This window comes from Lepidochelys olivacea (genome assembly GCF_965140295.1).
Source record: "Lepidochelys olivacea isolate rLepOli2 genome assembly, chromosome: 24".
NCBI classification, from domain to species: Eukaryota; Metazoa; Chordata; order Testudines; family Cheloniidae; genus Lepidochelys; species Lepidochelys olivacea.
The window spans coordinates 18,279,130-18,348,311 of NC_140434.1; the positions used below are offsets into that span (position 1 = coordinate 18,279,130).

At 50.7% G+C, this 69,182-nt stretch overlaps 2 protein-coding genes across 2 annotated transcripts; both read right to left on the reverse strand.

Annotated features, from left to right (window-relative positions):
* Nucleotides 1-4,726: 4,726 nt before the first annotated feature.
* On the reverse strand, nucleotides 4,727-40,215 carry LOC311512492 (phospholipase A2 inhibitor and Ly6/PLAUR domain-containing protein-like; the record flags this gene model as incomplete). The annotated part of the gene is made up of 6 exons (XM_084613701.1): nucleotides 4,727-4,887; nucleotides 7,009-7,152; nucleotides 7,418-7,567; nucleotides 7,923-8,039; nucleotides 37,666-37,763; nucleotides 40,136-40,215. 6 exons carry the CDS (start codon nucleotides 40,213-40,215, stop codon nucleotides 4,727-4,729), a joined length of 750 nt encoding a protein of 249 aa, XP_084469827.1.
* Nucleotides 40,216-41,459: 1,244 nt separating this feature from the next.
* LOC311512494 (phospholipase A2 inhibitor and Ly6/PLAUR domain-containing protein-like) lies at nucleotides 41,460-55,770 on the reverse strand (the record flags this gene model as incomplete). Its single annotated transcript, XM_084613703.1, has 5 exons — nucleotides 55,457-55,770; nucleotides 44,590-44,706; nucleotides 44,077-44,229; nucleotides 43,741-43,884; nucleotides 41,460-41,620 (listed from the first exon to the last, which is right to left on the reverse strand). Exons 1-5 carry the CDS (start codon nucleotides 55,548-55,550, stop codon nucleotides 41,460-41,462), a joined length of 669 nt encoding a protein of 222 aa, XP_084469829.1. The 5' UTR covers nucleotides 55,551-55,770.
* Nucleotides 55,771-69,182: the final 13,412 nt, after the last annotated feature.

Consider the following 69,182-nt stretch of genomic DNA (forward strand, 5'->3'; position numbering starts at 1 on the left):
ATCCAATGCCACGCACACGTGAACTATTAGAGAAACTGGGGCGGGCCCAGTTCATCTTTACCTTGGACTTCACCAAGGGGTACTGGCAGGTACCACTATGAATCCGCCAAGGAAAGGTCAGCCTTCATCACACGTCTCGGGCTGTATGAATTTAATGTCCTCCCTTTCGGGCTGCGGAATGCACCCGCCACCTTCCAAAGACTTGTAGATGGTCTCCTAGCGGGATTAGGAGAATATGCAGTCGCCTACCTTGACGATGTGGCCATATTTTCGGATTCCTGGGCAGAACTCCTGGAACATCTACAAAAAGTCCTTGAGCGCATAAGGGAGGCAGGACTAACTGTTAAGGCTAAGAAGTGTCAAATAGGCCTAAACAGTGTGACTTACCTTGGACACCAGGTGGGTCAAGGAACTATCTGCCCCCTACAAGCCAAAGTGGATGCGATCCAAAAATGGCCTGTCCCAAAGTCAAAGAAACAGGTTCAATCCTGCTTAGGCTTGGCTGGTTATTACAGACAATTTGTACTGCACTACAGCCAAATCGCCACCCCGCTGACAGACCTAACCAAAAAGAAACAGCCAAATGCTGTTCAGTGGACCAAAAAGTGTCAGGAGGCCTTTAACCAGCTTAAAGCGACACTCATGTCTGACCCTGTACTAAGGGCCCCAGACTTTGACAAACCGTTCCTAGTAACCACAGATGCGTCTGAGCGTGGTGTGGGAGCAGTTTTAATGCAGAAAGGACCTGATCAAGAATTCCACCCTGTAGTGTTTCTCACCAAAAAGCTGTCTGAGAGGGAAAGCAACTGGTCAGTCAGTGAAAAAGAATGTTATGCCATTGTCTAAGGTAGAACAGTGTGTTTGGTGTTTCGATTTCATTAAAACCAATGGGCCGTTGTACGGTTTTCCCTTCCCCGTCTGCTGTTTTAACGGAGGAACAAACATTCACCCTGAGCACAGTGCTGGGACTCACTGACCCAGCAAAGACACCCGGCGATGCTAACGAAGAACTTTAGCACCAGAAAAGTGTCGACTCCAAAGCCGGGGACCATCCTGTCCTGTCAACTCTCTTCTTCCGAATTTGATTGGTGATCGTTCACCCTTGCCACTGATGGCTTCACACCTCCATCGTGCATGCAAAAACTCTGGGCTGGCTGAAGAGATCCCATGATCCTTAACTCTTTCCTGTCCAGAGCTTGGAAAAGTTTCAATTCAGTCACTGAACATAAGTTTTTAATTGAAGGACGACAGAGAGAAAACCAATTGGTCCACTTTGGTATTTTCCAGAGCTTTCCTCTGGAAACATCACTTCAACCTCCAAAAGCCTTCTCCTCCCTTTGCCAGGGTCCCAGGTGGGAGGAAGGGAACATTATCCCCATCTTATAAACAGGGAAACTGAGGCAGAAAGAGGCAGTGTCAGACTCAGAGCCACGAATACAGCCAAGGAGTCAGATTTCAGAGTAGCAGCCGTGTTAGTCTGTATCGCCAGAAAGGACGGGAGTACTTGTGGCATATGAATTTGTTAGTCTCTAAGGTGCCACAAGTACTCCTGTTCTTTTAACCAAGGAGTCCTAATTGCTGCTGGCTTCCAGCCTATTCTAGACCCACCCCCTCCCTGACCTGGGGATAGAACCCAGGAGTCCTGGCTCCCAGAACTCAGACCATGTGAGTCAGTGCGATGGTGCAACAGTGTCCCCTCCTGGCCAAGCAGGGCACGGTCCCGGCTCACCCAGCTCAGCGCGGCCCTCACGATAGTCCCTGTGTCCAGGAATCTGCAAAACCCCTCCCGCTGCTCAGCCCTTTTCTCCCTGCACTCGCTGGGCCAGCGTGTGGTACATACACCCCAGAAGAGACCCCCACTCCCTGCAGACAGCAGTCAGAGGGGCTGGGGCACCCACATGGTGGCCGGGCATTTTCTGCAGTGACCAGAGCAGCGATGAAGCAGCTGGCTGTGGGTATGGCAGGCAGGTTCAGAGAATCAGAGAACCATAGAAGATCAGGGTTGGAAGAGAGCTCAGGAGGTCATCTAGTCCAACCCCTGCTCAAAGCAGGACCAACCCCAAGTAATTCATCCCAGACAGGGCTGTGGCAAGCTGGGCCTTAAACACCTCTAAGGATGGAGATTCCACCCCCTCCCTAGGAAACCCAATGCAGCGCTTCACCACCCTCCTATTGAAATAGTGTTTCCTGATCTCCAGCCTAGACCTCCCCCACAGCAACTGCAGACCATTTCTCCTTGTTCTGTTGTCTGCCACCACTGAGAACAACTGAGCTCCATCCTCTTTGGAAACCCCCTCAGGTAGTTGAAGGCTGCTATAAAATCACCCCTCACTCTTCTCTTCTGCAGACGAGAGAAGCCCAGTTCCCTCAGCCTCCCCTCCTAAGTCACGTGCCCCAGCCCCCTAATCATTTTCCTTGCCCTCCGCTGGACTCTCTCCAATTTGTCCACATCCCTTCTGTAGTGGGGGGCCCAAAACTGGACCCAGTACTCCAGATGTGGCCTCACCAGTGCCGAATAGTTGGGAAGAATCACTTCCCTCCATCCGCTGGCAACGCTCCTACTGATGCAGCTCAAACTGCCGTTGGCCTTTTTGGCAACAAGGCCACCCTGCTGACTCATAGCCAGCTTCTCAACCACCCATCCATTCTCATCTCATCCCAGGTCCTTCTCTGCAGAAAGGTTGCCAAATACCTGCCCCCTGCGGGATCGGCTGGGGCTGCCCCATGACATCCTGGTGGGCCCGGAGATGGGAGATTTCACAACCCTGCATGGGACACTGGCTGATCAGATGATACCAATGTGTCTTGAGGCCAATTCCCTTGTGCATTAGTGCAGATCAGTGGTTCTCAGCCAGGGGTCCAGGTACACCAGGGGTACACACAGGTCTTCCGGGGGGAACATCAGCTCATCTTGATGCTTGCCTCATTTTACAACCGGCCGCATTAAGGCACGAGTGAAGTCAGTACGAGCTAAACTGTCGACCCCTTGTTCATATTGCTCTATATACTCTACACTGAAATGCCAGTGCAGGATTTGTCCTGTGTTCCCACCGAGTTATTTTATAATGGCGGAAATGAGAAAGGAAGCAGCTTGTCAGCAGCAGCATGGCCATGACATTTTGCATTTTTATGGCTGGTTTTGTGAGCAAGTCGTTTTTAAGTGAGGGGAAACTTGGGGTACCCAAGACACATCAGACTCCCGCAAGGGGTACAGCTGTCTGGAAAGGTCGAGAGCCCCTGGCCTAGATCAAAGGCATGGCGAAGGTAGAACAGTGTGTTTGGAGTTTCAATTTCATGAAAACCAATGGGCCGTGGTATGGTTTTCTCTTCCCCATCTGCTGTTTTCGCGGAGTAACAACCATTCACCCTGAGCACAGCCCTGGGACTCACTGACCCAGCAGAGACGCCGGAGGGATGCTAAGGAGGAACTTTAGCACCAGAAAAGTGCTGACCCCAAAGGCAGGGGCCATCGTGTGTGCTGACCGCCGCGTTCCTCCCTCCCCCCATCGAAGGCAAAGCCCAAGTGGGTGGGGGCCCTGCCAGCTTGTTCTCTGGGAGAAGAAGCTGTAAGGATGGATTCAGGGAAGGATCCTGCCTCGCTGGGCTGGCTGGACTCTTACAGGGACCAGAACGGGATGCAAAGCGGGGATCCCCGGAGACCGTCTGGGGGCACCTGAAAAGACTTGGGAGAATGGCAGTTTCTCCCATCACCGCCACCGTTTGGAATTACAGACTACAACTCACCTGGGTATGAATTTTACCGGCTTTAACCCCTCGTGACCCTCATTCCCTTTCCTTAGCTCACAAACCTTTAGCGAGTATCCTACAGACCTGGCTGCCAGCGTTGCCTTTGGTGGAGGATCTGGGGTCCCGGGGCTCTGGGGTAAGTGACCGGTCTCCTGGGGCTGGGAACAACCTGGGTGGGCTGGTTTGGGGTGTACGTGACCTTTCCTCACAAAGTCCGGCTTGTCTGAGAGTATCTGAGGGGACTGGCTGTGACTCCGGGGTCAGACGGGGGCAGCGATCCAGGAGTTCACGCTGGGTGAAATCTGCTCACAGAGCACCACCGGTTGGGGGGATCTGCCCTGTTTCCTGACACCTTCCCTGAGCCCGGCACTCCCAGTGGAGCCGCTCCAGAGAGCGGGACGAACTGAGCCCTGCAAAATCAACCTAGAAGGACATTTCTCCCCTCCAGGGCGTTCCCGCCTGCCTGGACAGCTGGGTGAGCCACAGCCTCTCCTTCCCACAGCCCTCCTTCCCCAGCGGAGCTCAGCCAGCCGGTGCCTTTCCCCCAGCCATGGGCCTTGCCTTCCGGGAGGGGGTCCAGGCAGGACTCCTGGGTTCCATTCCCTGGCCCTGCAAGGGGAGAGGGGTCCAGTGGTTAGAGCAGGGGGCTTGGGAGCCAGGACTCCTGGGCTCTATCCCTGCCTTTCAGAAGGGAGTGGGGTCTGGTGGGTTACAGGGTGGGGTACTGGGAGTCAGGACTCCCGGGTTCTCTTCCTGCCAGCATCACTTGTGCACAGATAGGGGCGGGGGGGGGGGCCTGGTACGGGACGGTCAGGGGACAAGGAGTGAGGGGGCTGCTTTCCCCACAGCTTGCTTTATTCAGCCAATGCACAAAAGGAACCCGCAATCCCCCCCAAAGAGAAGCAGCAGCCGGAGGCTGCTGAAGGGAGGTTCACTGCAGCCCAGCACGCAGCAGAAGGGGAGGACGCCAGGGCAGGGCTCAGGGCTTCCCGATGCCTCCCCCGGCCCTGGGAGCTGGGTAGCACTTGGCCTGGAAGAGCCACTCCAGCGCGCCCCGGGCGTATTTCTTCTCTCCCGCTCTCTTCACACAGGCGCCAGGGGAGGCACATCCAACCGCAGCCCTCCTCAGGGTGATGCCAGCTGGACGGGGGGAGACAGACGTGATCGGGGGCTCCCACATTCCCCCCCCCCGACCCCGAAGAGATCTCTCACACACTCCCCTCCCAGCAGGACTGCACCAGGCTCTGCAGGCATAGGAGTCTAGTGCTCTGAGCAGGGGGCTTTAACTACGTGAGAACATAACAGAGGAACGGCCCCCCTGGGTCACACCAAAGGTCCATCTAGCCCAGTATCCTCTGGCCAATGCCAGGTGCCCCAGAGGGAAGGAACAGAACAGGGAATCATCCAGTGATCCATACCCTGTCGCCCATTCCCAGCTCCTGGCAAACAGAGGCTAGGGCCACCATCCCTGCCCATCCTGGCTGTAGCCACAGATGGACCTGTCCTCCAGGAACTTCTCTAGTTCCTGTTTGAACCCTGTTATAGTCTGCACCTTCACAACTTCCCCCAGCAATGAGTTCCACAGGTTGACTGTGTGTTGTGTGAAGCAGTACTTCCTTTTATTTGTTTTAAATCTGCTGCCTCTGGTGACCCCTCGTTCTTATGTTAGGAGGAGTAAATAACACTTCCTTATATACTTCCTCCACACCCTTCAACCTTCTCTAGACCTCAATCATATCCCCCCTTAGCCGTCTCTTTTCCAGGTTGAAAAGTCCCACTCTTATTAATCTCTCCTCATGTGGCAGCCGTTCCATCCCCCACATCATTTTGGTTGGGCTTTTCTGAAGCTTTTCCAATTCCAATATCTCTTTTTTGAGATGGGGCGACCACATCCGCACGCAGTGTTCAAGCTGTGGGCGTCCCATGGATTTATACAGAGGCAACATGCTATTGTCTGTCTTTCTTTTACTTAATGACTCCCAGCATTCTGCTCGCTTTCTTCACCGCAGCTGCACATGGGGTGGATGATTTCAGAGAACTCTCCGCAATGACTCCAAGATCTTTCTTGAGTGGTAAATTCGACCCATCATTGTGTATGTCTACTTGGGATTACGTTTGCCCATGTGCATTACTTTGCATTTATCAACCTTGAATTTCATCTCCCGTATTGTTGCCCAGTCTCCCAGTTCTGAGCGATCCTTTAGTACCACTTCGCTGTCTGCTTTGGACTTAACTATCTTGAGTAGGTTTGTATCTTCTGCAAATTTTGCCACCTCACTATTTACCCCTTTTTCCAGAACATTTTGGAATATGGTGAATAGCACTGGGCCAAGTGCAGATCCCTGGGGGACTCCCACTATTTACGTCTCTCTGTTCTGAAAACTGACCATTTCTTCCTAACCTTTTTTCCCTATCTTTTAACCAGTTACTGAGCCATGAGAGGATTTTATCGCATGACAGCTCACTTTGCTTAAGAGCCTTTGGTGAGGGAGCTTTTCAAAGGCTTTCTGAAAATCTAAGTACACTATATCCACGGGATCCCCCTTGCCACAGGCTTGTTGAACCTTTCAGAGAATTCTAGTAGATTGGTGAGGCATGATTTCCCTTTACGGAAACCATATTGACCCTTCCCCAACAAATTATGTTCATCTGTGTGGCTGACAGTTCTCTTCTTTCCTATAGTTTCAATGAGTTTGCCCTGTACTGAAGTCAGACTTATTGGCCTGTAGTTGCTGGGATCATCTCTGGAGCCCTTTTTAGAAAATTGGTGTGTCATTAGCCATCCTCCAGCCATTTGGGACAGAAGCTGATTTAAATGGTAGGTTACAAACCACAGTTAGTAGTTCTGTAATTTGACATTTCAGTTCTTTCCGAACACCTGGGCGAATCCCATCTGATCCTGGTGACTTATTACTGTTTAATGTATCAATTTGTTGCAAAACCTCCTGTAATGTCTCCTCAATCTGGGACAGTTCCTCAGATTTGTCACCACAAAAGAATGGCTCAGGTTTGGGAATCTCCCTCCCATCCTCAGCTGTGAAGACCGATGCACAGAATTCATTTAGTTTCTCCGCAGTGGCCTTATCCTCCTTGGGTGCTCCTTTGGCATCTCGGCAAGAAGGAATCCAGAGTTCTCTCTGCAACTCTGCCAGGGGAGTGGAGTCTAGTGGGTCAGAGCAAGGGGCCCTGGGACTGAGCCAGGACACCTGGGCTGCACCTCGTGCTCTGTGTTCAGATCCCTCCCGCATCTGGAGGACTTACCCAGTTGAAATATCCCAGATTCCTCAACACAATGGTCCTCGGCACCAGTGCAAGCCAAGGGCTCGTTGTCCTTACAGCTTCCTGTCCACAGTGTGAAGCACGATGGGCACTGCCGGCCGTTCGGGATGGAGCTCACAGTTGGCACTGAGAACAGTCAGACACACACAGTCAGCCAGGGGTGGGGAGTCACCACACGCTGGGCTCGATCCCAGCTCGGGGAAGGGAGTGGGGTCTAGTGGTTAAAGCAGGGGGGCTGGGAGCCAGGACTCCTGGGTTCTGTCCCCAGTTGTAGGAGGGGAGTGGGGTCCAGCGGTTAGAGGTGGGGGGTGGGGTTGGGAGCCAGGACTCCTGGGTTCTCTCCAGGCAGGTGTGGCTGGAGCAGGGCTCTAGGTTTGCAGCCGACACACACCTGGGATGGCCCCGGCATTGCAGCCGTCGGTGTCACAGCAGGCGATGTTCGCCCGCACAGTGACATTGTGCGCGTAGGTGACCGAGAAGGGACCAGGCTCACAGTTCTTGGGCTCTAGGCACGATTTAGCCGTGTAGGACAAGGATCCCTCTGTGGAAGAGAAACAGAGCATCACCTCTGAGCTCCCCAATGGACCCCCAGCTGCTCCATCCTCCCCTTTTGTTCCATCCACCCCACCCCCAACTAATCTCATCTCCCCACCCCTGATAAAATCCTCTCTTCTGTCTGATCCAGGCCCCACAGCCGCCCACTGCAATTCCCCATCTCATCCCATCCCACGTCTATGATATTATCTTTCCAGACTGAGCAGTCCCTGCTCCTGGAAAGGAGCGGAGTCTATTGGTTAGAGTAGGGGGAGGGGCTGGGAGCCAGGACTCCTGGGTTCGACCCCTGGCTTCAGGAGGACAATGGTGTCTATACTTAATAGGAATCTTCTTTCACTCACCCGGCCTGAACCTTGCCACGACAGTGACGCAGGTCCCTTCCGAGGGGGCGCAGGGCTGCAGGGGGCCGGAGCACGATTGCTCTTCGGACACACACACCTCGCATTGCAGAGCGCTCCCTGGAGGTTGGAAAAATCCCTTCTCAGTACAAACCCCGGCTCCCCACCCCACCCAGGCAGTGCCCGTGGGTGAAATACCACCAGGAACCAAGAGGTGGCGCTGTGGGAGTTGTTACCACCAATGCCTCCTCACTGAACGTGTGGGCAGGCAGATCTTGGAGAAATGCCACCTGCTTTTGCAGCAGTTCTGCCCAGTTCCATTTAACTCTCCGGATGGGGAAAGGCATCTTGCTAGCTGGTCATTTGTATCTTACTCAAAACCACAGACAAGTCTGTTTGCTGCCTGAGTGTCTGTGGCTAGAATACATTTTCACCTGCTGACGTGGCTATCTGGGGTGCAGCTTGTGCCTGCGAACAAACCCCACACGTCTGTGTAGACAGAAAACAAGAATTCGGCTGCTCTGAAGAGGGGTTTCTGCCTGGCTTTGCGGTCAACCTTTCTCACACACGCACACACCCCGCCGTCACTCTCTGCTCCAGGCCTCTGCCTCTCAGAGTTACGTCAGCTCAGCCACACTTGACTTCAGCCCACTTTTCATCGCTGATCCTGCCAATTCTCTTCTTCAGAATACAATTGACGCTTGTTAAGCCTTTGGATTGATGGCTGTTCGTCTCCAGCCAGCGATCCCAAGAGCATAAACTCTTTCCTCTCCAGAGCGTGGGGGCCTTTAAATTCATTACGTGAGCATAAGGTAGTTTTAAGAAAGAAAGAAAGAAAGAAACATTGATTTTCCCACTTTGGTTTTTTTAGAGCTTTCATGTGGAAACATCAATTAAACCTCAGAACACCTTCCCCTGCCCTTTTATGTCCCTAGATGGTTGCAAAGTTATATTATCCCTATCAAAGAAATATGGAAACTGAGGTAGAAAAAAGATGTGTTCAATTCAGGGTTAGAACCAAGAAGACAGCTGAGAAGTCCTCACTCCTGACTCCCAGCCCGCTCAAACCCACGAGATCCCACACCTCTTTCAGAGCCACGGACAGAACCCGGGAGTCCTGATTTGCAGCCATCTCTGCTCAAACTCACTACACCCCAGCCCGCTTCTACAGCTGGGGAATGAGCCCACAAGTCCTGGCTCCCAGCCCCCCCCCTTTGCACCCCCATTCCCCTTTCAAACCCGGGGAATGAAGCCAGGAGTCCTGGCAGGAATCTCAGCGCTGACAGGCAGGGGAACATTTCTAGGCAGGACGACATGTGGACGGGGGTGCTGCTCCTCATCGGGATGACCCCAAGCTCGGGCGAGAGCTGGAGGAGGAATGAGAAGAAGGAAGCACAGACGGACTCAGACCCGCTGGCCAGGCCCCTAGTGTGGGCTGTGGGAGTCCCAGACTCCAATCCCTGCTCTCCCCGAGTCAGCCGGGGGACGTGGCTCCGGGTTTTCCTCTTGCTGGTTTTACCCACAAATTCCATCCTGACCCTAGAATCCACCATCGACAGCAGCACTTTCCCCAAGTGAATTCCCGACCCCACCACCCGGCTCCCTGTGCCCGGGGACGGACGGGACTCACCTGTGGCCAGGAGAGCGGACAGCAGGCAGAGGGGCAGAGCAACCCACATGGTGCCTGGATGTTAGCTGCAGTGACAGAACAGTGAGGAAGCATCTGGCTGTGGTTTTATCCGGCAGGATGGCAAATACCTGCCCCCTGGGCGATCGGCTGGGGCTGCCCCATGACATCCTGGTGGACCCGGAGATGGGAGATTTCACAACCCTGCATGTGACTTTGGCTGATCAGGTGATGCCAATGTGTCTTGAGGCCAATTCCCTTGTGCGTTAGTGGAGATCTGTGGTTCTCAGCCAGGGGTCCTTGTACTCCAGGGGTACACACAGGTCTTCCAGGGGGTACATCAGCTTATCTTGATGTTTGCCTCATTTTACAACAGGCCAGATATAAAGCACTAGCGAAGTCAGTACGAGCTAAAATTTCCTGACACAATGACTTGTTTGTGCAGCTCTATGTACTATCCACTGAACTGTAAGAGCAATATTTATATCCCAGTGGAGTTATTTTATAATTACATGGTGGAACTGAGAAAGGAAGCTATTTGTCAGTCACAATGTGGCCGTAACACTTATGTATTTTTAGAATAACATAAGAAAGGACCTGTCATAAATATAAAGAGAAGGGGAACCACCTTTCTGTCCCCGGTGCTATAAAATCCCCCATGGCCAGTGGAAAAAACACTTTCACCTGTTGTCATAAATAGAAAGGGAAGGGTAAACTCCTTTATAATCCCTCCTGTCCAGAGGAAAAAATCCTCTCACCTGTAAAGGGTTAAGAAGCTAAAGGTAACCTCGCTGGCACCTGACCAAAATGACCAATGAGGAGATAAGATGCTTTCAAAAGCTGGGAGGAAAGAGAAAAAACAAAGGGTCTGTGTCTGTCTGTGTGATGCTTTTGCTGGGGACAGAACAGGAATGGACTCTTAGAACTTAGTAAGTAATCTAGCTAGGTATGTGTTAGATTATGATTTCTTTAAATGGCTGAGAAAATAGCTGTGCTGAATAGAATGGATATTCCTGTCTGTGTGTCTTTTTGTAACTTAAGGTTTTGCCTGGAGGGATTCTCTCTGTTTTGAATCTAATTCCCCTGTAAAGTATTTGCCATCCTAATTTTACAGAGGTGATTCTTTTCTACTTCTATTAAAAGTCTTCTTGTAAGGAAACTCAATGCTTTTTCATTGTTCTAAGATCCCAGGGTTTGGGTCTGTGGTCACCTATGCAAATTGGTGAGGATTTTTACCAAACCTTCCCCAGGAAGTGGGGGGCAAGGATTGGGAGGATTTGGGGGGAAAGACGTGTCCAAACTATGTTTCCCAGTAAACCCAGCTAAAGTTTGGTGGTGGCAGTAGAAATCTAGGGGCAAAGGACAAAATTAATTTGTACCTTGGGGAAAGTAAGCTTAGGAGATTTTCATGCAGGTCCCCACATCTGTACCCTAGAGTTCAGAGTGGGGAAGCAACCTTGACATGGTGGCAGAGTGGTGGGATTAACCTGAAATCATTTTGAGATCAATTTGAGATTTTTTTGAACCAGCAAAACGGATTTTAAAAAGGAATTTTTTTTTCCTTTGGGGCTGCTGGAAAGGAGGTCCAACTGAAAGCAACTAGAAAAGGAGGACTTGTGGCACCTTAGAGACTAACCAATTTATTAGAGCACACAAGTCCTCCTTTTCTTTTTGCGAATACAGACTAACACGGCTGTTACTCTGAAACCTGAAAGCAACTAGTTTTTTCTCCGCTTTGGGGCCAGAGCAGAGACAAAAGGGGATTATCTTTGTGAATAGGGGTTTTTTTTTTAGGATTTTGATTTTTTTTTCGAAGGAGCACAGATTTGAACACATTTTTTTTTCCTTTGGGGCTGCTGATAAGCAGGTTTCCAAGTAGTTGGAGGTTTTTTGCTTTGATTTGGGGCCAGAGCAGAGACAAAGGGAATTGTCTTTTTCTGTAGGCTGACAATCACTATCAGAGAATAGGTATCCTATTCCAGCACAGCAAAATTTTACAGCCAAGTTTTGTTTGTTTGTTTATTTCCAAACCTCGGCTGTAAAGTTAGTTAAAAACAGAGAGGTTCGGATGACAGAATCCACGGCTCAAGAAACGCTGGAATTAGCCAGATTTCAGGCTGAGGAAAAACAAAAGGAACATGAAAGACAGATAGAACTCATGCGGCTGGAGAAGGAGGTACAGGAGGTTGCCCACAGGAGGGAAATGGAGGCAAGGAAGCATGTGGAGGAGGAGAAGGAAAAAGAGAGGAAGCATGAACTGGAGATGGAGAAGGTAAAGACTCAGCAGAATATACCAACAAACCCTAGCAATCCTTCTCCAGGTAGCACTTCCCATCCCAGAAAGTTCCCCACCTACAAGGCAGGCGATGATACCGAGGCCTTCTTAGAAAACTTCAAAAGGGCCTGCCTTGGGTACAGCATCCCTACAGACCAATACATGGTAGAGCTGAGGCCGCAGCTCAGTGGACAATTAGCTGAGGTGGCGGCTGAAATGCCTAAAGAACACATGAACGAGTATGAACTGTTTAAATCCAAGGCGATAGTCAGAATGGGGATAACACCCAAGCATTCTCGTCGGAGGTTCAGAGCCCTAAGGTGATAACCAGACGTGTCATTTACCCGACATGCCTACCACATTGTGAAACACTGGGATGCCTGGATATCAGGAGCAAGTGTTGAATCTCCAGTAAATTTGCCCTTCCTAATGCAAATGGAACAATTCTTAGAGGGTGTTCCTGAGGAAGTAGAAAGATACATCCTAGATGGGAAGCCCAAAACTGTAATCGAGGCAGGAGAGATTAGAAACAGATGGGTAGAGGTGGCAGAGAAGAAGAAAACTGGTCGCAGTTGGAGCGGAGACCAGAAGGGACAACCCCAGACCACACCCTATTGCCAGGGGCCGCCCAAGGCCCCAACTGCCTCCCAAAGAACCCTCCAGACACCTTATCGTCCCACCACCCCGTTCTCCCGCAACCCACCTCACCCCAGTGACCCGTCAGCTGGACGATGTTTTAAATGTAACGAGCTGGGGCATGTAAAGGCCAACTGCCCCAAGAACCCCAACAGATTACAGTTCATTGCACCGGAATCAAACCAAAGATCCACAGGCCCAGATACCCTTGGAGTGGAGGAAAACTGTGAATGTGGGCGGAAAGAAGGTCGCCGAGTGGAGGGACACCAGAGCACAAGTGTCAGCTATCCATGCTTAATTGGTGGACCCCAATTTAATCAACCCAGAGATCCAAGTGACAATTCAACCTTTCAAGTCCCACTCTTTCAATTTGCCTACAGCCAAATTGCCTGTCTAGTACCAGGGCTGGTCAGGAATGTGGACATTTGCAGTCTATGATGAATATCCCATCCCCATGCTGTTGGGGGAAGACTTGGCCAATCATCTGAAGTGGGCCAAGAGGGTGGGAATGGTCACCCGCAGCCAGGCTAAACGAGCCGTGAGGCATAGCTCTGTTCAGGAAACTTCTATCAGGAGCCGGTCAGAGGTGATGGACCTGGACCCCAGGCCAATGTCTGCAACAGCACTAGTGGATCCAGTCCCAGAGACCCAGACGGAACCAGTCCCAGAACCAGAACCAGAGGAACAACCAGCACCAGACCCATTGCCAGCACTGAATCCAGTACTTGCAACCTCAACACCAGAGGGCCCCACCGAACCTGAACCAGCAGCAGCCCATAACGCTACACAAGAGGCTCAGCCAGAGCCTGAACCCCAACATAGTGTCCCAGCGGAGAGCGGTTCACAGTCAACGGAAACAGCCCCATCCCCTACATTGCTTCCAGAGGGACCAAGCATAGGTCCACAATCCAATGAGGAACTGATGTCTCCAGCATCAAGGGAACAGGTCAAGACCGAACAGGAAGCGGATGAAAGCCTCCAGAGAGCTTGGACAGTGGCACGGAGCAACGCATCGCCTCTCAGCTCTTCTAATCGATCCAGGTTTGTTGTAGAAAGAGGACTTTTATACAAAGAAACTCTTCTGGTGGACACCAGGAAGACTGGCATCCTCAGAGACAGTTGGTAGTTCCAACTAAATACCGGGCCAAGCTCTTGAGCTTAGCCCACGATCACCCTAGTGGCCATGCTGGGCTGAACAGGACCAAAGACCGTTTTTGGGGGGCCATTCCACTGGGAGGGAATGGGCAAGGATGTTTCTACCTATGTCCGGTCTTGTGAAGGATGCCAAAGAGTGGGAAAACCCCAAGACCAGGTCAAAGCCCCTCTCCAACCACTCCCCATCATTGAAGTTCCATTTCAGTGAGTAGCTGTGGATATTCTGGGTCCTTTTCTGAGATCCAGAGGGAAGCAGTACTGACTGACTTTCATGGATTTTGCCACCCGATGGCCGGAAGCAGGAGCTCTAAGCAACCCCAGGGCTAAAAGTGTGTGCCAGGCACTAGCAGACATTTTTGCCAGGGTAGGTTGGCCCTCCGACATCCTCACAGGTGCAGGGACTAATTTCCTGGCAGGAACTATGGAAAACCTCTTGGAAGCTCATGGGGTAAATCATTTGGTTGCCACTCCTTACCACCATCAAACAAACGGCATGGTGGAGAAGTTTAATGGGTCTTTGGGGGCCATGATACGTAAATTCGTAAATGAGCACTCCAACGATCGGGACCTAGTGTTGCAGCAGTTGCTGTTTGCCTACAGAGCTGTACCACATCCCAGTTTAGGGTTTTCCCCATTTGAACTTGTATATGGCTGTGAGGTTAAGGGGCCATTACAGTCGGTGAAGCAGCAATGGGAGGGATTTACACCTTCTGCAGGAACTAACATTCTGGACTTTGTAACCAACCTACAAAACACCCTCCGAACCTCTTTAGCCCTTGCTTAAGAAAACTTACAGGATGCTCAAAAAGAGCAAAAAGCCTGGTATGATAAACATGCCAGAGAGCGTTCCTTCAAAGTAGGGGACCAGCTCATGGTCTTAAAGGCGCTCCAGGCCCATAAAATGGAAGCATCGTGGGAAGGGCCATTCATGGTCCAGGAGCTCCTGGGAGCTGTTAATTACCTCATAGCATTCCCCACCTCCAACCAAAAGCCTAAGGTGTACCATATTAATTCTTTAAAGCCCTTTTTTCCAGAGAATTAAAGGTTTGTCAGTTTCCAGCCCAGGGAGGAGACGACGCTGAGTGGCCTGAAGGTGTCTATTACAAAGGGAAAACTGTTGGTGGTGTGGAAGAGGTGAACCTCTCCATGACCCTTGGGCGTATGCAGTGACAGCAGACCAAGGAGCTGTGCACAAGCTATGCGCCGACGATCTCATCCACCCCAGGACTGACTGAACGGGCATACCACTCCATTGACACAGGTAATGCTCACCAAATTAAAGTCCAACCTTACCGGGTGTCTCCTCAAGCTAAAACTGCTAAAGACCGGGAGATCCAGGATATGTTACAGAGTGCATGGGCATCTCCAGTGGTTCTAGTTCCCAAACCAGATGGGAAGATACGTTTTTGTGTGGACTACCATAAACTGAATGCTGTAACTCACCCAGAAAACTATCCAATGCCACGCACAGATGAACTGGGGCGGGCCCAATTCATCTCTACCTTGGACTTAACCAAGGGGTACTGGCAGGTACCGCTAGATGAATCCACCAAGGAAAGGTCAGCCTTCATCGCACATCTCGGGCTGTATGAATTTAATGTCCTCCCTTTCGGGCTGCGGAATGCACCCGCCACCTTCCAAAGACTTGTAGATGGTCTCCTTGCGGGATTAGGAGAATATGCAGTCGCCTACCTTGACGATGTGGCCACATTTTCAGATTCCTGGGCAGAACACCTGGAACATCTACAAAAAGTCCTTGAGCGCATAAGGGAGGCAGGACTAACTGTTAAGGTCAAGAAGTGTCAAATAGGCCTAAACAGAGTGACTTACCTTGGACACCAGGTGGGTCAAGGAACTGTCAGCGCCCTACAAGCCAAAGTGGATGCGATCCAAAAGTGGCCTGTCCCAAAGTCAAAGAAACAGGTTCAATCCTTCTTAGGCTTGGCTGGTTATTACAGACGATTTGTACCAAATCGCCGCCCCACTGAGAGACCTAACCAAAAAGAAACCGCCAAATGCTGTTCAGTGGACCAAAAAGTGTCAGGAGACCTTTCACCAGCTTAAAGCGACACTCATGTCTGACCCTGTACTAAGGGCCCCAGACTTTGACAAACCATTCCTAGTAACCACAGATGCGTCCGAGCGTGGTGTGGGAGCAGTTTTAATACAGAAAGGACCTGATCAAGAATTCCACCCTGTAGTGTTTCTCAGCAAAAAACTGTCTGAGAGGGAAAACAACTGGTCAGTCAGTGAAAAAGAATGTTTCGCCATTGTCTACGTCCTGGAAAAGCTACGCCCATACGTTTGGGGACGGCGTTTCCACCTGCAAACCGACCATGCTGCACTACAGTGGCTTCATACTGCTACGGGAAATAACAAAACACTTCTTCGGTGGAGTTTAGCTCTCCAAGATTTTGATTTCGACATCCAACACATCTCAGGAGCTTCTCACAAAGTGGCTGATGCACTCTCCCGTGAAAGTTTCCCACAATCAACTGGTTAAAACCGTCCTTGAGATGTGGAAAAGATTGTTAGTCTTTATGTACTTGGTAGTATATTTAGAGGTGCATGTGTCTTATTAACTCTGTTTTTCCTAGAGCTCCAGGAAGAAATCCTAGCCACCATTTCACCCTAGCTGAGATTTGGGGGACGTGTCATAAATATAAAGGGAAGGGTAAACCCCTTTAAAATCCCTCCTGGCCAGAGGAAAAATCCTCTCACCTGTAAAGGGTTAAGAAGCTAACGGTAACCTCGCTGGCATCTGACCAAAACGACCAATGAGGAGACAAGATACTTTCAAAAGCTAGGAGGAGGGAGAAAAACAAAGGGTCTGGCTCTGTCTGTATGCTGCTTTTGCCGGGGATAGAAAAGGAATGGAGTCTTCGTACTTTTAGTAAGTAATCTAGCTAGGTATATGTTAGATTATGATTTCTTTAATTGGCTGACAAAAGAACTGTGATGAATAGAATGACTATTCCCGTCTGTGTGTCTTTTTTGTAACTTAAGGTTTTGCCTAGAGGGAATCTCTATGTTTTGAATGTAATTACTCTGTAAGGTATCTACCATCCTGATTTTACAGAGGTGATTCCTTTACTTCTATTAAAAGTCTTCTTGTAAGAAAACTTAATGCTTTTTCATCTTTCTAAGATCCAAGGGTTTGGGTCTGTGGTCACCTATGCAAACTGGTGAGGATTTTTACCAAACCTTCCCCAGGAAGTGGGGTGCAAGGGTTGGGAGGTTTTTGGGGAAAGACGTGTCCAAACTACGTTTCCCAGTAAACACAGATAAAGTTTGGTGGTGGCAGTAGAAATCCAAGGGAAAGGGTAAAATTAATTTGTACCTTGGGGAAGTTTTAACCTAAGCTGGTGAAGGTAAGCTTAGGAGGTTTTCATGCAGGTCCCCACATCTGTACCCTAGAGTTCAGAGTGGAGAAGGAACCTTGAGAATGGCGTAGGGATGCTAACGAAGAACTTTAGCACCAGAAAAGTGCTGACCCCAAAGGCAGGGGCCATCGCGTGTGCTGACCGCCGCGTTCCTCCCTCCCCCAATCGAAGGCACAGCCCACGTGGGTGGGGGCCCTGCCACCTTGTTCTCTGGGAGAAGAAGCTGTATGGATGGATTGAGGAAACCCTGCCTCTCTGGGCTGGCTAGACCGTTACACGGACCGGAACCGAATGCAAAGCTGGGATCCCTGGGGACCGTCTGGGGACACCTGAAAAGACGGGGGCAGCGATCCAGGAGTTCACAGAGGTTTAGATTGGATATTAGGAAAAACTTTTTCACTAAGAGGGTGGTGAAACACTGGAATGCGTTACCTAGGGAGGTGGTAGAATCTCCTTCCTTAGAGGTTTTTAAGGTCAGGCTTGACAAAGCCCTGGCTGGGATGATTTAACTGGGAATTGGTCCTGCTTTGAGCAGGGGGTTGGACTAGATGACCTTCTGGGGTCCCTTCCAACCCTGATATTCTATGATTCTATGATTCTATGAGAGCACCACCGGTTGGGGGGATCTGCCCTGTTTCCTGACACCTTCCCTGAGCCCGGCACACCCAGTGGAGCCGCTCCAGAGAGAGCGGGACGAACTGAGCCCTGCAAAATCAACCTAGAAGGACATTTCTCCCCTCCAGGGCGTTCCCACCCGCCTGGACAGCTGGGTGAGCCACGGCCTCTCCTTCCCACAGCCCTCCTTCCCCAGGGGAGCTCAGCCAGCCGGTGCCTTTCCACAGGCCACGGGCCTTGCCTTTGGGGAGGGGGTCTAGGTAGGACTCCTGGGTTCCATTCCCTGGCCCTGCAAGGGGAGAGGGGTCCAGTGGTTAGAGCAGGGGGCTTGGGAGCCAGGACTCCTGGGCTCTATCCCTGGCTTTCAGAAGGGAGTGGGGTCTGGTGGGTTACAGGGAGGGGTACTGGGAGTCAGGACTCCCGGGTTCTCTTCCTGCCAGCATCACTTGTGCACAGATAGGGGTGGGGGGGTGGTACAGGACGGTCAGGGGATAAGGAGCTAGGGGGGTACTTTCCCCACAACTCGCTTTATTCAGCCAATGCACAAAAGGAATCCGCAATCTCCCCCAAAGAGAAGCAGCAGCCCGTGGCTGCTGAAGGGAGGTGCACTGCAGCCCGGCACGGAGCAGAAGGGGAGGATGCCAGGCCGGGGCTCAGGGCTCCCCGATGCCTCCACCGGCCCTGGGAACTGGGTAGCACTTGGCCTGGCTCAGGATCTCCGGCACGCCCTGGGCGTATTTCTTCACCAACGCCCTCTTCACGCAGGCGCCAGGGGAGCCACATCCAGCCGCAGTCATCCTCAGTTTGATGTCACCTGGACAGGGGAGAGACGTGATCGGGGGCTCCCAATTCTCCCCCCCGACCCTCATGAGGTCTCTCACACACTCCCCTCCCAGCAGGACTGCACCCGGCTCTGCAGGCAGACTGGGGTCTAGTGCTCAGAGCAGGGAGCCTGGAACAACGTGAGAACATAACAGAGGAACGGCCCTCCTGGGCCACCCCAAAGATCCATCTAGCCCAGTATCCTCTGGCCAATGCCAGGTGCCCCAGAGGGAATGAACAGAGCAGGGAATCATCCACTGATCCATCCCCTGTCGCCCATTCCCAGCTCCTGGCAAACAGAGGCTAGGGCCACCTTCCCTGCCCATCCTGGCTAATAGCCACAGATGGACCTGTCCTCCAGGAACTTCTCTAGTTCCTGTTTGAACCCTGTTATAGTCTGCACCTTCACAACTTCCCCCGGCAATGAGTTCCACAGGTTTCTTGTGCGTTGTGTGAAGCAGTACTTCCTTTGGTTTGTTTTATACCTGCTGCCTGTGGTGACCCCTCGTTCTTATGTTAGGAGGAGTAAATAACACTCCTTCTCTACTTCCTCCACACGCTTCAACCTCGATCGTATGCCCCCTTAGCCGTTTCATTTCAAGGTGAAGTTACTGAGACATGAGAGGATTTTATCGCATGACAGCTCACTTTGTTTAAGAGCCTTTGGTGAGGCATGCTTTCTGAAAATCTAAGTACACTATATCCACGGGATGCCCCTTGTCCACACGCTTGTTGACCCCTCAGAGAATTCTTGTACATTGGTGAAGCGTGATTTCCCTTTACCAAAACCATGTTGACCCTTCCCCAACAAATTATGTTCATCTATGTGGCTGACGGTTCTCTTTTTTCCTAGAGTTTCAATGAGTTTGCCCAGTACCGAAGTCAGACTTATTGGCCTGAAGTTGCCGGGATCACCTCTGGAGCCCTTTTTAGAAAATTGGAGTGTCATTAGCCGTCCTCCAGCCAGTTGAGACAGAAGCTGATTTAAATGGTAGGTTACAAACCACAGTTCGTTGTTCTGTAATTTGACGTTTGAGTTCCTTCCGAACTCTTGGGCGAATCCCATCTGGTCCTGGTGACTTATTACTGTTTAATTTATCAATTTGTTGCAAAAACTCCTGTAATGACTCCTCAATCTGGGACAGTTCCTCAGATTTGTCACCAAAACGGAATGGCTCAGGTATGGGAATCTCCCTCCCAGCCTCAGCCGTGAAGACCGATGCACAGAATACATTTACTTTCTCTGCAGTGGCCTTATCCTCCTTGGGTGCTCCTTTGGCATCTCAGCAAGTAGGACTCCAGGGTTCTCTCTGCAACTCTGCCAGGGGAGTGGAGTCTAGTGGGTCAGAGCAAGGGGGGCTGGGACTGAGCCAGGACACCTGGGCTCCACCTTGTACTCTGTGTTCAGACCCCGCCCCCATCTGGAGGACTTACCCAGTGTTAATATCCCAGATTCCTCAACATAATGGTCCTCGGCGCCGGTGCAGACCAAGAGCTCCTTCTCCTTCTCCTGCCAGCCATCTGCCCCCATTTTGAAGAATGACGGGCACTGCCGGCCGTTGGGGACAGAGCTCACACTTGGCACTGACAACAGTCAGACACACACAGTCAGCCAGGGGTGGGGATTCACCACACGCTGGGCTCGATCCCAGCTACGGGAAGGGAGTGGGGTCTAGTAGTTAGAGCAGGGGGGCTGGGAGCCAGGACTCCTGGGTACTCTCCAGGCAGGTATGGCCAGAGCACGGCTCTAGGTTTGCAGCAGACACACACCTGGGATGGCCCCGGCGTTGCAGCCGTCGGTGTCACAGCAGGCGATGTTCACCCGCACGGTGACATTGTGTGCGTAGGTCAGCGAGAAGGGGCCGGGCTCACAGTTCTTGGGCTCCAGGCACGATTTACCCATGTAGGAGAAGGAGTTTCTCTCTGTGGAAGGGAAACAGAGCATCACCTCTGAGCTCCCCAATGGACCCCCAGCTGCTCCATCCTCCCCTTTTGTTCCATCCACCCCACCCCCAACTAATCTCATCTTCCCCCCCCATCCCCGATAAAATCCTCTCTTCTGTCTGATCCTGGGCCCACAGTCACCCACTGCAATTCCCTTCTCATCCCATCCCCTGTCTATGACATTACCTTTCCAGACGGAGCAGTCCCTGCTCCTGGAGAGGAGCACAGTCTATTGTTTAGAGTAGGGGGAGGGGCTGGGAGCCAGGACTCCTGGGTTCGACTCCTGGCTTCAGGAGGACAATGGTGTCTACACTTAGTAGGAATCTTCTTTCACTCACCCAGCCTGAACTCAGCCACGACAGTGACGCAGGTCCCTTCCCAGGGGGCGCAGAGCTGCAGGGGGCCGGCGCATGATTGCTCTTCGGACGCACACACCTCGCATTGCAGGGTGCTCCCTGGAGGTTGGAAAAATCCCTTCTCAGTACAAACCATGGCTCCCCACCCCTCCCCAGGCAGTGCCCGTGGGCGAAATACCACCACCAACCAACTGTGGAAGTTGTTACCATCAATGCCTCCTCACTGAACGTGTGGGCAGGCAGATCTTGGAGAAATGCCACCTGCTTTTGCAGTAGTTCTGCCCAGTTCCATTTAACTCTCCGGATGGGGAAAGGCATCTTGCTAGCTGGTCATTTGTATCTTACTCAAAACCACAGACAAGTCTGTTTCCTGCCTGAGTGTCTGTGGCTAGAATACATTTTCAGCTGCTGACGTGGCTATCTGGGGTGCAGGTTATGCCTGCGAACAAACCCCACACGTCTGTGCAAACAGAAAAAAAAGAATTTGGCTGCTCTGAAGAGGTTTCTGCCTGTGAACCTTTGCGGTGAACCTTTCACACACACACACATTCACACACACACACCCCGCTGTCACTCTCTGCTCCAGGCCTCTGCCTGGGATTCTTTAGTCTGCAGAAGAGAAGAATTAAGGGGGATTTGATAGCTGCTTTCAACTTCCTGAGAGGTGGTTCCAGAGTGGATGGTTCTAGACTATTCTCAGTGGTGGAAGAGGACAGGACAAGGAGTAATGGTCTCAAGTTGCAGTGGGGGAGGTTTAGGTTGGATATTAGGAAAAACTTTTTCACTAGGAGGGTGGTGAAACACTGGAATGTGTTATCTAGGGAGGTGGTAGAATCTCCTTCCTCAGAAGTTTTTAAGGTCGGGCTTGAGAAAGCCCTGGCTGGGATGATTTAATTGGGGATTGGTCCTGCTTTGAGCAGGGGGTTGGACTAGATGACCTCCTGAGGTCCCTTCCAACCCTGATATTCTATGATTCTATTATTCTAATTACCCTGTAAAGTATCTACCATCCTGATTTTCCAGAGGTGATTCCTTTACTTCTATTAAAGGTCTTCTTGTAAGGAAACTGAATGCTTTTTCATCGTTCTAAGATCCAAGGGTGTGGGTCTGTGGTCACCTATGCAATTGGTGAGGATTTTTACCAAACCTTCCCCAGGAAGTGGGGTGCAAAGGTTGGGAGGATTTTGGGGGGAAAGACATGTCCAAACTACGTTTCCCAGTAAACCCAGTTAAAGTTTGGTGGTGGCAGTGGAAATCCAGGGGCAAAGGATAAAATTAATTTGTACCTTGGGGAAGTTTTAACCTAAGCTGGTGAAAGTAAGCTTAGGAGGTTTTCATGCATGTCCCCACATCTGTACCCTAGAGTTCAGAGTGGGGAAGGAAACTTGACATACTGCATTCCAGCCGAGTTATTTTGTAATGGTGGAAATGAGAAAGGAAGCAATTTGTCAGCAGCAGTGTGGCCGTGACATTGTCCATTTTTATGGATGGTTTTGTGAGCAAGTCGTTTTTAGGTGAGGGGAAACTTGGGGTACCCAAGACACATCAGACTGCTGCAAGGGGTACAGCTGTCTGGAAAGGTCGAGTGTCACTGGCCTAGATCAAAGGCATGGCAAAGGTAGAACACTGTGTTTGGAGTTTCGATTTCATGAAAACCAATGGACCATCGTATGGATTTCCTTTCCCTGTCTCCTGTTTAATGGAATAACAACCATTCACCCTGAGCACAGCCCTGGGACTCACTGACCCAGCAAAGACGCCCGGCGATGCTAATGAAGAACTTTAGCACCAGAAAAGTGTCCACTCCAAAGCCGGGGACCATCCTGTCCTGTCAACTCTCTTCTTCCGAATTTGATTGGCCAAGTTCACCCTTGCCACTGATGCCTTCACACCTCCATCATGCATGCAAAAACTCTGGACTGGCTGAAGAGATCCCATGATCGTTAACTCTTTCCTGTCTAGAGCTTGGGAGAGTTACAGTTCAGTCAGTGAACATAAGTTTTTAATTGAAGGAGGAGAGAAAGAAAACCAATTCATGCACTTTGGTTTTTTCCAGAGCTTTCCTCTGGAAACATCACTTCAACCTCCAAATGCCTTCCCCCGCTTTTGCCAGGGTCCCAGGTGGGAGGAAGGGAACATTATCCCCAATCTTATAAACAGGGAAACTGAGGCAGAAAGAGGCGGTGTCAGACTCAGAGCCACGAATACAGCCAAGGAGTCAGATTTCAGAGTAGCAGCCGTGTTAGTCTGTATCCCCAGAAAGGACGGGAGTACTTGTGGCACCTTAGAGACGAACCAATTTATATGACTTTGTTAGTCTCTAAGTTGCCACAAGTACTCCTGTTCTTTTAAGCAAGGAGTCCTAATTGCTGCTGGCTTCCAGCCTATTCTAGACCCACCCCCTCCCTGACCTGGGGATAGAACCCAGGAGTCCTGGCTCCCAGAAATCAGACCATGTGAGTCAGTGCGATGGTGCAACAGTGTCCCCTCCTGGCCAAGCAGGGCGCGGTCCCGGCTCACCCAGCTCAGCGCGGCCCTCACGCTAGTCCCTGTGCCCAGGAATCTGCAAAACCCTCTCTGCTGCTCAGCCCTTTTCTCCCTGCACTCCTTGGGCCAGCGTGGGGTACATACACCCCAGAAGAGACCCCCCCACTCCCTCCCAGAGCCTGGGAATGATCCCAGGAGTCCTGGCAGGAATCTCAGTGCAGGGGGCAGGGGAACATTTCCAAGCAGGATGACAAGGGTGGGGGACGGTTTTCCTGGCTCCTGAGAATTGTCTGTGATTTCCAAACGTTTCCTGCTCCTCATCGGTGCCCGGCTCCATGTGCCTAGGGGCGGATGGGACTCCCCTGTGACCAGCTGAGCAGACAGCAGGCAGAGGGGTTGGGGCGCCCACATGGTGGCCGGGCATTTTCTGCAGTGACCAGAGCAGGCAGGCAGGTTCAGAGAATCAGAGAACCATAGAAGATCAGGGTTGGAAGAGAGCTCAGGAGGTCATCTAGTCCAAACCCTGCTCAAAGCAGGACCAACCCCAACTAATTCATCCCAGCCAGAGCTGTGTCAAGCTGGGCCTTAAACACTTCAAAGGATGGAGATTCCACCCCCTCAGAAACGACTCAGAAGAACGCAGACCGCAACAAACATCGATATGATGCTAGAGTGCGTTCCCAGGAACTCCAGCCGGGGGACAGAGTCCTGCTGCGAAATTTGGGTATTGCCGGCAAACACAAGATAGCTGACGGATGAAAGGCAATACCTTACCTGGTGATGGAAAAGCTGGGAGATCTGCCAGTCTACAAGATCAAACCTGAAGACGGTCCAGGGCAAATAAAGACAGTGCATAGAAACCTTTTGCTCCCTGTGGGGGAATTGGTAAGCACCCCTTATGAGATGGGCCATGACAGGGCAGTCGGCCAGAACAGAAGAGCTAGACCAAAGCTGCCATCCAACACAGACAGCGGGACCCGGGCAGCTAACTTACCCCTATTCTGCACATCTGAGAGTGAGTCTGAGGAGGAAGACACAACCCTGGTGTATCCTGGGATGGAGACAAGATTTCAGTCTCGATCAGCTGAACGAAATGAAAGTTCTCCCTCTTCCGCCCTAAACCCCATAGCGGAATTATTTAGGCCCATTTCCGACACCCCTGTGCTGCTGATGACACACACAGGTTATTGGACAGTGGACACACAGGTAGAGGATGTCCTGGGCACCTTGGACCCTCCAGCGTTAGAACTAGGAGTGCAGGGGCCTATGCCAGTAGCCAAGGGACCCTCAAAGGAAGCCTCTCCATCCATCACTCAAGAGGATGTTCCCCCTACCTCGGCAACAGAGATTCTCAATAGACGAGACAAGGTGATAAGACCAGTAAAATGGTTAACTTATGATGCACCTGGGGTGACTAGTGAGGAGCCAATACATTTAGCACACAGGATTGTGGAAGCTCAAGTGGGCTTCCTGAGGCCCTTTGGAGGAAACCAATGAGTTGGTATAAAGGGAGTGTGATTTGTCGGGACGACAAATTCTCGGCTGGGGGGAGGATGTAAGCAGAGCCAGGATGAGCTCCACCCTGACATCTGGTGGTGAGGTGTGGCAAGTTGTGGAAAAGAACTTCAGGGGCTGATCTCATTTGCATAGGCACATCCACCCCGCCTAGAATGAGGCCATAGCTGCCCAAATGGTCACTTTGGCTGTTGTGGGATCCCCAGTGTCTCTGTTATTGGGGCAGGAAGAATAACTTGCTATTACCCTGATTATGGGAACTGTGCTTGGAACTGTACTTGGCCATTTGTTATGATGGAGGGACTCACCATCAACAAAGTAGCAGTCGCTAGGGAAGGGACATGGGTGCCAAAACTCTGTGACTGGAGAGAGGCTTGAGACAGGTATTAGTACCTGGTGGTGTGGGCCCCTTTGTGAGGGCCTGAAACACCAGTTGCACCTCTGTCTGTCTCTCTCCACTGTGGAATGTCAGAGCTAATTTTGGGTCTATTAAGAGTCTTGCTACAGGTACTGTGCTGAATTCACTTTGGCCTTATGGTGCACCAGCACTAAGGCTCCCACTACTTTGAGCTGGAATCACTGAGCGCTGTGTCAAGTAGTGGGGAGCCGGAAGATCTAGAGTGCAGCGGTGCTGATCGTGGACAGGCTGGCGGAGCCGTTTGTGAGACAGCGAGGCGAGCTGTGCGGAGCGGAGCTGTTCGTGAGACGGCGAGCTGTGCAGAGCGGAGCCGTTCGTGGCGGAGCGGAGCCGGTCGTGGTGGAGTGGAGCGGAGCCCTGTGGGGCAGTCAGCTTCAGGTCACGTAAGGTGCCCCTTACCTCTTTCCCCCACACACAGGCACATTTTTAGCCAGACTGGGGAGTAACACTCTGCAGATGAACTTTTGAACTCTGGGGCTGGACTTTTTGGACTTTGGGTGATTTGTGGATTGCTGGACTCAAGACGTTTGGGTTCTGGGACTCAAGAACCCGAGGGAAAGGATGTGGCCCAATTTGCTGGGGTGGGTCTTTGCTCATGGTTTGGTTAATGAACACTAGTTGTGGTGTTTTCCCAATTTAATGCTGATGTCGTTTACCTCATGTTATTAAAGATTCTCTGCTACACCGAGACTCTGTGCTTGCAAGAGGGGAAGTATCGCCTCTTTGAGGTGTCCAGGGGGTGTGTAAGATTTTCCCAGGTCACTGTGTGGGGGCTCGAGCCAGTTTTCCATTTGCTTTGATGAGAGGGAACCACTGTGTACTGAACCCGGCCCTTGCTGCTATCAACTTGGCCTGGCAGAAGGGTTACATACGCATCATCACCTTTGGAACTGTGCGCTAGGAACGTGTAGTCCCGGAACTCTTTGCCAATAAAGGTCTTAACAAACATTGAAAGACATTCATCACCCTTAAATTCCCAGGATTTTTCTGGCTTTAGGGACATCGCAAAAATGTAATTGGGCACATGCAACCCAGTCTCCTGCGTACATTGAAAATCATAAAAAATATACTTTTCTGAGGATTCGGGCTTCCTAAGGCTGTCCATAAAACAGAGGTGACTGTCTATATCTCCAACGACCAAACCCTGACCCTGCTTACAGCGCCTCCCTTTACACCGGTGCCGCTTGTCCACGTACGACGGACACTGATCACACAAAGTTTTAGACAGGCATTCAACTGGTTTTTTTTGATGCACAGTTGACATGTCTGTCTAAACACTCTTTGGGCCGACAAAACAGTCTACAGCTAGGACACCTCAGGAGCACCCCCACGCCAGAACCCCATAGTAATGTTCATCATGCAACAGGATGAAATAAGTCTTAGGGTAAAACCCCAGCCACCTTTCACTGCATACAGCACCACCTCCTAAATGCTGTTCAAACTTTGCTACGTCACTGAGCAGAACCTTCTCTGGATCTGACCACCCCAGTTTCTCATGCAACTTTCTAGCCTCTGCTAACAATTCCGCATCCGTAGGTTTATGACCGGCCATGACGGACAAGAGCCCACCCGCAAAACATAGAAATTGGTACCAGTGTAAGTCAGCTCTACTAAACATTGTCTCTTTTTTGGAATAATTTGACTACTAAGGATAGAATTTAAAACTCTTCGAGCGCCCCCACCCCTATTTTTTACAACTGTCACAATGAGGCGCAATGTCCCATCGACATGCAATTCTCTATCGCTCTGTAGCAGCTTTGAGGTCTGGTTTAAGAAATCCTCAGCGGACAGCTCATCCCTACTTCTTCTGACTGAAAACAAAGGGTCAGTTCAATGACAGCTCTCTAAACATAACTGTACATAATCATCAGGGCCTACCCTACCATTAATGTCATCGAGAACTAGCTGTATCCCTCTGTGTATGGCTTCAACAACCTCTTCAGCTTCAGCTGAATTTATTTCCTCAAGATTGACAAAACAAAACTCCTCACAATACACTGACCCCCCAAATCTAGGTAATTCACGTTGCCAACTTCTCACTCTCTCCATATAGATCTCTGCATTTTCAGGGTTACTTGGGGGTTCCTCTACAGAACCATCAGTGGCATCTTCTACATCCCATACTAATTGAGAGTCAGACTCTGAGACGCCTCTGTGAGGGTCATTGGGAGTAGATGGGGCCCCCGTCTAGAGAGCCCTCTGGGGAATTTTCTAAACCAGAGTCTGATTTCGCCTCCCCATTTTCAGACATGCCAGTTGATGCCCCCTACCGGAGGCTCTCATCTTTTTGGGTTTTTTTCCTCATTACCTCTTTAGCCCTTCTTAAAATTTTTACAGCGACCCTGGCCTGGATCTTTTTGGCAGCCATCTGTTTATCCCCCAAGCGCTGTCCGCCCTTTTGTTTACACATGAGCTGACGTGCACCCTTCAGGGTACCCCTTTCCACACCTAGTCATGCCTGATCAGAGCCACCCTTTCCAGACCCCCTTTCTTTTAGGCGCCCTGAGGATTCAGCATCCATCAGTTTTCTGAACAAAGCATCGTATTTTTTCCAAATCTTTTGAGAATGCTGTTGTTTTAGACCCCCCGAGGATACAGCGTCCATCAGTTTTCTGAATGAAGCATCAAACTCTTCCAAAATACGAGAATATGGGGGATCTGTGACAAGCTTATGGTTTTGGGAGAATGGCTTATCAATCCTTGGTTTTTTGTTCACAACCCCGAGAGCGCCTGCTCCGGGTTTGGAATGTGTGTGTTTCTGGGCACATTCAGAGCCCCTAGCGTGCGCGCTCTGGGTTTGTGAACGTGGGCGTTTTCGCTCACAGTTTTCTCAGGGCTCGGTGTGGCGGTGGCCGCTGAGGAACTGGAGTTGTGTTTGCATGGGTGTTTTTTACCAGAGTGTTTTGTCCTTGGCTTTGACGTAAATGAGGTTTGGACTGGCCTGATGCTTCATCTGCTCTCTTGTGCTGTTTTGCCTTGTTAAAGGTCTCAAAGCAGATTCCTGGTTCTTTGGTGGTTCTCGGGGTTGTGTCCTGGTAGCTCCCACTACAGCCTTGTCAGAAGGGCTGCACCTGACTGATTGGGACGGGGGGAAAAATGCATTTTGTACAAAAACGTAACTTTGCCAGCTTTCTCACCCACACCTATGTATTTACTTAAAATACAAAACCTCATAAATTAACCAGACTGTCAAGGTTCCTCCCCCACTCTGAACTCTAGGGTACAGATGTGGGGACCTGCATGAAAAACCTCCTAAGCTTATCCTTACCAGCTTAGGTCAAAACTTCCCCAAGGTACAAAATATTCCACCCGTTGTCCTTGGACTGGCTGCTACCACCACCAAACTAATACTGGTTACTGGGGAAGAGCTGTTTGGACGCGTCCTTCCCCCCAAAATACTTCCCAAAACCCTGCACCCCACTTCCTGGACAAGGTTTGGTAAAAAGCCTCACCAATTTGCCTAGGTGACTACAGACCCAGACCCTTGGATCTTAAGAACAATGAACAATCCTCCCAACACTTGCACCCCCCCTTTCCTGGGAAATGTTGGATAAAAAGCCTCACCAATTTGCATAGGTGACCACAGACCCAAACCCTTGGATCTGAGAACAATGAAAAAGCATTCAGTTTTTTACAAGAAGACTTTTAATAAAAAATAGAAGTAAATAGAAATAAAGAAATCCCCCCTGTAAAATCAGGATGGTAGATATCTTACAGGGTAATTAGATTCAAAAACATAGAGAACCCCTCTAGGCAAAACCTTAAGTTACAAAAAAGACACACAGACAGAAATAGTTATTCTATTCAGCACAATTCTTTTCTCAGCCATTTAAAGAAATCATAATCTAACACATACCTAGCTAGATTACTTACTAAAAGTTCTAAGGCTCCATTCCTGGTCTATCCCTGGCAGAAACCAGCATACAGACAGACACAGACCCTGTGTTTCTCTCCCTCCTCCCAGCTTTTGAAAGTATCTTGTCTCCTCATTGGTCATTTTGGTCAGGTGCCAGCGAGGTTACCTTTAGCTTCTTAACCCTTTACAGGTGAGAGGAGCTTTCCCCTGGCCAGGAGGGATTTCAAAGGGGTTTACCCTTCCCTTTATATTTATGACACAGACTAATAAGCAAAATATATTTACCCAGCTTCATCCATCCATCCGTCACTGATACTGATGAATTTTTCTTTTCAGTTGTCTCTTTCCTTTTTCTTTTGAGGTTGTTTACCCCCTCACGTTTTGACCGTACTGTAAAGCAAACAACATTCTAATAAGACACATGAAACTATCTAGTAAACTTTAAAATCAAAAAATATTCATTAGGGTGTTTTTTCTATTTAAAAAAGTCATAGCTTTAAAACAAAATAATCCATTTCAGGGTGTACAAGCAACACAGGTTTTGAGTTTATTTCTACCACTTTAAAAACAACCCCCACAAATATATATATATATATATATATATATAATACATTTTAAAATACATCTCATTTTGCAAAGTAAAAACCCTGTTAATTGGAAACACACCATCACCATCACTTTGTAGACATATACTTTTTAAAAACCACCTATGTTTTACACATACACACACACACAGAGCAGTTTAAAACCCTGTTTGCAACAAAATACTTTTCAATAAAACCACATGCTTTTAAAGAGACCCCTGGTTGTTCTGTCCCCCGCCCCAGCCATGTGTGCTTGGAGCCTTTGGGTTAAAAAACAAGCCAAAATGTTAGTTAGTATTAGCCCCCAAATCCCTATTCATCCTATGTAATACCTGAAGTTATTAAGCAAAACTACAGTTAAAAATGTTTTTTTTTTACCTTGGCCTGGTGATGAACTGCAACTTAAAGTTACTGGCTCCATGCTAAACAGATCACACTGCAATAAAGATAGGCACCATTATTTACTAAGACAGCATGGCCAAAGCATGGCATTATCTAATAAATATATTTTTTTTTTCAGAGTTAAAAACAGGGAACATACCTCCTCTTGCAGTCCAGCAGCAATTCAAGAGAGTTTCTGTTGAAAGAGAAAGTCTCCAAGCTATCTGAGGTTTTTAGACCATCCTAACTCTTTTGTTTCAAAATAGTTAGCAGGTTGATTGGATCACCCCTCCCTAGCATTCCCTTTTGTGATCTGGGGGGAATAAGTTTTCTGCACAATTGGCCTGCTTTTCTTTTTTAAGTTCAAATACATATTTTTCCCCCACCCCTGTAGGGCCTTCTTACAATAACCGTTTCAAGTGAGAGACCCTTTGCAGATATCAATGAATGTCTTGGGGCTTGTGTTTTTTGTTGTTGTTGTTTTTTTTAAACATGTGTCTTTCATGCTTAAAGTTGGGTGGGGTGGGGGTGCTTTCTAGAAAAAGTGCCCCATGGCCTTCACCCCACTCCTGGGTCATATTTAAACTGGCCTATAGCGTTCTGCCAACTCCAGGGGTTATATTTAAACTGTCCAATAGCATCTGCGAACTCCTGAGGTTTTATTTCATTTCATATTAATCAGAACTCACCATCCTCACCCACCCACCTCCCTGACGATGGGTGCACCCCCCCCCGCATCAAAATTAACCCTATGGCCACAAGGGTGAGTAATCACAGTCACTCTGGCTATTCAGTGAGGGGGGTGGTTAAACCCATTCAGTTCAACAGGATAAGTCAGCTCTATTGTCCTCAACCACATGTCTGAACAATCCCTGTTTGTTTTATTGTAAACACGTTTTTAGGATATTTTTTCCCCTTCCACAACATACATTTCAGCTTTTTTTTTTTTTTTTTTTTTTGCTGTCAGTGGGTCTTTCTCTTACACAAAAGACACAAGAGCGAGGTGCTCACAAACAATTTTTTATTTAAAAGACATACAGCTCCTTTAAAACAAACCACAATACTCCATTAAAAAAAAAAAGAAAGAAAGAAAGAAAGAAAACCTTTAAACTCCCTTAAGGGCCAGAGCCGTTTTAACAGAAATACAGAGAGTCACAAAGCCCTTTTCAATAGATTTTTTTTTTAATTTACAGCTACCAAGTTTTATATCGCATGTTTGGCCCCTCGCCATTTTCTAACTTAATCCTTATAGATTTCTTACAAATAGCCATTTTCTTAAGCAGGGTTCTGTAACTTTTTGTGCGGACCAGCTGGTCAATATAACTCTCTAAGCAGGCATCTTCCGGTTTGGCCATTTTCTTTAAAACACAGCCAGGGTCTCCACTGAATTGCACAGCATTTATCAAGGTCACCCCTTGCGCTAAATGTTCTTGGGTTAGACACAGACAGTGCATAGCATAACCTATGGCAACCACAGTGGTTAATAAGCTTTCCAAACCCAGCTCAGCACACAGGCCCCGGAGCTGGCAGTTTATATCCACTGAAGTCCAAGTCACACAGTCATGGTGCCGCTGGCCTGGCACATCTATGACACAGCCCTCACAATCTTCAAAAAGCTTTTCCCTGAGACAGTGATTAAGAACAGCATAAACAGCAACGCGTACAATAGTCCGCATGACTTTTTTACGCTCACGACGTGATACTGGCTCAGTCAGTTCCATGCCAAGCCTCCTCCTAAACTCCTCCTAGCCGTCATCCTCAGAGTCCTCTTCAACATTTTGTATCGGCGTTGAGCAAAAACAAGGGGGGCCCAGTTCATCCTTGCCGCTTGGTGCAACGCTGTCCAGGGTCTCCGGGTCCTCTAGAACGGCATCATCGAGCTGTCGAGAGATTTTTTTCAAAAAAGGAACAGCGTAAGCACCCCACTGCTTGGTTTTTGATTTACACAATCCCTGGTTCCTAGCCCCCCATTACACACCCCCACCCCGACCGTCACCTCTTAAACATTCATTTACCTGAGCCACGTCCTTTGCAGTCACCTTGTCTGCCCGTAACTCCCCCAAGCCATGATCACCTTCCACCTCTCGGGGGGTGGACAACAAGAGGCCATCACGCTCATCACGGTGCCTCACAAGCAGCCGGGTTTCGGGGTCCCGTGTGTGCATCAACGGTTGGGCCAAAGGGCTCCCCTCAGTTGCCCCCGTCTCCTCCTTGGAACTCTTGCTGATGTAACGCTTTCTCTGCGGTTTGTCGAAGGCCCTTGGGGCTAAAACAAAGTCCGAAGTTCCCACAGGGGTGGTGAAGGAGTCCATGTTTCCACGATTTCTAAAACACGTGCTCTTGGTAAAAGACAGCCTCTTCTGCCCGACGCTGGGACTTATGGGGTGATGGTGCTGCGTTCTGATTGGCAAGGGGGTCATATGCCCCTCTTCTGGGCGGTTCACCCCATCCCAGAACCTGCCCTATTTTGGTCAAATCTGCTCTCGGGGCGGCCTGATTGGCAGACGTTGGTGGGAGGAGGAGTTGTTAGAGGGGTCACACTAATCATTTCCAGATGGGTCACCCCACTCCGGAACTCATCCTGATTGGTCAGATCTCCTCTTGGTCCTATAGGGACAAAACCCCTCCTGATTGGTAGAGGGTGGGAGGAGGAGTTGTTAGAGGGGTCACAAGACCCACTTCCGGGGAGGACATACTGCCCTGAAACTCGCCCTGATTGGTCAAATCTCCTATTGGGGGAAGTCCTACTGGGGCGAAACCTCTCCTGGTTGGTAGAGGGCAGTGGGAGAACTTGTTAGAGGGGTCACATGACATACCTTGCTTCCGGTCTTGTGGCAGCCTTGACCCCGGAAGCAATACCCCATTGGGGTGGGACTTCCGGTGGGAGCCAGAGGTCAAGGGCTAAGTGGTCAAGGGGCGGAGTTAGGGTTTGATTGACTGTAGGGCCATTATACTACTAACCTCACTGGCACCTGACCAAAATGACCAATGAGGAGATAAGATACTTTCAAAAGCTGGGAGGAGGGAGAAAAACAAAGGGTCTGTGTCTGTCTGTGTGATGCTTTTGCTGGGGACAGAACAGGAATGGACTCTTAGAACTTAGTAACAGGTTTCAGAGTAACAGCCGTGTTAGTCTGTATTCGCAAAAAGAAAAGGAGGATTTGTGGCACCTTAGAGACTAACCAATTTATTTGAGCATAAGCTTTCGTGAGCTACAGCTCACTTCATCGGATGCATACTGTGGAAACTGCAGCAGATATTATATACACACAGAGATCATGAAACAACACCTCCTCCCACCCCACTGTCCTGCTGGTAATAGCTTATCTAAAGTGATCATCAAGTTGGGCCATTTCCAGCACAAATCCAGCACAGTGATCCATCCCCTGTCGCCCATTCCCAGCTTCTGGCAAACAGAGGCTAGGGCCACCATCCCTGCCCTATAGCCACAGATGGACCTGTCCTCCAGGAACTTCTCTCGTTCCTGTTTGAACCCTGTTATAGTCTTCGCCTTCACAACATCCCCCGGCAATGAGTTCCACAGGTTGACTGTGCGTTGTGTGAAGCAGTACTTCCTTTTGTTTGTTAAAAACGTGCTGCCTGTGGTGACCCCTCGTTCTTATGTTAGGAGGAGTAAATAACACTTCCTTATTTCCTTCCTCCACACCCTTCAACCTTCTCTAGACCTCGATCATATCCCCCTTAGCCGTCTCTTTTCCAGGCTCAATAGTACCACTCTTATTAATCTCTCCTCATATGGCAGCCGTTCCATCCCCCTCATCATTTTCGTTGGGCTTTTCTGAAGCTTTTCCAATTCCCTTATCTCTCTTCTGAGAGGGGGCGACCACATCCGCATTCAGTGTTCTACTTGTGGGCATCCCATGGATTTATATTGAGGCAACACGCTCTTTTCTGTCCTATTCTCTGTCCCTTTATGAATGATTCCCAGCATTCTGTTCACTTCTTTCACGGCTGCTACAAATGGAGTGGATGATTTCAGAGAACTCTCCACAATGACTCCAAGATCTTTCTTGAGTGGTAAAATTTGACCCATCATTGTATATGTCTACTTGGGATAACGTTTGCCCATGTGCATTACTTTGCATTCATCAACATTGAATTTCATCTGCCGTTTTGTTGCCCAGTCACCCTGTTCTGAGAGACCCTTTAGTACCTCTTCACAGTCTGCTTTGGACTTCACTATCTTGAGTAGCTTTGTATCTTCTGCAAATTTTCCCACCTCACTATTTACCCTTTTTTCCAGAACATTTCGGAATATGGTGAATAGGACTGGGCCCAGTGCAGATCCCTGGGGGACTCCCACTATTTACCTCTCTCCCTTCTGAAAACTGACCATTTCTTCCTACCCTTTTTTCCCTATCTTTTAACCAGTTACTGAGCCATGAGAGGATTTTATCCCATGACAGCTCACTTTGCTTAAGAGCCTTTGGTGAGGGACGCTTTCTGAAAATCTAAGTACACTATATCCACGGGATCCCCCTTGTCCACACGCTTGTTGACCCCCTCAGAGAATTCTAGTACATTGGTGAGGCGTGATTTCCCTTTACCGAAACCATGTTGACCCTTCCCCAACAAATTATGTTCATCTATGTGGCTGTCAGTTCTCTTCTTTCCTATAGTTTCAATGAGTTTGCCCAGTACCGAAGTCAGACTTATTGGCCTGTTGTACCTGGGATCACCTCTGGAGCCCATTTTAGAAATTGGCGTCTCATTAGCCATCCTTCAGCCATTTGGGACAGAAGCTGATTTAAATGGTAGGTTACAAACCACAGTTAGTAGTTCTGTAATTTGACGTTTGAGTTCCTTCCGAACTCTTGGGCAAATCCCATCTGGTCCTGGTGACTTATTACTGTTTAATTTATCAATTTCTTGCAAAAACTCCTGTAATGACTCCTCAATCTGGGACAGTTCCTCAGATTTGTCACCAAAACAGAATGGCTCCGGTTTGGGAATCTCCCTCCCAGCCTCAGCCGTGAAGACTGATGCAGAGAATTCATTTACTTTCTCCGCAGTGGCCTTATCCTCCTTGGGTGCTCCTTTGGCATCTCAGCAAGTAGGACTCCAGGGTTCTCTCTGCAACTCTGCCAGGGGAGTGGAGTCTAGTGGGTCAGAGCAAGGGGGGCTGGGACTGAGCCAGGACACCTGGGCTCCACCTCGTACTCTGTGTTCAGACCCCGCCCCCATCTGGAGGACTTACCCAGTGTTAACACCCCATAATCCTCAACACAATGGTCCTCGGCGCCGGTGCAGGCCAAGAGCTCCTTCTTCTTCTGCCAGTGATCTGCCCCCGATTTGAAGAATGACAGGCACTGCCGGCCGTTGGGGACGGAGCTCACAGTTGGCACTGAGAACAGTCAGACACACACAGTCAGCCAGGGGTGGGGAGTCACCACACCCTGGGCTCAATCCCAGCTCAGGGAAGCGAGTGGGGTCTAGTGGTTAGGGATGGGGGCTTTGGGCTGGCACCCAGGACTCCTGGGTTCTCTCCAGGCAGGTGTGGCCAGAGCAGGGCTCCAGGCTTGCAGCAGACACACACCTGGGATGGCCCCGGCGTTTCAGCCGTCGGTGTCACAGCAGGCGATGTTCGCCCGCACGGTGACATTGTGCGGGTAGGTCAGTGAGAAGGGACCGGGCTCACAGTTCTTGGGCTCCAGGCACGACTTGCCCGTGTAAGAGAAGGAGTTTCCCTCTGTGGAAGGGAAACAGAGCATCACCTCTGAGCTCCCCAATGGACCCCCAGCTGCTCCATCCTCCCCTTTTGTTCCATCCACCCCACCCCCAACTAATCTCATCTTCCCTCCGACCCCCGATAAAATCCTCTCTTCTGTCTGATCCAGGCCCCACAGCCACCCACTGCAATTCCCCATCTCATCCCATCCCCCGTCTATGACATTACCTTTCCAGACTGGGCAGTCCCTGCTCCTGGAGAGGAGCAGAGTCTATTGGTTAGAGTAGGGGGAGGGGCTGGGGGCCAGGACTCCTGGGTTCCACCCCTGGCTTCAGGAGGACAATGGTGTCTACACTTAGTAGGAATCTTCTTTCACTCACCCAGCCTGATCTCTGCCATGACAGTGATGCAGGTCCCTTCCGAGGGGGCGCAGGGCTGCAGGGGGCCGGAGCACGATTGCTCTCTGGACGCACACACCTCGCATTGCAGAGCGCTCCCTGGAGGTTGGAAAAATCCCTTCTCAGTACAAACCCCGGCTCCCCACCCCTCCCCAGGCAGTGCCCGTGGGCGAAATACCACCAAGAACCAAGAGGTTGCGCTGTGGGAGTTGTTACCACCAATGCCTCCTCACTGAACGTGTGGGCAGGCAGATCTTGGAGAAATGCCACCTGCTTTTTCAGCAGTTCTGCCCAGTTCCATTTAACGCTCTGGATGGGGAAAGGCATCTTGCTAGCTGGTCATTTGTATCTTACTCAACACTGCAGACAAGTCTGTTTGCTGCCTGAGTGTCTGTGGCTAGAATTCATTTTCATCTTCTGACGTGGCTATCTGGGGTGCAGCTTGTGCCTGCGAACAAACCCCACACGTCTGTGTAGGCAGAAAAACAAGAATTCAGCTGCTCTGAGGAGGGGTTTCTGCCTGGCTTTGCGGTGAACTTTTCACACACACACACACACACCCCGCCGTCACTCTCTGCTCCAGGCCTCTGCCTCTCAGAGTTACGTCAGCTCAGCCACACTCGACTTCAGCCCACTTTTCATCACTAATCCTGCCAATTCTCTTCTTCAGAATATGATTGACGCTTGTTAAGACTCTGGATAGATGGCTGTGTGCCTCCAGCAAGTGATCCCAGGAGCATCAACTCTTTCCTCTCCAGAGAGTGGGGGCCTTAGAATTCATAATGTGAGCATAAGGCTTTTTAAGAAAGAAAGAAAGAAAGAGAAAGAAAGAAAGAAAGAAAGAAAGAAAGAAAGAAAGAAAGAAAGAAAGAAAGAAAGAAAGAAAGAAATTTTCCCACTTTGGTTTTTTTCGAGTTTTCATGTGGAAGCATCAATTAAACCTCAGAACGCCTTCCCCTGCCCCTTCTATGTCCCTAGATGGTAGCAAAGTGATCTTATCCCCATCTAAGAAATAGGGAAACTCAGGTAGAAAAAAGATGTGTTCAATTCAGGGTTAGAAGAAAGATAACAGCCGAGAAGTCCTCACTCCTGACACCCAGCCCACTCTAACCCACGAGACCCCACTCCTCTTTCCGAGCCACGGACAGAACCTGGGAGTCCTGATTTGCAGCCATCTCTGCTCAAACTCACTACACCCCAGCCCTCTTCCACAGCTGGGGAATGAACCCAGGAGTCCTGGCAGGAATCTCAGTGCTGGTGGGCAGGGGAACATTTCCAAGCAGGATTACAAGTGGATGGGGGTGGTGCTCCTCATCAGGATGACCCCAAGCCTGGGCGAGAGCTGGAGGAGGAATGAGAAGAAGGAAGGACAGACGGACTCAGACCCGCTGGCCAGACCCCTAGCGTTGGCTGTGGGAGTCCCAAGCTCCAATCCCTGCTCTCCCCGAGTCAGCCGGGGGACGTGGCCCCGGGTTTTCCTCTCACTGCTTTTACCCACAAATTCCATCCTGACCCCAGAATCTGCTATCGACAGCGGCACGTTCCCCAAGTGAATTCCCGACCCCACCACCCGGCTCCCTGTGCCTGGGGACGGACGGGACTCACCTGTGGCCAGGAGAACGGACAGCAGGCAGAGGGGCAGAGCCACCCACATGGTGCCCGGGTGTTTGCTGCAGTGAGCAGAACAGTGAGGAAGGATCTGGCTGTGGTTTTATCCGGCAGGATGGCAAATACCTGCCCCCTGGGGGATCAGCTGGGGCTGCCCCATGACATCCTGGTGGACCCGGAGATGGGAGATTTCACAGCCTTGCATGTGACACTGGCTGATCAGGTGATGCCAATGTGTACTGATGCCAATTCCCTTGTGCATTAGTGGAGATCAGTGGTTCTCAGCCAGGGGTCCGTGTACTCCAGGGTACACACAGGTCTTCCGGGGGGTACATCAGCTCATCTTGATGTTTGCCTCATTTTACAACATGCCAGATATAAAGCACTAGTGAAGTCAACGCGAGCTAAAATTTCCTGACACAATGACTTGTTTGTGCAGCTCTATGTACTGTCCACTGAAATGTAAGTGCAATATTTATATCCCAGTGGAGTTATTTTATAATTACACAATGGAAATGAGAAAGGAAGCTATTTGTCAGTCACGATGTGGCCGTGACACTTATGTATTTTTAGAATAACATAAGAAAGGACCTGTCATAAATATAAAGGGAAGGGGAACCACCTTTCTGTCCCCGGTGCTGTAAAATCCCTCGTGGCCAGAGGCAAAACACTTTCACCTGTAAAGGGTTAAGAAGCTAAGGCAAACTTGCTGGCACCTGACCCAAAATGACCAATGAGGAGACAAGATACTTTCAAATCGGGAGTGAGGGAAACAAAGGGACTGCTTGTCTGTGTGATCTTTTGCTGGAACAGCTCAGGAATGGAGTCTCAGAACTTCTGTTAGTTAGTAAGTAATCTAGCTAGAAATGCGTTAGATTTCCTTTTGTTTAATGGCTGGTAAAATAAGCTGTGCTGGAGGGAATGAATATTCCTGGTTTGGTGTCTTTTTGTAACTTAAGGTTTTGCCTAGAGGATTCTCTATGTTTTGAATTTGATTACCCTGGAAGGTATTTACCATCCTGATTTTACAGGGGTGATTCTTTCACCTTTTCTTTCATTCAAATTCTTCTTTTAAGAACCCGTTTGCTTTTTCATTGTTCTGAAGATCCAAGGGTTTGGGTCTGTGTTCACTTGTACAAATTGGGGAGGATTCTTATCAAGCCTTCCCCAGGAAAGGGGGTGTAGGACTTGGGGTGATATTTTGGGGGAAGACGTCTCCAAGTGGGCTCTTTCCCTGGTCTTTGTGTAAGACGCTTGGTGGTGGCAGCGTACGGTTCAAGGACAAGGCAAAGTTTGTACCTTGGGGAAGTTTTTAACCTAAGCTGGTAAGAATAAGCTGAGGGGGTCTTTCCTGCGGGTCCCCACATCTGTACCCTCGAGTTCAGAGTGGGGAAGGAACCCTGACAGGGCCACACTGGGTCAGACCAAAGGTCCATCTAACCCAGTATCCTGTCTTCCGACAGTGGCCAATGCCAGCTGCCCAGAGGGAATGAACAGAACAGGTAATCAAACATCAAGTGTTCCATCCCCTGTCATCCATTCCCAGCTTCTGGCAAACAGAGGCTAAGGACACCATCCCTACCCAGCCTGGCTAATAGCCATTGATCGCCCTATCCTCCATGAATTTATCTAGCTCTTTTTTGAACCCAGTTTACTTTTGGACTTCGCACATTCCTCTGGCAAGGAGTTCCACAGGTTGATGGTGCATTATGTGAAAAAACACTTCCCTTTGTTTTTTTAAACCTACCGCCTCTTAATTTCATTTGCTGGCCCCTAGTTCTTATGTTATGAGAAGGAGTAAATAACACTTCCTTATCTACTTTCTCCACACCACTCATGATTTTCTAGACCTCTCTCCTATCCCCCCTTGTCCGTCTCTTTTCCAAGCTGAAAAGTCCCACTCTTATGAATCTCTCCTCACGGAAGCTGTTCCATCCCCCTAATAATTTTATGACCCTTTCCTGAATCTTTTCCAATTCCGATATCTCTTTTATACGCTGGGGTGACCACATCTCCACACAGTTTTCAAGAATGGGAGTAGCATGGATTTATATAGGGGCAATATGACATTTATTGTCTCATTATCTCTCCCTTTCTTAATGATTCCCAACATTCTGTTCTCTTTTTTGACATGCACTGCGTACTGTGAACTATCCACTGTGACTCCAAGATCTCTTTCTTGACTGGGAACAGCTAATTTAGACTCCATGTCTGGTTTTGGAAGCAAGTAGCTTTAAGTGAGGGGAAACTTGGGCTATGCAAGACACATCAGACTGCCACAAGGGGTACAGCGGTCTGGAAAGGTCGAGAGCCCCTGGCCTAGATCAAAGGCATGGAGAAGGTAGAACAGTGTGTTTGGAGTTTCGATTTCATGAAAACCAGTGGGCCGTGGTATGGTTTTCCCTTCCCCGTCTGCTGTTTTAGCGGAGTAACAACCATTCACCCTGAGCACAGCCCTGGGACTCACTGACCCAGCAGAGACGGTGGAGGGATGCTAATCAGGAACTTTAGCACCAGGAAAGTGCTGAGTCCAAAGGCAGGGGCCATCGTGTGTGCTGACCAACGCGTTCCTCCCTCCCCGCATCGAAGGCAAAGCCCACGTGGGTGGGGGCCCTGCCAGTTTGTTCTCTGGGAGAAGAAGCTGTAAGGATGGATTCAGGGAAGGATCCTGCCTCGCTGGGCTGGCTGGACTCTTACAGGGACCGGAACCGGATGCAAAGCGGGGATCCCTGGAGACGGATTGGGGGCACCTGAAAAGACTTGGGAGAATGGCAGGTTCTTCCATCACCGCCACTGTTTGGAATTACAGACTGCAACTCACCCGGGCATGAATTTTACCTGCTTTAACCCCTTGTGACCCTCATTCCCTTTCCTTAGCTCACAAACCTTTAGCGAGTTTCCTACAGACCTGGCTGCCAGCGTTGCCTTTGGTGGAGGATCTGGGGTCCCGTGGCTCTGGGGTAAGTGACCGGTCTCCTGGGGCTGGGAACAACCTGGGTGGGCTGGTTTGGGGTGTACGTGACCTTTCCTCACAAAGTCCGGCTTGTCTGAGAGTATCTGAGGGGACTGGCTGTGACTCCGGGGGCAGCGATCCAGGAGTTCACGCTGGGTGAAATCTGCTCACAGAGCACCACCGGTTGGGGGGATCTGCCCTGTTTCCTGACACCTTCCCTGAGCCCGGCACTCCCAGTGGAGCCGCTCCAGAGAGCGGGACGAACTGAGCCCTGCAAAATCAACCTAGAAGGACATTTCTCCCCTCCAGGGCATTCCCGCCCGCCTGGACAGCTGGGTGAGCCACGGCCTCTCCTTCCCACAGCCCTCCTTCCCCAGGGGAGCTCAGCCAGCCGGTGCCTTTCCCCCAGCCATGGGCCTTGCCTTCCGGGAGGGGGTCCAGGCAGGACTCCTGGGTTCCATTCCCTGGCCCTGCAAGGGGAGAGGGGTCCAGTGGTTAGAGCAGGGGGCTTGGGAGCCAGGACTCCTGGGCTCTATCCCTGGCTTTCAGAAGGGAGTATGGTCTGGTGGGTTACAGGGTGGGGTACTGGGAGTCAGGACTCCCGGGTTTTCTTCCTGCCAGCATCACTTGTGCACAGATAGGGGCGGGGGGGGGCCCGGTACGGGACAGTCAGGGGACAAGGAGCTAGGGGGGTACTTTCCCCACAACTCGCTTTATTCAGCCAATGCACAAAAGGAACCCGCAATCTCCCCCAAAGAGAAGCAGCAGCCTGTGGCTGCTGAAGGGAGGTGCACTGCAGCCCGGCACGCAGCAGAAGGGGAGGATGCCAGGCCGGGGCTCAGGGCTCCCCGATGCCTCCACCGGCCCTGGGAGCTGGGTAGCACTTGGCCTGCCTCGGGATCTCCGGCACGCCCTTGGCGTATTTCTTCACCAACGCTCTCTTCACACAGGCGCCAGGGGAGCCACATCCAGCCGCAATCATCCTCAGTTTGATGTCACCTGGACAGGGGAGAGACGTGATCGGAGGCTCCCAATTCCCCCCCCCCCCCGACCTCCATGAGGTCCCTCCCAGCAGGACTTCACCCGGCTCTGCAGGCACAGTGGGGTCTAGTGCTCAGAGCAGGGGGCCTGGAACAACGTGAGAACATAACAGAGGAACGGCCCCCCTGGGTCACCCCAAAGGTCCATCTAGCCCAGTATCCTCTGGCCAATGCCAGGTGCCCCAGAGGGAATGAACAGAACAGGGAATCAACCACTGATCCATACCCTGTCGCCCATTCCCAGCTCCTGGCAAACAGAGACTAGGGCCACCTTCCCTGCCCATCCTGGCTAATAGCCACAGATGGACCTGTCCTCCAACAACTTCTCTAGTTCCTGTTTGAACCCTGTTATAGTCTGCGCCTTCACAACTTTCCCCGGCAATAAGTTCCACAGGTTTCTAGTGCATTGTGTGAAGCAGTACTTCCTTTGGTTTATTTTATACCTGCTGCCTGTGGTGACCCCTCGTTCTTATTTTAGGAGGAGTAAATAACACTTCCTTATTTCCTTCCTCCACACCCTTCAACCTTCTTTAGACCTCGATCATATCCCCCCTTAGCCGTTTCATTTCCAAGGTGAAGAGTCCCACTCTTATTAATCTCTCCTCATATGGCAGCCAATCCATCCCCCTCATCATTTTGGTTGGCATTTTCTGAAGCCTTTCCAATTCCAATAGATCTTTTTTGAGACAGGGCGACCACATCCGTCCGCAGTGTTCAAGCTGTGGGCGTCCCATGGATTTATATTGAGGCAACACGATCTTTGGGGTTAGATCTCTGTCCTATTCTCTGTCCCTTTATGAATGATTCCCAGCATTCTGTTTGCTTTTTTGACGGCCGCTGCACATGGAGTGGATGATTTCAGAGAACACTCCACAGTGACTCCAAGATCTTTCTTGAGTGGTAAATTCGACCCATTATTGTGTATGTCTACTTGGGATTACGTTTGCCCATGTGCATTACTTTGCATTTATCAACACTGAATTTCCTCTGCCATTTTGTTGCCCAGTCACCCAGTTCTGAGAGACCCTTTAGTACCTCTTCACAGTCTGCTTTGGACTTCACTATCTTGAGTAGCTTTGTATCTTCTGCAAATTTTGCCACCTCACTATTTACCCCTTTTTCCAGAACATTTCGGAATATGGTGAATAGGACTGGGCCCAGTGCAGATCCCTGGGGGACTCCCACTATTTACCTCTCTCCCTTCTGAAAACTGACCATTTCTTTCTACCCTTTTTTCCCTATCTTTTAACCAGTTACTGAGCCATGAGAGGATTTTATCCCATGACAGCTCACTTTGCTTAAGAGCCTTTGGTGAGGGACGCTTTCTGAAAATCTAAGTACACTATATCCATGGGATCCCCCTTGTCCACACTCTTGTTGACCCCCTCAGAGAATTCTAGTACACTGGTGAGGCGTGATTTCCCTTTACCAAAACCATGTTGATCCTTCCACAACAAATTATGTTCATCTATGTGGCTGACAGTTCTCTTCTTTCCTCTAGTTTCAATGACTTTGCCCTGTACTGAAGTCAAACTTATTGGCCTGTAGTTGCCGGGATCACCTCTGGAGCCCTTTTTCGAAACAGGCGTGTCATTAGCTGTCCTCCAGCCAGTTGAGACAGAAGCTGATTTAAATGGTAGGTTACAAACCACAGTTAGTAGTTCTGTAATTTGACATTTGAGTTCCTTCCGAACTCTTGGGTGAAACCCATCTGGTCCTGGTGACTTATTACTGTTTAATTTATCAATTTCTTGCAAAAACTCCTGTAATGACTCCTCAATCTGGGACAGTTCCTCAGATTTGTCACCAAAGCAGAATGGCTCCGGTTTGGGAATCTCCCTCCCAGCCTCAGCCGTGAAGACTGATGCAGAGAATTCATTTAGTTTCTCCGCAGTGGCCTTATCCTCCTTGGGTGCTCCTTTGGCATCTCGGCAAGTAGGACTCCTGGATTCTCTCTGCAACTCTGCCAGGGGAATGGAGTCTAGTGGGTCAGAGGAAGGGGGGCTGGGACTGAGCCAGGACACCTGGGCTCCACCTCGTACTCTGTGTTCAGACCCCGCCCGCATCTGGAGGACTTACCCAGTGTTAACACCCCATAATCCTCAACACAATGGTCCTCGGCGCCGGTGCAGGCCAAGACATCCTTCTCGTTCCAGTTATATGGCCCCACTCTGAGGAACGACTGGCACTGCCGGCCGTTGGGGACGGAGCTCACAGTTGGCACTGAGAACAGTCAGACACACACAATCAGCCAAGGGTGGGGAGTCACCACACATTGGGCTCAATCCCAGCTCGGGGAAGGGAGTGGGGTCTAGTGGTTAGGAATGGGGGCTTTGGGCTGGGAGCCAGGACTCCTGGGTACTCTCCAGGCAGGTATGGCCGGAGCAGGGCTCTAGGTTTGCAGCAGACACACACCTGGGATGGCCCCGGCGTTGCAGCCGTCGGTGTCACAGCAGGCGATGTTCGCCCGCACGGTGACATTGTGCGCGTAGGTCAGCGAGAAGTGGCCGGGCTCACAGTTCTTGGGCTCCAGGCACGATTTAGCCGTGTAGGAGAAGGAGGATCCCTCTGTGGAAGGGAAACAGAGCATCACCTCTCAGCTCCCCAGTGGACCCCCAGCTGCTTCATCCTCCCATTTTGTTCCATCCACCCCACCCCCAACTAATCTCATCCTCCCCCCCCCACCCCCGATAAAATCCTCTCTTCTGTCTGATCCAGGCCCCACAGTCACCCACTGCAATTCCCATCTCATCCCATCCCCCGTCTATGACATTATCATTCCAGACGGAGCAGTCCCTGCTCCTGGAGAGGAGCGGAGACTATTGATTAGAGTAGGGGCAGGGGCTGGGAGCCAGGATTCCTGGGTTCGACCCCTGGCTTCAGGAGGACAATGGTGTCTACACTTAGTAGGAATCTTCTTTCACTCACCCAGCCTCATCTCTGCCACGACAGTGACGCAGGTCGCTTCCGAGAGGGCGCAGGGCTGCAGGGGGCCGGAGCACAATTGCTCTCTGGACGCACACACCTCGCATTGCAGGGTGCTCCCTGGAGGTTGGAAAAATCCCTTCTCAGTACAAACCGCGGCTCCCCACCCCTCCTCAGGCAGTGCCCGTGGGCGAAATACCACCAGGAACCAAGAGGTGGCGCTGTGGGAGTTGTTACCACCAATGCCTCCTCACTGAACGTGTGGGCAGGCAGATCTTGGAGAAATGCCACCTGCTTTTGCAGCAGTTCTGCCCAGTTCCATTTAACTCTCCAGATGGGGAAAGGCATCTTGCTAGCTGGTCATTTGTATCGTACTCAAAACCACAGACAAGTCTGTTTGCTGCCTGAGTGTCTGTGGCTAGAATACATTTTCAGCTGCTGACGTGGCTATCTGGGCTGCAGCTTGTGCCTGCGAACAAACCCCACACGTCTGTGTAGACAGAAAAACAAGAATTCGGCTGTTCTGAAGAGGGGTTTCTGCCTGGCTTTGTGGTGAACCTTTCTCACACACACACCACACCCCGCCGTCACTCTCTGCTCCAGGCCTCTGCCTCTCAGAGTTACATCAGCTCAGCCACACTCGACTTCAGCCCACTTTTCATCGCTGATCCTGCCAATTCTCTTCTTCAGAATACAATTGACGCTTGTTAAGCCTTTGGATTGATGGCTGTTCGTCTCCAGCCAGCGATCCCAGGAGCATGAACTCTTTCCTCTCCAGAGCATGGGGGCCTTTAAATTCATTACGTGAGCATAAGGTAGTTTTAAGAAAGAGAGAAAGAAAGGAAGATTTTCCCACTTTGGTTTTTTTAGAGCTTTCATGTGGAAACATCAATTAAACCTCAGAACACCTTCCCCGCCCCTTCTATGTCCCTAGATGGTTGCACAGTTATATTATCCCTGTCAAAGAAATATGGAAACTGAGGTAGAAAAAAGATGTGTTCAATTCAGGGTTAGAACCAAGAAGACAGCTGAGAACTCCTCACTCCTGACTCCCAGCCCACTCTAACCCACGAGATCCCACTCCTCTTTCAGAGCCACGGACAGAGCCCGGGAGTCCTGATTTGTAGCCATCTCTGCTCAAACTCACTACACCCCAGCCCGCTTCTACAGCTGGGGAATGAGCCCAGAAGTCCTGGCTCCCAGCCCCCCCCCTTTGCACCCCCATTCCCCTTTCAAACCCGGGGAATGAAGCCAGGAGTCCTGGCAGGAATCTCAGCGCTGACAGGCAGGGGAACATTTCTAGGCAGGACGACATGTGAACGGGGGTGCTGCTCCTCATCGGGATGACCCCAAGCTCGGGCGAGAGCTGGAGGAGGAACGAGAAGAAGGAAGGACAGACGGACTCAGACCCGCTGGCCAGGCCCCTAGCGTGGGCTGTGGGCGTCCCAGGCTCCAATCCCTGCTCTCCCCGAGTCAGCCGGGGGACGTGGCACCGGGTTTTCCTCTCGCTGGTTTTACCCACAAATTCCATCCTGACCCCAGAATCCGCCATCCACAGCGGCACGTTCCCCAAGTGAATTCCCGACCCCACCACCCGGCTCCCTGTGCCCGGGGACGGACGGGACTCACCTGTGGCCAGGAGAGCGGACAGCAGGCAGAGGGGCAGAGCCACCCACATGGTGCCTGGATGTTAGCTGTAGTGAGCAGAACAGCGAGGAAGCATCTGGCTGTGGTTTTATCCGGCAGGATGGCAAATACCTGCCCCCTGGGGGATCGGCTGGGGCTGCCCCATGACATCCTGGTGGACCCGGAGATGGGAGATTTCACAGCCCTGCATGTGACTTTGGCTGATCAGGTGATGCAATGTGTCTTGAGGCCAATTCCCTTGTGCGTTAGTGGAGATCTGTGGTTCTCAGCCAGGGGTCCTTGTACTCCAGGGGTACACACAGGTCTTCCAGGGGGTACATCAGCTTATCTTGATGTTTGCCTCATTTTACAACAGGCCAGATATAAAGCACTAGTGAAGTCAGTACGAGCTAAAATTTCCTGACACAATGACTTGTTCGTGCAGCTCTATGTACTATCCACTGAACTGTAAGAGCAATATTTATATCCCAGTGGAGTTATTTTATAATTACATGGTGGAACTGAGAAAGGAAGCTATTTGTCAGTCACAATGTGGCCGTAACACTTATGTATTTTTAGAAAAACATAAGAAAGGAGCTGTCATAAATATAAAGGGAAGAGGATCCACCTTTCTGTCCCCGGTGCTATAAAATCCCCCATGGCCAGTGGCAAAACACTTTCACCTGTTGTCATAAATAGAAAGGGAAGGGTAAACTCCTTTATAATCCCTCCTCTCCAGAGGAAAAATCCTCTCACCTGTAAAGGGTTAAGAAGCTAAAGGTAACCTCGCTGGCACCTGACCAAAATGACCAATGAGGAGATAAGATACTTTCAAAGGCTGGGAGGAAAGAGAAAAAACAAAGGGTCTGTGTCTGTCTGTGTGATGCTTTTGCTGGGGACAGAACAGGAATGGACTCTTAGAACTTAGTAAGTAATCTAGCTAGGTATGTGTTAGATTATGATTTCTTTAAATGGGTGAGAAAATAGCTGTGCTGAACAGAATGGATATTCCTGTCTGTGTGTCTTTTTGTAATTTAAGGTTTTGCCTAGAGGCATTCTCTCTGTTTTGAATCTAATTCCCCTGTAAGGTATTTGCCATCCTGATTTTACAGAGGTGATTCTTTTCTACTTCTATTAAAAGTCGTCTTTTTAAGGAAACTCAATGCTTTTTCATTGTTCTAAGATGCAAGGGTTTGGGTCTGTGGTCACCTATGCAAATTGGTGAGGATTTTTACCAAACCTTCCCCAGGAAGTTGCGTGCAAGGGTTGGGAGGATTTGGGAGGGAAAGACGTGTCCAAACTACGTTTCCCAGTAAACCCAGTTAAAGTTTGGTTGTAGCAGTAGAAATCTAGGGGCAAAGGACGAAATTAATTTGTACCTTGGGGAAGTTTTAACCTAAGCTGGTAAAAGTAAGCTTAGGAGGTTTTCATGCAGGTCCCCACATCGGTACCCTAGAGTTCAGAGTGGGGAAGGAACCTTGACAGGTGTGTAGGGGGATGGATGGACAGGCGTGAAGGCAGATGGATGGATGGACAGACATTCTCTTAGGGGAATGGATGGATGGGTGTGTGGGGGGGAAGGGTGGACGTGTAGGAGGATGGACGGACGGAAGGATGGGTGTTGTCAGGGAGTCCCCGGGCAATGCTCTGGACCTGCTCCCTACGAAGCCAGGCAGGACTCTGGGGAAGTCTCCTCTCTGGGAGCAGCCTGTCTGCAGGACACACAGCTCGCCCGGCTTCCACCTTCCTGGGTCTGACCTCGGAGCATTCAGCCTCCTCTGCCATTCCATGCGCTTCCCACAGCGAGTCCGCCCAGGCGGGGTCCTGGGGAAGCCAGAGGGTCCTGTCCCCCAACTCCACAGTCAGACGGGACTATCAGCCAGCCAGTAAAACAGAGGTTTATAAGACAACAGGAACATGGTCTAAAACAGAGCTTGTGGGTGCAGAGAACAGGACCCCTCAGCCGGGTCCATTTTGGGGGGCAGTGAGCCAGACAACCCCATCTGCACTTCACTCCACTCCCCAGCCAGCCCCAAACTGAAACTCCCTCCAGCCCCACCTCCTCTGGGCTTTCCCCTTTCCCGGGCCAGGAGGTCACCTGATTCCTTTGTTCTCCAACCCTTTAGCTCTCACCTTGCAGGGGGGAAGGGCCCAGGCCATCAGTGGCCAGGAAACAGGGTGTCGGCCATTCTCTGTGTCCAGACCCCTGCACACACCTGCCCTCTCGGGCTCTGCAAGGATCATATACCCTTATCCCACCTAGATACTTAAGAACTGCGTAGGGGAAACTGAGGCACCCCCACACTATTCAGAGGAAACATTAAGAACGCTTCCACTTCCTCACAGGTGTGTCGGGGATGGATGGAGGGGCGGCCCTGCACAGCCTTGCAAAGCACAGAGGGAAACTGAGGCACTCCATGGCATCGTAGGAGCTCAATTCCCACTTTGTCGCATCCCTCTGTGCCCCAAACTGCTGCAGACACCAGCCGGTGCACCCTGCCCCTGCCAGCACCGATCCCAGGCACTGGCTTTAACAGGGGGAGTGAGATCAACCCAGCCAAGGCCACCTCCATGAACCCGAGGCCTTCGGGGACCGGACGAGAAAAGGGGGACGCTGGCACCAGAAATTAAAATGGAAATCCTGCTTTATTTCCCTCCTCACCAGATCCTGTTACCAGTGTAGGAGAAATTCTGTGAACAACTGCCCTGCTCAGCCCCAGCCCTGCCCCGCTGGTCACAGCACCTGCCTCGGTGTCTAGGAGGCAAACGCACTGGTCAAAGGTGGGTGGCGCTGACTTTCCACCATCGGTCTCCGCACCGACCGTTTGCCGGCTGTGGTTTGGACACGCGCACCAAGGGCTTAGCACACCTGGGCTCCAGGCCCCCCTCTGCCAGCCACCCTGTGTGACCTGGGACACACCACTTAGGCCCAGAGCTTCAAAGAGTTAGGTCCTGCTGAGGATCTGTGCCTCAGTTTCCCCCATCTGTTCAATGGGGGTGACAGCCCTGCCCATCCCACAAGGTGGCTGTGAGGATAATACATTAAAGATGATGAGGGGTTCAGATGCCATGGTGATGGGCGCCAGATAAGTATTTAGCTAGACATGCTGGGGAGGGTGGTTAACAAGCTCCCCAGGGATGCGGTGGATGCGCCGTCCCTCGGCATCCCCCAGGCCAGGCTGGCTGCCCTCCTGGAAGATGCTTTCATCAAACGCACGTGATCGGGCCCCGTGTAGGGAGGACTTCTCCAGCCTGGGCTATGCGGCAGGTCAGAGTAGATGCTGGGAATGGGCCCTTCTGGCCTGGGACGCCAGGAAAAGGGGTGAGGTGGCTCCCAGGAATCACCAGCCCTCGGGGCGCTGGTTTCATCTGTAAATAATTTTTGTGACTGTTTTGCTTCTAACCAGAAGCGAAGGAAAATACAGGCTATTCCTTGTCCTGTGTATCCGCCGCCATGCCCAGGAACATCTCCCTCTTCTTCGGGAACGGGGTCTTTGTGAAGATTCAATCCCGGACCTGCTCTACGAACAGCTGCAATACCCGGTTCTCTCCTGTCTGTATGTCTCTGCATCCCTCCCTGCTTCTTCCCAGTGGCCAAGGCTCCGACTGAGTGTCAAACTGGTTTGGAAAAGGTTCTTTTCTGGAGAAGGGTGGGGTCCCGTGTAGCACCTGGTGCCATAGGGGGGACCCTGATCTCAGGGGAGGGAGGCGTGCAGTGCCTGGCACAATGGGGGGCCCCCAGTAGCAGGCTGGGGGGATCTATGCAGTGCCCAGTGCAATCAGGGCCCCTGCTCTGGGGAGTCTGTGCAGCTCTTGGCACAAGGGGTCCCTGATCTCAGTTATTGCGGTGCTAGAAATAAGTGGTAACAAAGTAGAGAAGGCACCTGTCCTCAGCCCAGCCCGTCAACCCCCACCGACCCTCTCTTTGCGGGTCTTGCAGGGCCGATCATCAACACCGTCTAGACGGGAGGCCGGTGCCCGATCTGCATTGCCCCTGGTCGGAGCAGCTGTTCCAGCACGGAGACCCTGCAGTGTGAGGGCCGTGCCAGCCAGTGCATTTCCATCAGCGGGCAGATCTGGGAAGGTGAGCGCCTGTCCCGGATTCCTTCCAGCCCCGGCTCTCCAGGCCCATCGGCACTAGGACAAAGGGAGGCCCAGGGCCGGGATTTCCCCAGGCCCCCGCAGCCTCCCGGCAGTTCCCGCTTTACCTGGCTATGCCCTTGGCCCAGCTCTGGGCAAGGCTCAGCCCCAGGCTCCCTATGGGGCCAGAGCCTCTTCTCACACCCTGTGGCTTTGCAAGCGAGTTCGGAGCCACGCTCCCCTGTTTCAAAGCCAGCCGGCTTCCCCCTCTCCCTGTGGACATGGCTCTGACCCGTGTTTAAACCCAAACCCCGCTCCGTCCACACACAGAGCCCCCTGCCCCCACCTGCCCTGCCCTGCCAGGCCAGCTCAGCCAGGGGAGCCTGCACCCCTACCCGCAGTGCAGCGGTGGCGGATTAGCCAATGGGCCGTCAGGGCCTGTGCCCAGCAGCCTCAGCCCATTGGGGGCCCCCTGGAAAATGGGCACCCCTGCACCCCAAGCCCGGTGCCTGGCAGAAGTGCCAGGTGGCGGGGGAAGCCCCAGCGCCCGGATCCCAGCTGCGGCTGTGGCCCGGGGACTGGAAGAGCTCTCACCCCCAGTTGGCGGCGAGACAGATCTTTCCTGGTCTTGGGGCCGTGAGCGGGGGGGCTGCAAGGGGGTGGGTGGACTGGGACAGGACTGTGGGGGGAACCGGGGCAGGGCCACGGGGGAAGGGGCAGAACAGGGGTGGGACTGCAGGCAGAAGGGGCGGGCGGACCCCAGGGCCTGCACAGCCCAGCCTTCCCGGCTTCTCGCTGGCCACCATCCGCCTGAAGTAGCAACCGCCACCGATGGAAGAAAAAGAGACGTCCACCATGCAGCGTGCGGCCAGCTGCTCCCCAGGGCCGGGCAGCTGAGCTCTCACCGCTGTGACCTGCCCTGGGGTCCCGGTTGCTGTCCCGTGGATGCTGTCCCTCCCCTCGCCGGGCGTTACAAATCAATGCCCGGTTGCTGGGGTTTTCTTCTGTCCAGGGCAGTTACCCGGCTAGGTGGCTGTCACGCTGTCTGGGGCGGCTCGTGACCGTGAGTGCCTATCTCAGGGCGGACTGACAGATGCAGGACAGACCCCCCGAGCGGATGGCGTGTTCTCTGATACGATTTCACCAGGCGAGATTTCCTGGCTCGCTGAACCAGTCTCGCTGCGGAGTGACAGCCTGAGATGCTCCAGTTCTGTCTGGCCACCCAGACAAACGGCACTTATGAGCAATGGTCCCTTCCACCAAAACTCACCCACAGCAGGTTGCTCCCAGTCACTTATCCCAGCCCCGCTGGTACTTTCCATCTCACAGCAAAGGCGACGCTGGCAGCCAACTCTGCAGTAAACCACCTCCAGGTTTAGTAGCTAGTCAACGCGGTTATAGCAGGTACAATAGATGCCCAGGGGAGGCCGTCTGTGAGCCCCAACGGCAGCAACCTGCCAGGTTCCCGTGTCACTCAGGGCTGCCCCGAATAACCCCAGGGAATCGCCGTCTGTGCGATCAGCTATTCCGCCCCGTGAGACGCCAAACCGGCCAGAGATGCAGGATCTTTTCCTGAAGCCAAACTTCCAGCTCCCGCTCACAGAGAACAAGCCGCCAGGGTCCCACCCACGTGGGCTCTTCCTTCGGTGGTGGAGAGCGAGGAACGCGCTCTGAGTCTTTACCTGCCCATCCTCTCACGCAGTGGCCACTTGCTTTGGAATTCACCCTTCTCGGTTAGTTGCAGGGGAGACATGGTGTCAACGTTTGCTCTGACATCAAAACAGGAGGCGGATCAGCGCACACAATGCGGGTAATGCCCCATTCGTTTTCAGGACGTTTCAATGCCGAAGACGCTGTTCCAGCTTCACCATCACTTTGACCTACACTGACCCACAAGTAAAGCGGCCTGAGGCTCTGCCATGAGCTGGCACCTGCCTGCCAGTGTCACAGCGACCAGTTCCTGATACTCCATTCAGAGCAACTCCGACAGGCCCACTGCCTACGTCACCAGGCCTTAGCTAATGGGAGTTAAGAACTTGCCTTTTCCCCCAGGCCCAAGAGAACCCCGCAACCAGCAGGGAGTCTCCAGGCAGGCTCAAACCCAGAGGCCCCAGGGGGTGACACATGCCCGTTCTGTCTCAACAAGGTGTTGACTCTGAAGCCTACTAATTACCATTGGCATCGTGGGTGCCACTCTGTGCTAAGGATGCAATGTGGGGGGGTTCCAGGCTGCAGGGTTGTGGGGGCAGGTTGTTACGTTGGCTCAGCAGAGCTGGGATGCCCCGTGTCTGATCAGCGTCTCTTTCTCTGCACAGATAACATCACGATACCCTTTGCAGCCAGCGGCTCCGCTACCCCGAATGCCTGCGAACTCAAGAAGGGAGAGATTCTGAATTCGGGAGTGTTCACCTACAGAATAACACAGATTGAGTGTTACACGCCCAGCAGTGCTCAGCGGATGCTGGGCCCCGTCGCCCTGGGCAGCATCTTGCCCAGTCTGGCTGGGCTCCTGGCAGTGAAATTCCTCTCCTAACGCCCCCTCTGTGTTGCCCCCCCTCCGCCAGGGGGAGCCACCCCACAGCTGAATGAGGCCCTCATAGTCCGTGGGTCTCTCTCCTCTCCCCACACCCACCCACGCCTCAGTTTCCCCATCTGTGCCCAAAGGATAATGAAACTGAACTGCTTTTCCAAAGATCCAGGGAGTCAGGGCCCCAGGCAAAGCCCATTAGAGCCAGAGTGGGAGGAGGGGGCGCGTGTGTCTCTGGACAGACAGTGACGTCCTGTGGAACAGCGCTGAGTCTAATTGTATTCTGCAGGAGCCCCTGAGAGTCCAGCGTGGGGACAGAACTGGGGACAGCGTGGGGACAGCGTGGTCTCCCAGCCCCCACTGCTCTACCCCATCAGCCGCCACTCCTCTTCCATAGCTGGGATAGAACCCAGGAGTCCTGGCTCCCAGCCACCCCGCTCTAACCATGACACACCACTCCCTTCGGAGAGCCAGGGATAGAACCCAGGAGCCCTGACACCCAGCACTCCCTGATTTAACGCTATGTATTTCCGGAAGTAAAGGCACTGAATAAAGCTGGGTCCTAAACTGAAATTCCCCAGAGCTCGTGTGTGTGTTTGGACAAGTTGCCACACCGCTGCCTGCATCTGCACTGAACCCAGGTGTCCTGGCACACACACCCCCGGTCTCCGGGAGCTGGGATATTGGATTAAGCTCGGCTGGAGCTGAATCCAATATCCCAGCCACAGCTCCCAGAGACCAAAGAGGCGGGGAGGGGGAAGGGGTCTCCTTTGTTCTTTCTCCTCTTGATCCTCCTGTGCAAAGGGCATCCCTGGGACATTCCCCAGCCTACAGCCTGGACCCATGACCCGCCAGGGCCCCTCAGTTCTCCACCCCAGGGGTGGGCAAACTATGACCCGGGGGCCGGATCCGGCCCTCCAGATGGTTTAATCCGGCCCTCGAGCTCCCACCGAGGAGTGGGGTCCGGGGCTTAGCCCGCTCTGGTGCTCCAGCCAAGGAGTGGGGTGGGGGGCTTGCCCCGCTCTACACGGCTCCCAGAAGCAGCAGCAGGTCCCCCCTCCGGCTCCTATGCCTGGAGACCCCCGCAGCGCCCACTGGCTGGGAACTGTGGCCCATGAGAGCTGCAGGGACGGCGCCTGCGGACGACGTGGCGCCCAGAGCCTCGGCGTAGGAGCCAGAGCGGGGACATGCCGCTGCTTCGGGGAGCTGCTTGAGGTAAGCGCCGCCCGGAGCCTGCACCCCTGAACCCCTCCTGCACCCCAGCCCCCTGCCCCAGCCCTGATCCCCCTCCCTCCATCTGAACCCCTGGGTCCCAGCCCGGAGCACCCTCCTGCACCCCCAACCCCTCATCCCTAGCCAGAGCCCTCAGCCCCTCGCCCCTAATTTCCTGAGCAGTCATTGCCGGCCATACAATTTCCATACTCAGTTGTGGCCCTCGGGCCAAAAAGTTTGCCCACCCCTGCTCCAGCCTGCAAATCGCTCCCCGTTATATTGCAGCCAGACCCCTCCCCCACCCCCCGAGAATCACTCTGCAGAGCGACACCAGCAAACCCCCCAGCCCAGCAAACCCCCCTGCCCAGAACTCCCAGCGCCCTCCGGGCCAACACAAGCTCCTAGAAAGTCCATCACTGATTCCTTGAAAGGAGACGCCCCGATCCTGTCGGCCCAAGGGAAGGTCCCAGACACACCCTGCTTTAGATCGAACACTGAGAACCAGGGAAGGGCAGGAGCTAAGTGATTACAAGCCAGAAAAGGCAGAAACGGTCTGTGTGGGGGGTGTGATGGCGCCTCCCTCTGGCCAAATGTGGCACAGCCCCAAGGTTCATGTAGCCCAACCGGGGCAGGGGGGATCCCAGGCCTGCCCAATCCTCTGACTGCCGGCTCAGGGCCCTCCAACGAAATAAACGGGCTCAGAGGAGCTCCCACCCTGCCAGAGCCCGGAACACCTCCCTACCTCCCCCCGGGGCTCTGCGTCCCTGCACCTTTGGGGGCTTGCAGCCAGCCGCTCCCTCCTCTCTGGCAGCTGCTCTGCCCCACGGCTTTCCAGCCCCTTTATTCCTCCCAGCTGTGGTTAGCAGGGCACGCTTTAAACCTTCAGTCTCTGGAACACCATGGGGTGCGTACGCCCCAAGACAGGTACAAAGAAATCAAAGGTCAAAGGCAAGCAACGCCTCCCTTCACAGGCTAAGTCAGTTCAAAGAAAAGTTTTCCTGGCTCCCAGCTCCCACCCGTTGCACCCCCATTCCCCTTTCAAACCCGGGGAATGAACCCAGGAGTCCTGGCAGGAATCTCAGCGCTGATGGGCAGGGGAACATTTCCAAGCAGGATTACATGTGGATGGGGGTAGTGCTCCTCATCCAAGCCCAGGCGAGAGCTGGAGGAGGAATGAGAAGAAGGAAGGACAGACAGACTCAGACCCGCTGGCCAGGCCCCTAGCGTTGGCTGTGGGAGTCCCAAGCTCCAATCCCTGCTCTCCCCAATTCAGTCGGGGGACATGGCCCCGGGTTTTCCTCTCGCTGGTTTTACCCACAAATTCCATCCTGACCCCAGAATCCGTCATCCACAGCGGCACGTTCCCCAAGTGAAATCCCGCCCCCACCACCCGGCTCCCTGTGCCCGGGGACGCACGGGACTCACCTGTGGCCAGGAGAGCGGACAGCAGGCAGAGGGGCAGAGCCACCCACATGGTGCCCGGGTGTTTGCTGCAGTGAGCAGAACAGCGAGGAAGCATCTGGCTGTGGTTTTATCCGGCAGGTTGGCAAATACCTGCCCCCTGGGGCATCGGCTGGGGCTGCCCCATGACATCCTGGTGGACCCGGAGATGGGAGATTTCACAGCCCTGCATGTGACACTGGCTGATCAGGTGATGCCAATATGTACTGATGCCAATTCCCTTGTGCATTTGTGGAGATCTGTGGTTCTCAGCCAGGGGTCCGTGTACTCCAGGGATACACACAGGTCTTCCGGGGGGTACATCAGCTTATCTTGATGTTTGCCTCATTTTACAACAGGCCAGATATAAAGCACTAGTGAAGTCAACGCGAGCTAAAATTTCCTGACACAATGACTTGTTTGTGCAGCTCTATGTACTGTCCACTGAACTGTCAGTGCAATATTTATATCCCAGTGGAGTTATTTTATAATTACACAGTGGAAAGAATTACAGTGGAAAGGAAGAATTACACAGTGGAAAGAAAGGAAGCTATTTGTCAGTCACAGTGTGGCCGTGACACTTTTATATATTTTTAGAATAACATAAGAAAGGACCTGTCATAAATATAAAGGGAAGGGGAACCACCTTTCTGTCCCCGGTGCTGTAAAATCCCTCGTGGCCAGAGGCAAAACACTTTCACCTGTAAAGGGTTAAGAAGCTAAGGCAACCTTGCTGGCACCTGACCCAAAATGACCAATGAGGAGACAAGATACTTTCAAATCGGGAGTGAGGGAAACAAAGGGACTGCTTGTCTGTGTGATCTTTTGCTGGAACAGCTCAGGAATGGAGTCTCAGAACTTCTGTTAGTTAGTAAGTAATCTAGCTAGAAATGCGTTAGATTTCCTTTTGTTTAATGGCTGGTAAAATAAGCTGTGCTGGAGGGAATGAATATTCCTGGTTTGGTGTCTTTTTGTAACTTAAGGTTTTGCCTAGAGGATTCTCTATGTTTTGAATTTGATTACCCTGGAAGGTATTTACCATCCTGATTTTACAGGGGTGATTCTTTCACCTTTTCTTTCATTCAAATTCTTCTTTTAAGAACCTGTTTGCTTTTTCATTGTTCTGAAGATCCAAGGGTTTGGGTCTGTGTTCACTTGTACAAATTGGGGAGGATTCTTATCAAGCCTTCCCCAGGAAAGGGGGTGTAGGACTTGGGGTGATATTTTGGGGGAAGACGTCTCCAAGTGGGCTCTTTCCCTGGTCTTTGTGTAAGACGCTTGGTGGTGGCAGCGTACGGTTCAAGGACAAGGCAAAGTTTGTACCTTGGGGAAGTTTTTAACCTAAGCTGGTAAGAATAAGCTGAGGGGGTCTTTCCTGCGGGTCCCCACATCTGTACCCTCGAGTTCAGAGTGGGGAAGGAACCCTGACAGGGCCACACTGGGTCAGACCAAAGGTCCATCTAACCCAGTATCCTGTCTTCCGACAGTGGCCAATGCCAGCTGCCCAGAGGGAATGAACAGAACAGGTAATCAAACATCAAGTGTTCCATCCCCTGTCATCCATTCCCAGCTTCTGGCAAACAGAGGCTAAGGACACCATCCCTACCCAGCTTGGCTAATAGCCATTGATGGCCCTATCCTCCATGAATTTATCTAGCTCTTTTTTGAACCCAGTTTACTTTTGGACTTTGCACATTCCTCTGGCAAGGAGTTCCACAGGTTGATGGTGCATTATGTGAAAAAACACTTCCTTTGTTTTTTTAAACCTACTGCCTCTTAATTTCATTTGGTGGCCCCTAGTTCTTGTGTTATGAGAAGGAGTAAATAACACTTCCTTATCTACTTTCTCCACACCACTCATGATTTTCTAGACCTCTCTCCTATCCCCCCTTGTCTGTCTCTTTTCCAAGCTGAAAAGTCCCACTCTTATGAATCTCTCCTCACGGAAGCTGTTCCATCCCCCTAATAATTTTATGACCTTTTTCTGAATCTTTTCTGAATACAGTGGATGTATTGTTTCTTGACTTTAGCAAAGCTTTTGACACCGTCTCCCACAGTATTCTTGTCAGCAAGTTAAAGAAGTAAGGGCTGGATGAATGCACTATAAGGTGGGTAGAAAGTTGGCTAGATTGTCGGGCTCAATGGGTAGTGATCAATGGCTCCATGTCTAGTTGGCAGCCGGTGTCAAGTGGAGTGCCCCAGGGGTCGGTCCTGGGGCCGGTTTTGTTCAATATCTTCATAAATGATCTGGAGGATGGTGTGGATTGCACTCTCAGCAAATTTGCGGATGATACTAAACTGGGAGGAGTGGTAGATACGCTGGAGGGGAGGGATAGGATACAGAGGGACCTAGACAAATTGGAGGATTGGGCCAAAAGAAATCTGATGAGGTTCAATAAGGATAAGTGCAGGGTCCTGCACTTAGGATGGAAGAATCCAATGCACCGCTACAGACTAGGGACCGAATGGCTAGGCAGCAGTTCTGCAGAAAAGGACCTAGGGGTGACAGTGGATGAGAAGCTGGATATGAGTCAGCAGTGTGCCCTTGTTGCCAAGAAGGCCAATGGCATTTTGGGATGTATAAGTAGGGGCATAGCGAGCAGATCGAGGGACGTGATCGTTCCCCTCTATTCGACATTGGTGAGGCCTCATCTGGAGTACTGTGTCCAGTTTTGGGCCCCACACTACAAGAAGGATGTGGATAAATTGGAGAGAGTCCAGCAAAGGGCAACAAAAATGATTAGGGGACTGGAACACAAGACTTATGAGGAGAGACTGAGGGAACTGGGATTGTTTAGTCTGCAGAAGAGAAGAATGAGGGGGGATTTGATAGCTGCTTTCAACTTCCTGAGAGGTGGTTCCAGAGTGGATGGTTCTAGACTATTCTCAATGGTGGAAGAGGACAGGACAAGGAGTAATGGTCTCAAGTTGCAGTGGGGGAGGTTTAGATTGGATATTAGGAAAAACTTTTTCACTAAGAGGGTGGTGAAACACTGGAATGCGTTACCTAGGGAGGTGGTAGAATCTCCTTCCTTAGAGGTTTTTAAGGTCAGGCTTGACAAAGCCCTGGCTGGGATGATTTCACTGGGAATTGGTCCTGCTTCGAGCAGGGGGTTGGACTAGATGACCTTCTGGGGTCCCTTCCAACCCTGATATTCTATGATTCTATGATCACCTCTGAGCTCCTCAATGGACCCCCAGGTGCTCCATCCTCCCCTTTTGTTCCATCCACCCCACCCCCAACTAATCTCATCTCCCCACCACTGATAAAATCCTCTCTTCTGTCTGATCCAGGCCCCACAGCCACCCAATGCAAATCCCCATCTCATCCCATCCCCCGTCTATGACATTACCTTTCCAGACTGAGCAGTCCCTGCTCCTGGAGAGGAGCGGAGACTATTGGTTAGAGTAGGGGGAGGGGCTGGGAGCCAGGACTCCTGGGTTCGACCCCTGGCTTCAGGAGGACAATGGTGTCTACACTTAGTAGAAATCTTCTTTCACTCACCCAGCCTCATCTCTGCCACGACGGTGACGCAGGTCCCTTCCGAGGGGGCGCAGGGCTGCAGGGGGCCGGAGCACGATTGCTCTCTGGACGCACACACCTCGCATTGCAGAGCGCTCCCTGGAGGTTGGAAAAATTCATTCTCAGTACAAACCGCGGCTCCCCAACCCTCCCCAGGCAGTGCCCGTGGGCGAAATACCACCAGCAACCAACTGTGGGAGTTGTTACCACCAATGCCTCCTCACTGAACGTGTGGGCAAGCAGATCTTGGAGAAATTCCACCTGCTTTTGCAGCAGTTCTGCCCAGTTCCATTTAACTCTCCGGATGGGGAAAGGCATCTTGCTAGCTGGTCATTTGTATCTTACTCAAAACCGCAGACAAGTCAGTTTGCTGCCTGAGTGTCTGTGGCTAGAATACATTTTCAGTTGCTGACGTAGATATCTGGGGTGCAGCTTGTGCCTGTGAACAAACCCCACACGTCTGTGTAGACAGAAAAACAAGACTTCGGCTGCTCTGAAGAGGTGTTTCTGCCTGGCTTTGCAGTGAACCTTTCACACACACACACACACACACACACACACACACCCCGCCATCACTCTCTGCTCCAGGCCTCTGCCTCTCAGAGTTACGTCATCTCAGCCACACTCGACTTCAGCCCACTTTTCATCGCTGATCCTGCCAATTCTCTTCTTCAGAATACGATTGATGCTTGTTAAACCTTTGGATAGATGGCTGTGCACCTCCAGCCAGCGATCCCAGGAGCATCAACTCTTTCCTCTCCAGAGCGTGGGGGACTTTAAATTCATGACGTGAGCGTAAGGTAGTTTTAAGAAAGAAAAAAAGAAAGAAAGAAAGGAAGATTTTCCCACTTTGGTTTTTTTAGAGCTTTCATGTGGAAACATCAATTAAACCTCAGAACACCTTCCCCTGCCCTTCTATGTCCCTAGATGGTTGCAAAGTTATATTATCCCTATCAAAGAAATATGGAAACTGAGGTAGAAAAAAGATGTCTTCAATTCAGGGTTAGAACCAAGAAGACAGCCGAGAAGTCCTCACTCCTGACTCCCAGCCCACTCTAACCCACGAGATCCCACTCCTCTTTCAGAGCCACGGACAGAACCCGGGAGTCCTGATTTGCAGCCATCTCTGCTCAAACTCACTACACCCCAGCCCACTTCTACAGCAGGGGAATGAGCCCAGAAGTCCTGGCTCCCAGCCCCCACCCGTTGCACCCCCATTCCCCTTTCAAACCCGGGGAATGAAGCCAGGAGTCCTGGCAGGAATCTCAGCGCTGACAGGCAGGGGAACATTTCTAGGCAGGACGACATGTGGACGGGGGTGCTGCTCCTCATCAGGATGAGCCCAAGCTCGGGCGAGAGCTGGAGGAGGAACGAGAAGAAGGAAGGACAGACGGACTCAGACCCGCTGGCCAGGCCCCTAGCGTGGGCTGTGGGAGTCCCAGACTCCAATCCCTGCTCTCCCCGAGTCAGCCGGGGGAACGTGACTCCGGGTTTTCCTCTCGCTGGTTTTACCCACAAATTCCATCCTGACCCCAGAATCCACCATCGACAGCAGCACGTTCCCCAAGTAAATTCCTGACCCCACCACCCGGCTCCCTGTGCCCGGGGACGGACGGGACTCACCTATGGCCAGGAGAGCGGACAGCAGGCAGAGGGGCAGAGCCACCCACATGGTGCCTGGATGTTAGCTGCAGTGAGCAGAACAGCGAGGAAGCATCTGGCTGTGGTTTTCTCAGGCAGGTTGGCAAATACCTGCCTGTGGCGGTTCAATACAAGACAGGACACGGCTTTAGGCAAGCAAGCAGGCTGGTCTGCTGATGGGATCACCCCTGTCAGCTTTTCCACCTCTTTTATTTCTCTCCCCCCTGCGCATCACATACCCCAACCAACCGCAAAAGGCATCAACAAAGGAAATAATATGACTTTGATTAATATTCCTATTTACTAGCCTCTATCTACTACAATCTTCATTCTCAGGCCTTGAGCTTCGGCCGAGGAAGCTTCCCACGGCTGATGTCCTTATTTTGACTTCCCAGATGGTCCATGTTTTCATGGTCCATGTCCTTGGATAGAACAGAGCAATGTGTGCATTGCTCCTACACAACAGTCAGGGTGTGCCCTGACTGTTTCCAGGTGCATGAACGCTACATGAACCCTTCACCTGCCCCCTGGGGGATCGGCTGGGGCTGCCCCATGACATCCTGGTGGACCCGGAGACGGGAGATTTCACAACCCTGCATGTCACATTGGCTGATCAGGTGGATACAGCTGTAGGTAGGAGGAAGGGCAGTGTAGATACAAGTCTAATAGGTTATACTGGTAGTAAAATAACCGTGCCTCATAGGGTACAGAATGTGAGTGAGGCCAAACAGCAAAAATTAAGATGTTTGTACACTAATGCAAGGAGCCTAGGTAACAAAATGGAGGAACTAGAGTTACTGGTGCAGGAAGTGAAACCAGATATTCTAGGTATAACAGAGACCTGGTGGAATAGTCGTCATGACTGGGCTACAGGTATTGAAGGGCATGTGCTGTTTAGGAAAGACCGAAATAAAGGTAAAGGTGGTGGAGTAGCACTGTATATCAATGATGAGATAGAATGTAAAGAAATAAGAAGCGATGAAATGGATATGACTGAGTCTGTCTGGGCAATAATTAAATTGGGGAAGAAAACTTTTCGAGCCTCCCCTGGGATAGTGCTTGGGGTGTGCTATAGACCACCGGGATCTAATTTGGATATGGATAGAGCCCTTTTTAATGTTTTTAATAAAGTAAATACTAATGGAAACTGTGTGATCGTGGGAGACTTTAACTTCCCAGATATAGACTGGAGGACGAGTGCTAGTAATAATAATAGGGCTCAGATTTTCCTAGATGCGATAGCTGATGGATTCCTTCAGCAAGTAGTTGCTGAACCGACTAGAGGGGATGCCATTTTAGATTTGGTCTTGGTGAGTAATGAGGATCTCATAGAGGAAATGGTTGTAGGGGATAATCTTGGCTCAAGTGATCATGAGCTAATTCAGTTCAAATTGAATGGAAGGATTAACAAAAATAAATCTGCAACTAGGGTTTTTGATTTCAAAAGGGCTGACTTTCAAAAATTAAGGAAATTAGTTAGGGAAGTGGATTGGACTGAAGAATTTATGGGTTTAAAGGTAGAGGAGGCCTGGGATTATTTTAAATTAAAGCTGCAGAAGCTATCGGAAGCCTGCATCCCAAGAAAGGGGAAAAAATTCATAGGCAGGAGTTGTAGACCAAGCTGGATGAGCAAGCATCTTAGAGAGGTAATTAAGAAAAAGCAGAAAGCATATAGGGAGTGGAAGAAGGGAGGGATCAGTAAGGAAAGCTACCTTATTGAGGTCAGAATATGTAGGGATAAAGTGAGACAGGCTAAAAGTCAAGTAGAGTTGGACCTTGCAAAGGGAATGAAAACCAATAATAAAAGGTTCTATAGTCATATAAATAGGAAGAAAACAAAGAAAGAAGAAGTGGGACCGCTAAAAACTGAGGATGGAGTGGAGGTCAAGGATAATCTAGGCATGGCCCAATATCTAAACAAATACTTTGCCTCAGTCTTTAATAAGACTAAAGAGGATCTTAGGGATAATGGTAGCATGATAAATGGGAATGAGGATATGGAGGTAGACATCACCATATCTGAGGTAGAAGCGAAACTCAAACAGCTTAATGGGACTAAATCGGGGGGCCCAGATAATCTTCATCCAAGAATATTAAAAGAATTGGCACAAGAAATTGCAAGCCCATTAGCAAGAATTTTTAATGAATCTGTAAACTCAGGGGTTGTACCGTATGATTGGAGAATTGCTAACATAGTTCCTATTTTTAAGAAAGGGAAAAAAAGTGATCCAAGTAATTATAGGCCTGTTAGTTTGACATCTGTAGTATGCAAGGTCTTGGAAAAAATTTTGAAGGAGAAGGTAGTTAAGGACATTGAAGTCAATGGTAAATGGGACAAAATACAACATGGTTTTACAAAAGGTAGATCGTGCCAAACCAACCTGATCTCCTTCTTTGAGAGAGTAACAGATTTTTTAGATAAAGGAAACGCAGTGGATCTAATTTACTTAGATTTTAGTAAGGCGTTTGATACTGTGCCACATGGGGAATTATTAGTTAAATTGGATAAGATGGGCATCAATAGGAAAATTGAAAGGTGGATAGGGAATTGGTTAAAGGGGAGACTACAACGGGTCCTACTGAAAGGTGAACTGTCAAGTTGGAGGGAGGTTACCAGTGGAGTTCCTCAAGGATCAGTTTTGGGACCAATCTTATTTAATCTTTTTATTACTGACCTGGGCACAAAAAGTGGGAGTGTGCTAATAAAGTTTGCAGATGATACAAAGCTGGGAGGTATTGGTAATTTAGAGAAGGACAGGGATACCCTACAGGAGGATCTGGATGACCTTGTAAACTGGAGTAATAGGAATAGGATGAAATTTAATAGTGAGAAGTGTAAGGTCATGCATTTAGGGATTAATAACAAGAATTTTAGTTATAAGCTAGGGACGCATCAACTAGAAGTAACGGAGGAGGAAAAGGACCTTGGAGTATTGGTTGATCATAGGATGACTATGAGCTGCCAATGTGATATGGCTGTGAAAAAAGCTAATGTCGTCTTGGGATGCATCAGGAGAGGTATTTCCAGTAGGGATAAGGAGGTTTTAGTACCGTTATATAAGGCACTGGTGAGACCTCACCTGGAATACTGTGTGCAGTTCTGGTCTCCCATGTTTAAGAAGGATGAATTCAAACTGGAACAGGTACAGAGAAGGGCTACTAGGATGATCCGAGGAATGGAAAACTTGTCTTATGAAAGGAGACTCAGGGAGCTTGGCTTGTTTAGCCTAACTAAAAGAAGGTTGAGGGGAGATATGATTGCTCTCTATAAATATATCAGAGGGATAAATACCAGAGAGGGAGAGGAATTATTTAAACTCAGTACCAATGTGGACACAAGAACAAATGGATATAAACTGGCCACTACGAAATTTAGATTAGAAATTAGACGAAGGTTTCTAACCATCAGAGGAGTGAAGTTTTGGAATAGCCTTCCGAGGGAAGTAGTGGGGGCAAAAGATCTATCTTGCTTTAAGATTAAACTCGATAAGTTTATGGAGGAGATGGTATGATGGGATAACATGGTTTTGGTAATTAAATATTCATGGTAAATAGGCCCAATGGCCTGTGATGGGTTTTTAGATGGGGTAAGATCCAAGTTACCCGGGAAAGAATTTTCTGTAGTATCTGGCTGATGAATCTTGCCCATATGCTCAGGGTTTAGCTGATCGCCATATTTGGGGTCGGGAAGGAATTTTCCTCCAGGGCAGATTGGAAGGCCCTGGAGGTTTTTCGCCTTCCTCTGTAGCATGGGGCACGGGTCACTTGCTGGAGGATTCTCTGCTCCTTGAGGTCTTCAAACTACAATTTGAGGACTTCAATAGCACAGATATAGGTGTGAGGTCTTTTTTTGGAGTGGTGGGTGAAATTCTGTGGCCTGCATTGTGCAGGAGGTCAGACTAGATGATCATAATGGTCCCTTCTGACCTAAATATCTATGAATCTATGATGCAATGTGTCTTGAGGCCAATTCCCTTGTGCGTTAGTGGAGATCTGTGGTTCTCAGCCAGGGGTCCGTGTACTCCAGGGGTACACACAGGTCTTCAGGGGGTACATCAGCTTATCTTGATATTTGCCTCATTTTACAACAGGCCAGATATAAAGCACTAGTGAAGTCAATACGAGCTAAAATTTCCTGACACAATGGCTTGTTTGTGCAGCTCTATGTACTATCCACTGAACTGTACGAACAATATTTATATCCCAGTGGAGTTATCTTATAATTACACAGTGGAACTGAGAAAGGAAGTTATTTGTCAGTCACAATGTGGCCGTGACACTTATGTATTTTTAGAATAACATAAGAAAGGAGCTGTCATAAATATAAATGGAAGGGGAACCACCTTTCTGTCCCCAGAGCTATAAAATCCCCCTTGCCCCGTGGCAAAACACTTTCACCTGTTGTCATAAATATAAAGGGAAGGGTAAACTCCTTTATAATCCCTCCTCTCCAGAGGAAAAATCCTCTCACCTGTAAAGGGTTAAGAAGCTAAAGGTAACCTCGCTGGCACCTGACCAAAATGACCAATGAGGAGATAAGATACTTTCAAAAGCTGGGAGGAGGGAGAAAAACAAAGGGTCTGTGTCTGTCTGTGTGATGCTTTTGCCGGGGACAGAACAGGAATGGACTCTTAGAACATAGTTAGTAATCTAGCTAGGTATGTGTTAGGCTATGATTTCTTTTAATGGCTGAGAAAATAGCTGTGCTGAATAGAATGGATATTCCTGTCTGTGTGTCTTTTTGTAACTTAAGGTTTTGCATAGAGGGATTCTCTCTGTTTTGAATCTAATTCGCCTGTAAGGTATTTGCCATCCTGATTTTACAGAGGTGATTCTTTTCTACTTCTATTAAAAGTCGTCTTGTAAGGAAACTCAATGCTTTTTCATCGTTCTAAGATCCAAGGGTTTGGGTCTGTGGTCACCTATGCAAATTGGTGAGGATTTGAACCAAACCTTCCCCAGGAAGTGGGGTGCAAGGGTTGGGAGGATTTGGGGGGAAAGGCGTGTCCAAACTACGTTTCCCAGTAAACGCAGTTAAAGTTTGGTGGTGGCAGTAGAAATCTAGGGGCAAAGGACAAAATTAATTTGTACCTTGGGGAAGTTTTAACCTAAGCTGGTGAAAGTAAGCTTAGGAGGTTTTCATGCAGGTCCCCACATCTGTACCCTAGAGTTCAGAGTGGGGAAGCAACCTTGACATGGTGGCGGGGGGGGGTAGGATTTTGATTTCTTTTTACAAGGAGCACAGATTTGAACATGAAATATTTTTTCCTTTGGGGCTGCTGATAAGCAGGTTTCCAAGTAGTTGGAGGTTTTTTGCTTTGATTTGGGGCCAGAGCAGAGACAAAGGGAATTGTCTTTTTCTGTAGGCTGACAATCACTATCAGAGAATAGGTATCCTATTCCAGCACAGCAAAATTTTACAGCCAAGTTTTGTTTGTTTATTTCCAAACCTCGGGTGTAAAGTTAGTTAAAAACAGAGAGGTTAGGATGACAGAATCCATGGCTCAAGAAACGCTGGAATTAGCCAGATTTCAGGCTGAGGGAAAAACAAAAGGAACATGAAAGACAGATAGAACTCATGCGGCTGGAGAAGGAGGTACAGGAGGTTGCCCACAGGAGGGAAATGGAGGCAAGGAAGCATGTGGAGGAGGAGAAGGAAAAAGAGAGGCAGCATGTGGAGGAGGAGAAGGAGAAAGAGAGGAAGCATGAACTGGAGATGGAGAAGGTAAAGACTCAGCAGAATATACCAACAAACCCTAGCAATCCTTCTCCAGGTACCACTTCCCATCCCAGAAAGTTCCCCACCTACAAGGCAGGCTATGATACCGAGGCCTTCTTAGAAAACTTCAAAAAGGCCTGCCTTGGGTACAGCATCTCTACAGACCAATACATGGTAGAGCTGAGGCCACAGCTCAGTGGACCCTGAGCTGAGGTGGTGGCAGAAATGCCTAAAGAACACATGAACAAGTATGAACTGTTTAAATCCAAGGCGAGAGTCAGAATGGGAATAACACCCGAGCATTCTCGTCGGAGGTTCAGAGCGCTAAGGTGGAAACCAGACGGTCATTTACCAGACATGCCTACCACATTGTGAAACACTGGGGTGCCTGGATATCAGGAGCAAGTGTAGAATCTCCAGTAAATTTGCCCTTCCTAATGCAAATGGAAAAATTCTTAGAGGGTGTTCCTGAGGAAATAGAGAAATACACATGATTGGCCAAGACTTCCCCCAAGAGCATGGGGATGGGATAATCATCATCGACTGCAAAAGTCCAAGTTCCTGACCAGCCCTGGTACTGGACAGGCAATTTGGCTGTAGGACTTCCTTAGTGAACTCCAATCATGGGCCAAGAGGGTGGGAATGGTCACCCGCAGCCACTCTAAACAAGCCATGAGGCCTAGCTCTGTTCCGGAAACTTCTCTCAGGACCCGGTCAGAGGTGATGGAGCCGGACCCCAGGCCAATGTCTGCAACAGCACTAGTGGATCCAGTCCCAGAGACCCAGATGGAACCAGTCCCAGAACCGGAACCAGAAGAACAACCAGCACCAGACCCATTGCCAGCACTGAATCCAGTACTTGCAACCTCAACACCAGAGGGCCCCACCGAACCTGAACCAGCAGCAGCCCATAACCCTACACAAGAGGCTCAGCCAGAGCCTGAACCCTAACATAGTCTCCCAGCGGAGAGCGGTTCACAGTCAACGGAAACAGCCCCATCCCCTACATTGCTTCCAGAAGGACCAAGCATAGGTCCACAATCCAAGGAGGAACTGATGTCTTCAGAATCAAGGGAACAGTTCCAGACCAAACAGGAAGAGGATGAAAGCCTCCACAGAGCTTGGACGGCAGCACGGAGCAACCCACCGCCTCTCAACTCTTCTATTCGATCCAGGTTTGTTATAGAAAGAGGACTTTTATACAAAGAAACTCTTTCTGGTGGACACCAGGAAGACTGGCATCCTCAGAGACAGTTGGTAGTTCCAACTAAATACCGGGCCAAGCTCTTGAGCTTAGCCCATGATCACCCTAGTGGCCATACTGGGCTGAACAGGACCAAAGACCATTTGGGGGGGGCATTCCACTGGGAGGGAATGGGCAAGGATGTTTCTTCCTATGTCCGGTCTTGTGAAGGATGCCAAAGAGTGGGAAAACCCCAAGACCAGGTCAAAGCCCTTCTCCAACCACTCCCCATCATTGAAGTTCCATTTCAGTGAGTAGCTGTGGATATTCTGGGTCCTTTTCCGAAAAAGACACCCAGAGGGAAGCAGTACAGACTGACTTTCATGGATTTTGCCACCCGATGGCCGGAAGCAGGAGCTCTAAGCAACCCCAGGGCTAAAAGTGTGTGCCAGGCACTAGCAGACATTTTTGCCAGGGTAGGTTGGCCCTCCGACATCCTCACAGGTGCAGGGAGTAATTTCCTGGGAGGAACTATGGAAAACCTCTGGGAAGCTCATGGGATAAATCACTTGGTTGCCACTCCTTACCACCATCAAACAAACGGCATGGTGGAGAAGTTTAATGGGACTTTGGGGGCCATGATACGTAAATTCGTAAATGAGCACTCCAATGATTGGGACCTAGTGTTGCAGCAGTTGCTCTTTGCCTACAGAGCTGTACCACATCCCAGTTTAGGGTTTTCCCAATTTGAACTTGTATATGGCTGTGAGGTTAAGGGGCCATTACAGTTGGTGAAGCAGCAATGGGAGGGATTTACACCTTCTCCAGGAACTAACATTCTGGACTTTGTAACCAACCTACAAAACACCCTCCGAACCTCTTTAGCCCTTGCTAAAGAAAACTTACAGGATGCTCAAAAAGAGCAAAAAGCCTGGTATGATAAACATGCCAGAGAGCGTTCCTTCAAAGTAGGGGACCAGGTCATGGTCTTAAAGGCGCTCCAGGCCCATAAAATGGAAGCATCATGGGAAGGGCCATTCATGGTCCAGGAGCTCCTGGGAGCTGTTAATTACCTCATAGCATTCCCCACCTCCAACCGAAAGCCTAAGGTGTACCATCTTAAATCTCTAAAGCCCTTTTATTCCAGAGAATTAAAACTTTGTCAGTTTACAGCCCAGGGAGGAGACGACGCTGACTGGCCTGAAGGTTTCTGAACGGGCATGCCACTCCATTGACACAGGTAATGCTCACCAAATTAAAGTCCAACTTTACCGGGTGTCTCCTCAAGCTAAAACTGCTATAGACCAGGAGATCCAGGATATGTTACAGAGTGCATGGGCATCTCCAGTGGTTCTAGTTCCCAAACCAGATGGGAAGATACGTTTCTGTGTGGACTACCATAAGCTAAACGCTGTAACTCGCCCAGACAACTATCCAATGCCACGCACAGATGAACTATTAGAGAAACTGGGGCGGGCCCAGTTCATCTCTCCCTTGGACTTCACCAAGGGGTACTGGCAGGTACCGCTAGATGAATCCACCAAGGAAAGGTCAGCTTTCATTACACATCTCGGGCTGTATGAATTTAATGTCCTCCCTTTCGGGCTGTGGAATGCACCCACCACCTTCCAAAGACTTGTAGATG